The sequence below is a fragment of the Sorex araneus genome, chromosome 1 (assembly GCF_027595985.1).
Source record: "Sorex araneus isolate mSorAra2 chromosome 1, mSorAra2.pri, whole genome shotgun sequence".
Classification (NCBI taxonomy): Eukaryota; Metazoa; Chordata; class Mammalia; order Eulipotyphla; family Soricidae; genus Sorex; species Sorex araneus.
Window position 1 is genome coordinate 441,050,018 of NC_073302.1, and position 68,808 is coordinate 441,118,825.

Consider the following 68,808-nt stretch of genomic DNA (forward strand, 5'->3'; position numbering starts at 1 on the left):
AAACGGACTTCATCAACCCCAGCGGGCCGAGCCGAGGGGAACTTGTGAAAGTCAAGTGAATGCTCCGAACCAAGAAGCCCCAAGCACCGACAGGGAAAGGCTGCTTGCTGGGCAACCCAGGTGGGCCCAATTCAGCCTCAGTGACCCTCCCTGCCCGTATTATCCGCCTCCCTCTGGGCCACATGGACTCGGAAGGCTGGGCCTGAGCGTCGCAGACAGGGCCCTGGATGGCTTGGCCAAGTATCCCACATGAAGATGCGTCTCTGTGGTCTCTGCAGTCCCCTTCCCTCCCCGGGGGGGGGGGCTTAGATCCCATCATTATATCCTATCCCCCACCCCCACCCCTGGTCCTGGTCCTTAGGCACATCTGCTGGGGGATCCATCATAACCCCCCACTAGGCATCTCTGTCTCTGGGTGACAGCTGGCAGTCCACCTCGGGATTCCTAAACATCCCCCCCTCCCCCCTCCCTCCCTCATTCTGAGCTCCCCAACCCTAGGCCTTCCTTATCTTGCAAATGCTTTTATAAGGAGGATCTGGTTGGGTTGTAAAATCTAACTGCCTAGAACCTTTGACCCTTCCCTACACCAGGTCTTGATCTTAACTGGTTTTATGCATCGTGGGGAGGGGCAGGTCTGAGCTCTCCCCGGAGAGGCCAGCCCCCGGGCATTCTCCCGACAGGGACCAGCTCTGGGTACCCGGGGCATTGAGTACAGACTGTTAGAACCAGATGCATCTCAGAAATCTTGTGTGTATGTTCAGACACAAGAAAATACGGATCTCAGTTTTTGTTTTGTTTTTTGTTCTGTTTGATTAGGGGCCCCACTCAATGGTGTTCAGGCTTATTCCTGGCTCTCGGCTCCAGGATCACTCCTGGCAGTGCTCAGAGGCTCATAGGCAGCGCTGGGAACTGAATCTGGGGCAGTCACATTGTGCAAAACAAGCGCCTTAACTCCTGTACTATCTCGCCAGCTCTTTGGTCTTTCTTTTCTTTTAAACAAATAACTCATACATCTCTTTTTTTTTCTTTATTTATTTTTAATTAGTGAATCACCATGAGGGTACAGTTACAGATTTACTCATCTTTGTGCTCTTGTTTCCCTCATACAAAGTTCGAGAACCCATCCCTTCACCAGTGCCCATTCTCCACCACCAGTAAACCCAGCATCCCTCCCACCCTCCCCAATCCCATTTCCCCCCACCCCACCCCACCACTGTGGCAGGGTATTCCCTTTTGTTCTCTCTCTCTGATTAGGTATTGTGGTTCACAATAAAGGTGTTGAGTGGCCACTGTGTTCAGTCTCTAGTCTACATTCAGCCAGCATCACCCTTCCCCCGCATCATACTTGGTGATCCCTTCTCTGAGTTGCCCTTTCCCCAGAATGTGAGGCCAGCCTCCAAAGCCATGGAGTCAGCCTCCTGGTACTTATTTCTACTAGTCTTAGGTGTTAGTCTCCTACTCTGTTATTCTATATTCCATAGATGAGTGCAATCTTTCTATGTCTGTCTCTCTCTTTCAGGCTCATTTCACTTAGCATGATACTTTCCATGCCGATCCACTTATATGCAAAATTCATGACCTCCTTTTTTCTAACAGCTGCATAGTATTCCATTGTATAGATGTACCAAAGTTTCTTCAACCAGTCATCTGTTCTACTCATACATCTCTTAACTGAGACCAAAATCCAGGTTGTCTATTGGCCATTGGCACTCTTTTCCTTCTCTTAGGATGTTTCCACCAAATCTATGTCAAGTTAGACTCATGCAGGGCTGGAGCTATAGCACAGCGGGTAGGGCGTTTGCCTTGCATTCGGCCAACCGGGGTTCGGTTCCCAGCATCCCATATGGTCCCCTGAGCACCGCCAGGAGTAATTCCTGAGTGCAGAGCCAGGAATAACCCCTGTGCATCGCCAGGTGTGACCCAAAAGGCAAAAAAAAATTTAAAAAGACACATGCAGATTCACTCCTTTTACATAAAATAAAATGAGGGTAAGAGGGTAGATTTCATGTTAAGTGGTCTTACAACAAGATACGTTTTCTTTCTTTTTGAAAAACCAATGAAGATTAGTTTATTTGGCAGCTCTCCCAGGTAACATTTTTTTTAATGTTAATTGTTGGGTATTGCTGTATTTTCTTTTCTATTTTTTTTTTACATTTTTTATGAAGGCACTGTGATTTACGAAATTATTCAGAGTTGAGTTTCAGGCATACAGTGTTCTAGCACTAATCCCACCAGCAGTGTCCCCAAGTTCCCCCCTACTCCACTTTTTAAGTAACAGAACCGGATTCTTTCTAATTTGGGCCTTCCAGAGCTAAATATTCTTTTTCCTTTGTGTTTAAGATGGGTGTGTGGTCTTGTGTGTATGCTCAGGTTATTGTTCAGTTCAAGGTTTTCCTCATGCTGATCCGGCGAGCCAGCTGTGCTCTCCTGGGTGGGATGAGGGTGGTACCTCTCGAGGCTGTTTGTCACTGACTCCATCATCATCAGCCTCAGCCTCAGCATCATGGTCCTGCTGGGCAGTGGACCCACCCAGATGGGAAATGCCGATGGCGACTTTGACCTCTGCAGGTATTTCTTACAAATCAGATATAATGGCTTTGGGGGGGGGATTAAATACAGACAAGGAAAAAGAGGAAAATCAAAATGAACACCCTATGTCTGACCCTATTAGGTCTTAGGATACATTCCTTTAGTCTTCCTGAAGACCCGTTTACAGCATTTGACGGCAGTCGTGAGGGGCGGGTGCTCATTATTCCTGTCCAGGAAGGGAAGGAGAGCAATCTCTGCGTTCCCTGCGTCCAAAAGGTGGGAGCTGGAATGTGCCCTTAGAGGCTTCCCTGTATTGTTCAACGTTTCCTTAGCCACCAGAGTTCTAGAAAGAGTTGCCAACATTCATCTCCATGCCCCACCTCCCCTGAGTCCTCATCCTGCTCCCACCGGGCCTCTTTTCTGGAAGAGCGCCCCAAGACGGTTCCCAGCGCCTTGATGTCAGCGCGTTTTGATCTACTCATACCTGACATTCCAGGAGCATTCCACACGGTTCACGGGTTCCTTGTGCCCAAACTTCCTTCCCTTCATGATTTTCCTCCTGCTCTTCTAAATGTCCCTTCCCTGCCTACTTTGTGAGTCGATCCCATCCCATCATTCATTCATCTATTCATTCATTCATTCTGGGTATGGGGTTCCTGCACAGTCTGAATTTTATTCTAGTTTTTCTCCTGCTCTCCTAACTGTCTCTTCCCTGCCTACTTTGTGAGTCGATCCCATCCCATCATTCATTCATCTATTCATTCATTCATTCATTCTGGGTATGGGGCTCCCGCACAGGCTGAATTTTATTCTAGTTTTTATTCTAGTTGCTAGGGGCCAAAATGAATGCATGACAGGGCTTACCATCTGGGGAGAAGTGGAGAGCAGAGAGGAGACAGTTATGAACAAAGACATTCAGTAAGTCACAGGAGTATTTCTCAATACTAACTTTTTATTTTATTGAATCGCTGTGAAATAGAGCATTACGAAGCTGTTCATGATTGGGTTTCAGTCATACAATGTTCTAACATCCATCCCTCCACCAGTATAATTTCCCCTCCCACCGGTTTCCCTCCCTCCCCCCCAAAACACCACCCCCACCCCAGCCTGCCTCTATGACAGGCACCTCTCCTGTGTGTGTGTGTGTGTGTGTGTGTGTGTGTGTGTACGTGTCTCTTTCTCTATCATTTTAGGCATTATGGTTTGCAATAGAGGTGCTAAAAGCTTATCCCATAATCCCTTTACCTACTTTCAACACTCAGTTCTTGTCCAGAGTGATCATTTCCAACTAATGTGTCATAACGGACCCTCCTCTATCTTAACTACCCTCCACTCCCCACACCTTTGTGGTAATTACAGAAATTATTTTGGCTCTGAAACTAAGATTTTAAAATGATAGAGTTAGGGTGGCAAATGTTATGAAGAAATATGAAGGGAGGATCATAAAATGAGTTAATTTATATGATTTTATTACTTGGGTTTTATTTATTTGTTTACTGGTTTGGGTTTTTTGGACCACACTCAACAGTTCTCAGGGCTTCTCTTGACTCTGTGTTCAGGGATCCCTCCTGGAGGGGCTAAGGGGACCATAAGTAGTGCCGTGGACCAATCTGGCTGGCCGCATGCAAGGCCAGTGCCCTACCTGCGGTCCTGTCTCTAAACCTATTTCTCAATGGATTTTTATTTCTATTTATTTATTGGTTTGGGGGCCACACCTTTCACTAGTCAGGAGTAACTTCTAGCTCTGCACTCAGGAATTACTCCTGGTAGTGCTAGGGATCCAAATGGGATGCCGGGGATCAAACCTGACCACATGCCAGGCCAGCACCCTACACGTTATGCTATTGCTCCAGCCTGGTTTATGTATTTTTATGCATTTTTCAAGGGACAGTCATTAGGGGTGGCTTCACTGAGAGGGTGGCCTGAGTGTAGGGATGCAAAGTAGATTTGCGGCTGTCTGGGAAGAGCCTTCCGAAAAGAAGAGGTAGCAAGTGCCAGGGTCTAAGATGGGAAGGGCCCGGTCTTGGGAATGATAGCCAGGAGACCAGAGTGGCTGTGTCATGGCTAGATGGCATTTATTGCTCTCCGCATAGAAAGTCGCACACTCAAAGAGGAACTTTTCACCAAGGATGACTGTATTTCAAGGAGCACCAATCTTGGAGAACATCAGAGCCTCTAGCTAAAATACAAAAACAAAAATCCCTGAACAGACAAAACACATCTCCTTAAGTGTGAAATCCGAGGTCCTTTGATGGGACAAGGACACTGAGTAAGAGCTCAGGTGTTTGTCTTCAACCTTTTATCACATCTGTTTAATTGATAAATTCCTTCCTTTATCCTTTTTTGGGGGTAGGGGGGAGTGAGGGACGCACAACCAGCTCTGCTCAGGGATCACTCCCAGAGAGGCTTCAAGGATCAGATATGGTGCTGGGGACTGAAGCCAGGTCGCTTGCAAGCCAGACAAGCGCCTTACCATTGGACCATCTCTCCGGCCCCTGGTTTATTTGATGTTTAGTAATCTCAGATCCCTAAAGTTACCAGCTTGGTGGTGGGGTGGGGGGGCTTGCAACAGAATCTTGAAAGAAGATCATGTGTCAGGCCATCTGACACCAGTAAACTGACAAAACTAAAGGGTTGTGCCCCGCTTAGGCATTGGTGGGGCCAGGGAGATGGCTGTAAGGGCTGGAGCACATGCTTGCATGCTAAAGCCTGGGTTTGGGCCCCTGGTACAACACTGCTGGCAGTGACCTCGGGGCACTGAGCTGTGAGTATCCTCTGAGGTCTCTAGCGTATGGCTTCAAAACAAAACCAAAGAGCAAAGTGACATTGGTAATACCAAGCCCTATGGGCCAGATCTTCACGTTTTCCTTAAAGTTCGAGCAGAATTAGTCCTAGGAGATGAGCACAAGAGAGGATTTGGATGGAATCCAAACTCTGCTTGAAAAACTTCTTTGGCTTTCATGGGCTTGGAGCCAGCAGGGTATTTGCGTTGCATGTGGCCAACTCAGGTTCAATTCCCGGCATCCCATATGGTCCCTCGAGCACTGCCAGGCATGGTTGTTGAGTGGTTCTAGGAGTAAGCCCTGAGCATCACCAGATGTGGCCCCAAAATAAAACAAACTAAAAAGAACTTTGGCTTTCATTCAGAGTGAAATGAGGGAGGAGGGTTTTGATCAAGGAAGAGATACAATCTGAAATGAGATTAAAAGACACAAGGGCCAGGAAGATTGCTCCATAGCTTGAAGCCTGCCTTGGGAGCGGGGGGGGGGGGGGGGGAAAGGCAGCTAGAATAGAGAAGGGATCACTAAGAAAATGATGGCCGGATCGGTTGGGATGGGAGATGTGTGCTGAAAGTAGATAAAAGACCAAAAGTGATGGCCTCTCGGTATCTGTGTTGCAAACCATAATGCCCCAAAATAGAGAGAGTATGTGAGAAATTGTCTGCCAGGGAGGCAGGGGTGGGGTGGGGTGGGAAAGGGGGAGATATACTGGGGAGATTGGTGGTGGAGAATGTGCACTGGTGGAGGGATGGGTGTTTGAACATTGTATGATTATAACTCAAACATGAAAGCCTGTAACTGTATCTCCTGGTGATTTAATCACTGTCACTGTATCACTGTCATCCCGTTGCTCATTGATTTGCTCAACTGGGCATCAGTCACATCTTCATTCTGAGACTTGTTACTGTTTTTGGCATATCAACTACACCATGGGTAACTTTCCAGGCTCTGCCGTGCAGGCGAGATACTCACGGTAGCTTGCAGGGCTCTCTGAGAGGGGCGAAGGAATCAAACCCGGGTCGGCCACATGCAAGGCAAATGCCCTACCTGCTTCGCTGTTGCCCCAGCTCACGGTGATTCAATAAAATGAAATTTTTAAAAAAGATTAATCAGCTGCTATAGTAAAGATAAATTGTAGGTAGGCAAGATATTGCAGTAAATCAGCAGAGATGATAGAGGCTTATTGGGAAGGCAGTGGTTGAGAGTGAAAAGTGGTCAGATTCTGGAAATGTTTTGATGAGAAATCCAGCGAGACTCAATAGCTTTGGATTGCCAAAGAGATACCAAAGTGTTTAGACTGAGGTGAAGAATGGAGTTTCTTTGAGTTTAAACAAAGATTATGGCTAGAACAAGTTTTGGGATCAAGGACTAAGAACTAAGCTTTGAGCATGTTTACTTTGCTTACATAGACATGAAATGTCTATGAGATAACATGAGGTTTATGAGATAATTAAGAGTTTGGATATAAATGTTCGATAACATGAATGGTCTAGTATAGCAATATAAATTTGGGGGTCCCTGGCATAAAATGGTATTTAAAGCCTTGGAACAATTAAATCGATAATAAAATATAGAGAAGGGGCCAGAGCAATAGTACAGCAGGTAGAGCATTTATTTGCCTTGCATGTGGTCAACCTGGGTTCGATCCCCAGCATCCCATATGGTGCCCAGAGCACACCGCCAGGAGTAATTCCTGAGTGCAGAGCCGAGTATCCCTTGAGCATCATTGTGTGGCACTGAAAAAAAAAACTATAGAGAAGACCTACAAGAGCTCAGTCCTGGGGCACCTCAACATTGAGAAGGTGAACAGACAATCTCAAGTCTAACAAGGAGACTGGAGTCTGGATCCTCGATACCGGAAGGAGAATAGGAAACTATGGCGTGCTGACAGAGAAGCAACAAGTATGTCCCAAAGCAGAGTCAATGCCCAAAGCCAATGTTGCTGATATGACGAGAAAAGCGGGAACTGAGAGTCATCCAGACTTTCGCAAGATGAAGGTCACTGTTGGTGAAGTGGTGGGGACAAGAGATGGCTGGAGCAAATCGAGGGCAAGTAAGCAATGACACACTAAAGACAGCAAAAAAAGCAGGAAAATGGAGGAAAATGGAAAGGTAGCTGGCAGGGAGAAATGAGAAATGGGTTTTTTTTTCCAAGTTGGGACAAAACATAGCACTATTTGATCACTCAGAGTCTAAACCAGAGAGCGAACCGACTGGAGAGAATACATGACTTGCATTAATTGCTGGTGTAACATCCTGGCCTGGGGGTGTGGGAACTGAATCTGATGCAAGGGTGGAGAGGGTAGCTTGGAATAAGATATTGCACGACAGTGAGTGGGGGAAGGCAGAGAGCAGGAATGCAGGCTTACGTGGGAGGGTGGACGTGGGGGACATCTGGGCAGGGTCTTTTCAGTATTCCCAGTTTTCTCCATGCGGCTGGAAGCAAGGTCATCAGCTACAGGTGGGTGGGGGCAAGGAGGGGGATATTAAAGGGAGAAAAGGCCTGGGTGTCTTGCAGAAAAATGGGAGAATGAGTAAGCAAAAGGGATAAAGGAGGTGCTACTTTACCAGGAAGTAGCACCTGGAGCACGTGATCACCAGTTGTTTTTTTTTAAATTTTTTATTAGTGAATCACCGTGAGGTACAGTTACAGACTTACAAACTTTCATGCTTGTGTTTCAGTCATACAATGATTGAGTGCCCATCATCCCTCCATCAGTGCCCATTTTCCACCACGAATGGCCCCAGCATCCCTCCCACCACCCCCACCCTGTCCTCCCCCCACCCCACCCCACCTCCGTGTGTTGTGGTTTGCAGTAGAGGTATTAAGTGGCCATCATGTCTATAGTCTACTTTCAGCTCACATCTCCCATCCCGACTGGACCCTCCTAGCACCCTTTACCTGGGATCACCAAGTTTTAAATGGGTCAGAAGGGGTTTAAAAAAGTTTCTTCAGGGGCTGGAGAGATAGCACAGCGGGTAGGGTGTTTGCCTTGCACGCGGCCGACCCGGGTTCAAATCCCAGCATCCCATATGGTCCCCTGAGCATGGCCAGGGGTAATTCCTGAGTGCAGAGCCAGGAGTAACCCCTGTGCATCGCCAGGTGCGACCCAAAAAGCAAAATAAATAAATAAATAAATACATACATACATAAAAAAGTTTCTTCAACCTCCCCTGGGCTTCTTCAATGCATGTAGCTGTGGAGTGGGTTAAGCTGGGCTGAACCCAGATTTTCACTTTGCCCAGTGAATATCAGAATGAGAGAGAAGCACAGGGAAATGGAGGTGAACAGCAAAATGTGACACTCAGCATTGCCCACAGACTTTATTCTATTTATCTATTTTCAGCTTTTTTGTATTTGAGTCACCATGAATGACAAAATTACAAATATATTTATGATTAAGTTTCAGGTATATATTGTTCCAATACCAGCCCTTTCACCAGTACTCACTACCCCCTACCAATGTCCCTCCCTGGGACTATATCCCCAGAGCCCCAAAGCAGAAAGCAGAAGAGACATCTGCATCCCTACATTCATTACAGCACTACGTACAATAGCCCAAATATGGGAACAACCCATATGCCTATGAACAGATGACTGGCTAAAGAAACTATGGTACATGTACACAATGGAATACTATGCAGTCTTAAAAAAAGATAAAGTCATGCAATTTGCTGCAATTTGGATAGATCTGGAGAGTATCATGTTGAGCGAAATAAGTCAGAGGGAGAGTAACAGACTCAGAAAGGCCAACGGCTTTAAATGGGTTAAGGAGGGCATGACAGGGGAGCTAGAGAGGAAGTTGACATATGCATCCCAGATGGAAGGAAGGATGAATCAAAGGTGAGAATTAAAGCAAAAGGAGTAGGTGAGCTGGAAAGAAAAGGAGCTGACAGGACAGAAGGTCGCTTAAAACAGATTGTGAAGTGGTGGTACAAAATCTATCCAGGGTCAGGTTGCCCAATGCCCCTAGTGATGTGTGACGCTGAGCACCTGAAATGGAACTCATCCCAACCGAGATGCAGACACACCCCCAAATCCTCCAGCCCTAGTGCAAGCAAAAGAGAGTAAAAAATTTTTTTAATTAATAGTTGAAAATATCGATTACCTGTTGCAACAACAATGTTTTAGCTATATTGGCTAGAAGTATATTATTAACATGATTGTCATCTGTTTCTCTTTTAGTTTTTAAAAATTTCATCGCATTACGATAAGTCACTAATGGTTTAGGATGATTGCCAGGGAGTATAGTGGATGAGGGAGACCAGAGTCAGGGGAGGAGAGACGTTCTGGGGAAGGAAATGATTGCCATGGTACCGAAATCGCAAAAGATTAACAGCAAGTCATTGGGGGGAGGTGCCCTCGAGCTAGGAGGTAACAGGAAATGAGACTCAAAGCCCTGTCCAGATGACTGTCTGCGGGTCAGTGTTTTATTTTGGTGACTGCTACCCAAAGTTGGGGTGCTTTAGAAAGGACAGAGGGGGAACTCTTGGAAGCAACAACCAGCAGTAGACGGGAGGGAGGCCTGGTCCGCATCCAGGGCTAGTGTGAAGCGGCTGTAGGGGGACACTAAGTGCCCACCTCGAGGGTCACAGTGCCGGTGTGTCCTCAGAGGGATCCAGGCTAGAGCAAGCAGAGGGGCGGACGTGGGAAGAAGGATGCCCGGGCTGTGGGCCGTGAGCTCCGGAGGGCACCCTGCACGGCCCCCGGGGAGTAAGACAGAGGGGGAGCTGGAAATACAAACCTTCCTGAGACAGAGCGGGGCGAGGCGGCTTAATGCAACCAACTCTGGTGGGCTCGAGGAAGGCCAAGCGGAAGCCCAGTGGTGAGTGCAGGAAGATGAGGAGGAGCGATCCCATCCTTTCTTCTTTCTGCAGGAGGGGCTGTGGGGGCCTGGAGGGAGGAAGGGCTCCCGGACAGAGTTCTGCCTCCTTCCACCTGTCCCCCGAACCCTGTAATCCATCACAGTTCATCCTGGGGCCTCTCAACTTCCCACGCAAATACTCCGATTTTTCCAGCCAATAACAGCTGCAAATTACTACTTGGAGGTAGATGATTCATGATTGTGGCTCTCCAGCCCGGTTCTCTCCTGCCTGGCCCCGCAGATCCCACCACCAGGCAGAGGGAAACACAAGATCGCACCCAGGACCAGCCCCTTAGCATCCCTCTGGGAAATGACATCTCCAGGCAGATGTCAGCCGCTGGGTGGGCTCCCCTGCACCTCCCTCTCTGCCCGCCCACACCCCAAGTACAACCCATTGCTAGGATCTGCCGCTGGTTTCCTGTTCCAAGAAGCCCTGTACCCTGTAATCTCTCTGCTACTTCCTTCTCCATAGCCCTCCCCCAGGGGACCAGAGCATCATCATCTCCTCCTCGCCCTCCTCCTCATCCTCCTTGTCCTCCTCCTCGTCCTCCTTCTCCTTCTCCTCCTCTTCTTCCTCTTGCTGCTTCTCCTTCTCCACCCCTTCTTTCTCTTCTTCTGCCTCCCCTTCTCCTCTTCTTCCTCCTCTTCCCCTCCTCTGCCTCTTCTCTTCCTCCTCCTTCTCCTCCTCCCCTCCCCTTCTGCTTCTCCTCCTCTTTTTTTCTCCTCCTCCTTCTTTTCCTCCTCTTCCTCTTCCTCCTCCTCCTCCATTTCCTCTTTCTCCTCCTTCTCCTTTTCTTTCTCATCTTCCTCCTCCTCTCACTTCCCCTTCTTCTCCTCCTTCTCCCTCTTCTCCTCCTTCTCTTCTTCTTTCTCCTCCTCCTCCTCCTCCTCCTCCTCCTCCTCCTCCTCCTCCTCCTCCTCCTCCTCCTCCTCCTCCTCCTCCTCCCCCTTCTCCTCCTCCTCTTTTTCCTCCTCTCTCCCACCTTCTCTCTCCTGGTCCTCCTTCTATTTTGGGCCACACCCTCTGGCACTCAGGGCTTACTCCTGGCTCTGCACTCAGAGATCATCCTAGTGGTGCTTGTAGGGACCTTATGCAACCCTCAGGATTGCATGGGCCTGGTGGCTTGCCCAGCCAGCACCTGGCCTGCTGCACTAGCTTCTTAAGGTTTTCATCCGCCTCTGTTGGACCCATGGGCTAGCATCTGCATGGCCCTGTGCTGGCACTTTCAAAATCCCTACATCTTTTCAACCTCAGACTCCATGGCAGTGCCCTATGGCACGCCAAAGTTCTCTCTCACACGGGCTACATCTTTGCTCTGGAGAGGCTCCTGCGGACCACCTGTGCTAATGTGTGTCTCCCCTCAGACACCGGCAGGCCCATCCCCCTCCATGCTTACCTGTGTGGACTCCGGTGCTCTCAGCCACTGCTCCATGCAGGGGAAGGTTTCTCCTCCCACTTTGCCTCGTTAACCCCTCGGACCTTCCTTCTTGACGCTCCTCGCCTTGGCCTCACTCCTGAGTTACTGGCTCCATCACCTGTCATTCTCTTGAGGACCTCCCACGGCAGGTCCCATTTGCTTGTGACTTGGTTTCTCCTTCCAGGTGGACTCTGCATGAGGTCTTGGAATCATGTGCGGTTTTGCTCCCCACTCTACAGACTCCCGGGGGCTTCTCACCCAGTGTCCTGCACATAGTAGCAGCTCAATAAACATCTGTGAAATAAAACACTGAATGGCTCCAGATGTCAGAGAGTCCCCGGGCATCCCCAGCCGCAGACTTTGATTGCACAGACATCCCCTCAGCAGATGCAGCTGGGGTCCCCGCCTTGGTGGCCAGCCCTGTCCGAGGCCTTCCATGCTAGGCCACTGAGCAGACCATCGCGACTTGGAGGGAACCGGCTAGGTGGCTCTGTGGCATAAACGCCCTCCGACCAGTCGCCCCCTCGTACCACCAAAGTGTCTCCCAGGGTCTCAAACTTGCGAAGAAATGAAAGTAGAGGCCCTGGGCTCTTGTGGGTGAGCGCTCTGGTGTCCGTTCGCCACATTGGTTGTGTCTCTGGGCAACAGCCGAGTAAACAGTGACAAACACAGGGCCGGAAGGGCAGCCCCAGGAAGCTTAAGCAAGCGTGGAGGGGTTGCTCCGGGCACCCGCTTCCTGTGCCAGCTGTGCCCAGAGGTTTCTTCACATCGGGGCCCATCTCATTACCACGGGTAGAGGCGGCGGGCGGGACCGGTACCAACGTGTGTCAGGGCCGAGCTGGGGATGTGCGTCGTCCCCACGGCGACTCTGCCGGCTGTTTTCACAGACGGAGGCACCGTCTCTTGGCCAGGCCTGCCTCCATGTGGGCCTCTCCGGGCCCAGGGAGAAAAGGAGGCAGCAGATGCCCGTTCTGCCTGCCCCGTGCCAGGACCCTGTGTGCGCTGTGATTGGGTATCCCGGGTCTCCTTCCTGCCCGCCCTCCCCGGCCCCCTCCCTCTGCTGCTGAGTCTCCACCATCTGACCATCTGCCTCGCTCTGACCCCCCACATTTCTGCCCGGCTGAGGCCTGCGGAGCGCCCGGGTGTCCATCTGGCTCTGACCTTGGCCAGCACGGACCCCACCGCCTCTGCTCCCCAGGTCCCGCAACCCGCCCTGCTGCTTTCGCCCGCCCGAGTGGGATATTAAAAATGAAATTTTCAGTTCCCAACGCCCATGATCCCGGGGGGGGGGGCCACTGACTACTTTTGGCACCCCGCGGCTTCCTGCAGAAATGCCTCTAGACTGTGAACTAAGCCACAGCCCCATGCCAACCCCAGGAGGGGAAGGTTTTGCTCTCTCTCAGCCTTCCCTTTCCCCGGTGGCGGTGTGGCAATCGTCATCTTATAAGGCCCACTAAAGAGAGGTACGAGCTTGCAATGATGCGATTTCTGGCAGAAACTTCTCTGGACTTCATTACTAAAATACCAGAAATCCAAAACCGTGAGGCCGTGACATGCTCTTCATTCTCAGCAATGGAAAACAAATGATCAAATGATGCCTTTTCGGCAGGTCTGATTGTTTGGGGGAAAATTCCAAATAATACTAGTGAGTTCTCTGGTGAAATATTGAATGTAATCAAAGTAAAGAGAAAGTAGAGTGAAAATCATCAGCCACACAGGCGGGGGTGGGGGGGTGGGATGGGAGGTATACTGGGGTTCTTGGTGGTGGAACATGTGCACTGGTGAAGGGACGGGTGTCTAATCAGTGTATGGCTGAGGCTTAAGCCTGAAAGCTTTGTAACTTTTCACACGGTGATTCAATAAAAAATTAAAAAGTAAATAAATAAACAAAGTTAAAAAAATTAAAATGAGATTTTCAGTGGCCCCGAGGCGACCTATTCACAATGATTAGTGGGGCTACCTTTGGGTGGGTAAAAGTGTGTCTTGTAACGTTACCACTTGGTGTGTTGTACTAAAAAGATCTACTTACTCGGTCGTTTCTCTCAATGGAGGCTTCCCCGAGGGTGAGAACTGAGTTGGTGGATCTTTCCAGAAGATGCATCGAAGCTAGTTAGCTGGAGCTGGGGGCTGGTGAAGAGCACGGAGGCCCAGAGGACGGTGTTTGGATATCAGCCAGCCTCGCTGCTCCTGGAGGGGGGGAGGGGGGCATCTCTGCTTGTCGCTTCCCTCCTGATCCTTGAGCACCCCTTGGTTTGGTCCCCATGGGGGGAGCAGCAGAGAGGCCTGGGAGGGGGGTCCTGGGCAGACCAGGAAGCTGCTCTTCCTCACTTGGACACAGAGATCCCCTGGGTCTTCTGGATGTTTCTTCCCATCCTCCGTCCCTTGCCCCTCCAAGGTATCTGCCGCCCCATCCCTGAGAATCTTTCCTACCCACAGGTGAACTGCGGCTCTAGGGGAGGTGCAGATTTGGGAGGAAGTGGAAAAGCTGTAAGGAGCCAGAAAATCCCCCTGGGTGAGCAGAGAGAGCCGGCCGGCAGAGACACGACTCCCTTCTCCGTTTCCTTTCACAAAATTGCTTAAAACGGAAAACTAGCCGCAAGGGTCAGGGAGAGAGCTCAGGGGGCTGGAGAACAGGCTTTACGTGCAAAGGGTCTGGGTTTGAGCCCAGACAGTCCCTCCGAATTCACAAGCGAGAACCCCAAGCACAGAACTGGCCATAGACCCCCCCACCCCCACCCCGCACTGCTGGGCGTGGTCCCAGTCCAAAAGAAATGAATGAATAAGCAAAAAAGGAATAACTAAATAAAACAAAGGATCAAGTGTTCATGGAGAAATGAGACCAAAATAGCGTGAAAGTCCTTTTGCCTCTTCTCGGGTCTATAACCTCACACCCATAAAAATCAAACAATTCTGGGAGACACCTTCTGAAAATGTCCTAGTACATGAAAGTACATAAATGTGTATGTGTGGGGTTGGAGAGATAGCACAGCGGGTGGGCGTTTGCCTTGCACGCGGCCGACCCGGGTTCAAATCCCAGCATCCCATATGGTCCCCTGAGCACAGCCAGGGGTAATTCCTGAGTGCAGAGCCAGGAGTAACCCCTGTGTGTTGCCAGGTGTGACCCAAAAAGCAAAAAAAAAAATGTGTATGTGTACTACCAGTTCTACACATATCGCTGCTTCACGTGTCTAGGTGTTTTTGTGTACAACCTGCATATAATGTGTGGCATAGACACATGCAGATGGAAAGACAGAATTTGATGGTCTGATGAGATAAGGAAGGTGGTTGTCTACCACCACAAAACATCCCCATCGAAGCAAAACAGAAAGTGGGCAGATGGTCTGAATGAACACTTCTCCAAGGAGGACCTACAGATGGCCAACAGGCATAAGGAAAGATGCTCACGGTCACTGGTTATCAGGGAAATGCAAATTCAAACTACAGTGAGACACTGGAAATCTGCAGGATGGCTTCCATCAAACGAAACATAGCCACTCCCTCCCCCACTGGGTGGAGGGACAGAAACTCAGGGCCTCAACTTGAAACCTGGTGGTGCTTCCTCAAGAAGCTAAAACAAGCCACTGTATGATGCCACAGTTCCACTCCTGGGATGATCTGAAAATATGAACATGAAAACTCACTTACACCCTGGTGTTTATTGCAACATCATTTACAATAGCTAAAAAGGGGAAACGACTCAAGGGCTAGATGACAGGTGAATGGATCAAGAGTATGTGGTCCATTGATATCATGGAATACTATTTATACCACAGAATACTATTTTGCTGCAAAAAAGGATGAAATTTTGCTATTAGTAGCCAAATGAAATGAGCACCAAGGAATAGTATGAAGTGAAAGAAGTTAGAAAAAAAGAAAGTCAGAAGGGAGAAAAGTATTGGATGATTTTACTCATATATGGAATCTACATATTACTGTATAGCTGTATCACTGTCATCCTGTTGTAAATTGATTTGCTCAGGCGGGTGCCAGTAACATCTCCATTCATCCCTGTTGTGTGCTAGTGTAGCTTGATGGCGTCTTGGGGGCTCTTTCAGGGTCAGGAAAATGAGGATTGTCGTTGTTACTGTTTTTGGCATATCGAGTATGCCACAGGTAGTTTGCCAGGCTCTGCCATGCAGGTGGGATACTCTTGGTAGCTTGCTGGGCTCTCCAAGAGGAATGGGGGCTTTTGGGGAGGCCTCTGATCGCTTTTACAGATGTTACCAGTCAGGCATATATATATATATACATGCATATATATATTTATATATATATATTTTTTTGCTTTTTGGGTCACACCTGGTGATGCACAGGGGTTACTCCTGGCTCTGCACTCAGGAATTACTCCTGGCGGTGCTCAGGGGACCATATGGGATGCTGGGAATTGAACCTGGGTCAGCCTGGGTCGGCCGAGTGCAAGGCAAGTGCCCTACCCACTGTGCTATTGCTCCAGCCCTATATATATATATATATATAATATATATATATATATTTTAATTGAGGAACAGGGTCCAGGGATAGACCACTTGTCTGCACCTAGACACATACAGAAGATATGTGTAGAATTGGCAGCATACATACACACTTATGTACTTTCATGTGATAGAACATTTTCAGAAAATGTCTCCCAGAATTGTTCAATCTTATGGGTATGAGGCTATAGAATTGAGAACTTCCCTCCCTGAAGCCTGTGTGAGGCTCTGGAATTGCTGCCTGGCTCTGCAAAGATTAAATGGATGCTGGGCAGGGAGATGGTGCTGGAGGGAGGGCGCTTGTCTTGCTTCCTGCCAACTCTGGTCCAAGTCTCAGGTACCACGTATGGTCCCTGAGCACCACCAGAAGTCAACACCAAGAACAGAGCCACAAGCAGCCCTTGAACACCACTAGATGTGGCCCCAAACCAATACATAAATAAGTACATTTTAAAAAAATGAAACTGATCAGCAGACAAATAAATAAACCAGAGGGCACTGACCACAGAACTTAGATATTTTTAGCGGGAAAGAAGGATGGGAGGGAGACAAGATGGGATGGGGGTGTGAGGAAAGGGGGAGGGAATTTTATTTGCCAAAATCAAGAGGCCAGAGTGATTGTCCAGTGGGTGGGGCACTTGCCTTGCACGTGGCTGACCTGGGTTCAAACCCCCATTTGGCCAGGAGTGACCCCTGAGCACAGAGCCAGCAGTAAGCCCTGAACAGTGCCTGGTGCGGCCTCTAAATCAAGATAAATAAATGAACAAACGCAATAAAAACGAGAAGGCCTGAGGGCTCAGAGCTGGGGCCATGATACACAGGCTCAGCCTCCTGCCAGGGCTGACGGACTCCGGGAATGAAAATGGGTTCAGAGGCATCTTTCAGTATTTGCGGTGCAAAAAGGTATGTTTTCAGCCGGACAAGCAATCCAACATCTAGTTGGCCTTGGTTTTCTTTACCAAAAATATGGGAGAACGGGGCTGGAGTGATAGCACAGCGGGTAGCGTGTTTGCCTTGCATGCGGCCAACCCGGGTTCGATTCCCAGCATCCCATATGGTCCCCTGAGCACCGCCAGGGGTGATTTCTGAGTGCAGAGCCAGGAGTAACCCCTGTGCATCACCGGGTGTGACCCAAAAAAAGTAAAACATATATATATATATATACATATATATATATGGGAGATTTGGGGTTGGAGAGACAGTAGAGAGGATTAGGCACTTGCCTTGCCTTGCACGGGTGCCTTAAGCCCGGCAGGCATTATCCCAGAGCGTAACTAAGTGTGCCCCCCCCCCCAAAGCAAAATAAAAATATGGGAGATGAATGTCCATTTTTAACAGGTGGTTGATTTTTTTTCCCCAGGGGGGCGGTTACACCTGGCAGTCTCAGAGGTTACACCTGGGCCATGCTTGGGAGACCCTGTGTGGTGTCCAGGCGGAAGCCAGCTCTCCTGCTTGTAAAACAGGCCTCTGGACCGTGACAGCTAGCACTCAGACCCACAGCTGACCGTGCAGCTAACCTGGTGGCCGGATGTGTAAAGTGCCCTGTTGGGCCCTGTGCTCATCTGTCCCCTTGCCTGCCGTCACTGTCCTTGCTGGCTGGTCCCTGCTACTAGGGCTCAGCGACGCATCACAGATAATTGGCCCTCTGTCCATCTGCAGTCTGCCTCCAGGAGGCATCTCAGGACACCGGCCCTCTTTCGGGCTCGCTCGGAAGTCCCTTCCGGCCTCCTTCACGTCTTTTCTCCCGTGTTCAGCCTTTTGGTTGGGACACACCCTCTCGTTATCTGGCAGAGATAAAGCAAGTCCTTGGTCTTGCCTAGAGACTTTCATTTTTAAGGAGCAAAGCTTCCTGCCCATTTTCTTCCTTCTCTCTTCCCTTTCCCTCTCGCCTGCCTGGCTCCGGGCTGTTGGAAAGGATTAGGGGAGATTGTCTGGGTACTTGCTCCACGCTCGCACGTGATAACCTGCAGAGGTGGAGGACTGAGATCGCTTCCCTAACCCCCCCGCTTCCAAACACCAAAAACAAAACCAACCCACGAAACAGTAAGAATCTCCAGCACTGCTGCTGTTCCTTGTCTGCATTTTCGTCCCGTGGCAGCTGCAGGTCCACCTGAGACCTCCTGACCCGGTGATCCCATCCTTCCTTCTGGCATACCCTACTTGGTTCAGCACGTCTGGCTCTAAACTCGCAGCTGTTAAGATTCCGCAGCCTGCGTGCTTAGCTGTCAGTAAGCCCCGCTGGCCCACGCACGCTTCTCTTCTGGATTTATAAATAGGTTCAGCTGCCGAACAATTAAACATACTATATTTTGCACATGTACATGCCTGAGGGAGACCTTTGGAGGCCTGGTCGCCGTTCCTCTTGTGACTCTGAGAAACGGTTCCCTCCCAAGACTTATCAGTCCCTGGGAGGCAAAGGAGGTCTCTTCTGAAGAAGTGGCAACGAGCCTGTTGTTCCTATAAAGCCCAAGATACAACTTCAACACGCACAGGAAATCTGGTATCATATTTCCAGCAACTCCTCATGGGGACAGGCCCGGGACCAGCTCGTGCGTGTCAGAGAAGTTCTGTGTAGCATGTTTTCCATCCTATGTAGCCATAGAGGCTGAGGGAAAACCCATGACAAAGATAAGCAGAGTGGATTCTGTGGAGAGAGGGGGTAGTTTTAGCTTTAAACGATGGGGTAAGGTGGAAGGGGGCCTGGAAGACCTGCCTGAGCAGCGGGGGGGGTGGGGAGCCTAACGGGGAGGGGGGGCTGAGGCTAATGCATTGATATCCCCAATATGGGTGAAGATGGCACATTCAGATGAGATTTTATTTTTCTGTAGGGGGTACATCTAGCCATGCTCAGGGCTTACTCCTGGCTCTGCACTCACTCCTGGCCAGCTCGGGGGGGGGGGGGGGGGCGGTCATAGGGGAAGCTGGGGATTTTGGGAAGCTGAGCATTGAACCCTGGTTGGCTGCATGCAGGACAAATGCCCCTCCCACTGTGTTATGGCTCCAGCCCTGGGATAATTTTTCCCTTCTCCTTGGAATGCACTAAGGTACGCTAATGAAACTCATTTCTCTCTCTCTCTGTCTCTCTCTGTCTCTGTCTCGCTCTGTCTGTCTCTCTATCTCTGTCTCTCTCTGTCTGTCTCTCTGTGTGTGTCTCTGTCTCTATCTCTGTCTGTCTGTCTGTCTGTCTCTCTCTCTCTCTCTCTCTCACACACACACACACACACACACACACACACACACACACACACACACACAAAGGGGTCAAGGAGGGGAGAGAAGAGGTGGGGCCAGTCCCTTGGGGACTCAGGGGGTGTCCAGGCTCCTTCCCTTCTCTCTGCTCTCCTGTGTCCACCTCCTCCATGAGGCTATCAGGGACCGGGCAGTGACATTCCAGTCGTCCCAGAACCACTCAGGTCACCTGGCTCTGCCCACCTGAAATCAAACTTCTGGCTGATTTTCTCACGTGGAGGTATAGGGGTAAAAAGGAGGGGCGGGGGGGGGGCGCGCATAGCGGATTTGGGAGGGGCTGGAAACGCGCCATCAGGGGGCCAGTCGGGACTGGCAGGTACCGTGGCCTGTAGGCCACAGGGCTCCAGAGTTTGTAGGAAGTCGGTGTGGAAAAATTCAGGCGGCAATGTGGCAAGTTTCCAGCTTCAATCAAAAACAAAAACAAAACCGCCCGCCGATCCCATCGCCAAGCCCGGGGGACACGGCGGGGGAGGGGGTGCCTCCCCAGGGGTCCGAGGCCCAGGAATGCGATGCCACCAGCGGGGGGCTCCACCGAGCGTGGCCTGGCAGCGCCCCAGGGCCCCAGCCTGCCCGCAGGCTCCCGGCGCGGCGGATCCCCCCGGGGCGGGGGGAACGGTGGCCAGCGCCCCGGCTGCCGACCCCGACGCCCCGACTTCCCGGTGCGTCACGCCAGTTCCTCGAAACCTCCGGGGCCGGGCCGCCCGGGGGCTTGGAGCCGGGGTCTCGCGGGCCCCCCGCCTCCCGCCCAGGCTCGTGCTCACGGCGCACCCCCCCTCCGCCGCGCGTCCCGGGAGAGCGACGGCCCCTGCGGGCCCCCGCGGGGGGCGCGGCGGCCGGGGGCGGGGGGCGCCGGGTCCCGAGTGGGCCCGGTGAGTCAGGCGCGGGTGGGGGCTCAGGAAATGACATCAGACGCCCGTGCGGGCGGCGGGGTGGTCGGGGCGGGGGGACGGCGGCGCAGCCCCGGGCCCCGGCCCGCGCGGGGGCCCCTTCCTGGGGGCGTTGCCCGTGGCCGCCCGCCCCTCGCGGGGCCGCTCCTTGTATGGTCCGGCCGCGCTCTCCCCGCCCCGCCCCGCCCGGCTGCAGGCGGCGGCTCCGGCCCGGGCCGCGCAGTCCGAGCCCCGCGCCCCGCGCCCCGGCACGCCGCGGTGAGGCTGGGCGCATCGGGAGGCCGCGGGGCCGGGGGGCGCGGGGGGGCCGGGGCGCGGGCCGGGGGCGCCCGCCGTGAGGCTGAGCGCGGGCCGGGCGGGCCCCCGGGAGGGCGCGGGCCGGGAGGCGCGCGGGGTGCTGGGGGTCGCGCGGGGGACCGGGGGTGTGCGGGGTGCTGGGGAGTGCGCGGGGGTTGGGGACGCGCGAGGTGTTGGGGGTCGCGCGGGGGGCCCGGGGTGTGCGGGGTGCTGCGGAGTGCGCGGGGGATCGGGGGGCGCGCGAGGTGTTGGGGGCGCGCGGGGGGTTGGGGGACGCGCGAGGGGCTGTGGGGGACGCAGGGGGCCTGGGGGACCCACGGGAGGCCGGGGTCGCGCGAGGTATTGGGGGGCGCAGGGTGCTGGGGGGCGCGCGGGGCGCTGCGGGCCGGGCCGGGCGGGGGCGCGGGGTGTTGGGGGGCCGGGAGCGCGCGGGGTGCTGGGGGGCGGCCGCCTGACCTCCCCACCCACCGCCCCGCAGCTGCCCGGCCATGGCGGCCCCCCGCCCGCCCCCCGCCATCTCCGTGTCGGTCTCGGCGCCGGCCTTCTACGCCCCGCAGAAGAAGTTCGGCCCGGTGGTGGCCCCCAAGCCCAAAGTGAACCCGTTCCGGCCCGGGGACGGCGACGCGTCGGGGGCCGGGGCCCAGCGCGCACAGCTGGGCCGGGTGGGCGACATCCCCCCGCCGCCCCCCGAAGGTGAGGAGGCGGCCGCGCGCGGGCAGGGGCGCGGGGGGCTGGGCGCCGCCGCCCCGTCCCGAGCAGATGTTCTTACCTCATCGCGGGGCTCCTGGGCCGGGTCCAAGCGCGCCGCCGCGGGCGGGGGGTGGGGGGAGGCGGGAATGTGGGCCACCGACCTGCCCGTGCGGGCTCCGTTTTCCCCGGGGTAACGGGAGCCGGAGCCGCGGCGGCGTTCTCGGCCCAACCCGGCCTCGCCTGATCCCCCGGGCCCCCTGCCCGACTCTGGGACCCTCCCCTCTCGCCCAGAGCTGTTGGGTTCGGGGTACGAGAGTAGTAGCGACTTGGAGAGGGGTGGGGGTTGTGGAAAGAGGCCGTCCTCTGAGCGTCCCCTTCCATCCACCCACCCTAGATTTCCCCTTGCCACCCCCACCGGTTGTGGGGGACGGTGGGGACTACTCGGAGGGCGCCCTGGGAGGGGCCTTCCCGCCGCCCCCGCCCCCCATCGAGGAGCCGTTCCCCCCTGCGCCGCCGGATGAGGACATAGAGGACACCTTCCCCTCCCCGCCGCCGCCCCCGCCCGAAGAAGAGGCTGGGCCCGAGGCCCCTCTGCCGCCCCCACCTCAGGTAAGGGGACCCAGGAGGGCCAGGCCAGCTGGACACCCCCCCAGCCCCCTAGGAGAGAGGAGGGTCCCCGTCCCCTCCGCTTCCGCCCCGCACCTGGCCGTGACTCCTGACCCTCTAGCCCAGGGAGAAGGTGAGCAGTATTGATTTGGAGATCGACTCCCTGTCCTCGCTCTTGGATGATATGACCAGGAATGACCCCTTCAAGGCCCGGGTAAGGGACAGGGGGACGAGACAGGAGCGTAGGACATGCAAGGCCTGATGGTGCTCCGGAGCACTTCCGCCGGTCTGACCCTCCGCTGCTTCTCTCTGCTCCCCGCCCCGTGGCCTTTTGCAGGTGTCATCGGGATACGTTCCCCCACCCGTGGCCACGCCGTTTGTTTCCAAGCCCAAGCCCTCCACTGGGGCGGCAGCCCCCCTGCCTCCTTGGAAGACCCCTCCCAGCTCCCAGCCTCCGCCTCCGAGCCCGCCTCAGTTTCCCGGGCAGCCCCCGGCCCAGCCCCAGGCCAAGCCCCAGGCCAAGCCTCCTGTCCAGCACCATGTCCAGCCCCCGCCTCCGGCCCAGCCGCAGCCCCCGCCCATGGCTAACACCCCGCCCCGGGCGCCCCCCGGCCCTGGCCCTTCTCCAGCCCCTAAGTTCTCCCCAGTGACTCCCAAGTTCACTCCGGTGGCCTCCAAGTTCAGCCCTGGAGCCCCAGGCGGACCCGGGGCCCAGCCCAGCCCGAAGCTAGGGTCTCCTGAAGCCCCCGCCCCCGCGGGCACCGGCTCCCCGCAGCCCCCCAGCTTCATGTACGCGCAGCAGCGGGAGAAGCCCCGCGTGCAGGAGAAGCAGCAGCCCGCGCCCTCCGCGCCAGCGCCGGCTCCCGCCCAGAACGCCAGCCAGGTGAGGGCAGGAGGGCGGGTCCCGGGGTGGCGGGAGCACTTCCGGGTGTGGCTTGGGAACCAGTGACATAACGGTAAGAAAAGGGCTCTCCCTCCAGCCCCAAGGCTCAGGCTAGGAATGAGGAGCCGCGCTGAGGGACCTTCCCCTTTCTTCCTGCTCCAGAAAAAAGGAGGGATGAGGTCATCTCTCAGTCCTCCTGGCTGGCTACCTACCCGCTTCCCGGATTCTTGAGTTAATCTTTCCCTCCCACCCACTGGAGGGCCCAGCTGCAGATAAGCGTCTGGGCCCTGGAGCGAGCCCAGCGTTTGGAATGCCAGCCCAGGAGCTAGACTTTCTGGGGAGGGAGCTGGGAACCCCCGGAGCCAGCTGGACCCCGGATGGAATTGCGCATGGTGCCTGAACGTGGTACCTCAAGGTTTCCCCCTTCCCCAAGGAATGGCCCTCCCCCCCTCTAGACAAAAGCTGTAGGCTGAAGTCAGCTCTGGGCCGGAGAGTGCTGGGCTCTGCCTCTGGGCCCGGGACTGCGTGACGAAGCTCGCTCCCCCCCCCCCCACCCCGTGGGGAGGCATGTCAGGGACCCCTGAGTTCCCTTTGCCGTTGGGGCAGGCTAAAGGTTAAGTGTCGTGTTGCAGAGACAGACACTGGCGTCTGTGTGTTTTGGTGAATTATGTGTCACAGAAACTCAGACGGGGTCCACAAGGGGGTTTTCTCCAGTACGCCCTGAAGGCCGGGGTGAGGCTGTGAGGGAGTTAGCTCAGTGGTCAGAACCTGGCACTGCGGGGCTGGAGTCTGAGTGCCACGGGCGGGGTGCTTACTTTGCATGTGGCTGACCCGAGCTCCGTCCCCAGCATTGCTTTGCATGCAGCTGACCCGGGTTCGAGCTTCGTCATCTCGTTCCCTGTGCCTGGCCAGGAGTGATCTCTGAGCACTGCCAGATGTGCCCCCCCCCCCCTTGAAACCAAAGACCAAACAATCAGTCCCTGGAACTGCTAACTCCCTCCCAGCAGTACCGGGTGTGTCCCTGGGGGGGCGCTGGTGGTCCCTGGCGGCACCGGGACCACCGAGAATGCGCTGTTGCTTCAGTCCTAGCATCGAACAGACCCCCGTTGGCTGAGCACCATTTGGGAGCGGCCCGCAGTCCCCGCCCCCCCAAAGAGAACAGAAGATGCTGACCAAGCAGGGAAGGCCAAGGGGGTGGGAGAACTATTGTGGGGATTTTTTGGTTGTGGTTGTTCTTTGTGTTTGTTTTGTGATTTTTTTGGGCCACACCCGGCGGTTCTCAGGGCTGACTCCTGGCTCTGCGCTCGCTCGGGGGACCCCGTGGGGTGCTGGGGATTGACGCGGGGCCTGCCGGGTGCAAGGCCAGCACCTTCCCCACCGGGCCATCTCTCCAGCCCGGAGCCACTCAAACTGAAGGCGCCTGAGGGGTTGGAGATGGGGACTTTGTGGGCAAGAGAGCACTGTGGCGAGGGCAGCAGGGGCCCAGGAGAGAGCGGAGGGCCTGCCAGGGCGCCAGTGACGATGTGCTCTGGAGAGAGTTTTCCCAGCCGCGGTGTGGAGAGAGGGCAGTGAAGCGTGTGGGATGGCTCCTCAGCGCCGGGGTGGGGGGCTGGCCGGGGAAGCATCCGCAGCCCCCCAGGCTCCAAGGGGCCAGGAGGAGGGGGAGGCCAGTGTGGAGACCAAATGGAGAAGTCCAGAAGGGGAAATGGCCAGGACGGGGAGAGGGTTCAGCGCCTTGAGCTGCGGCTCCAGGAGGACTGGCCCGAGCCAGATGGACGCGGAGCCGCTGTCCTGAGGTGTGGCCACGCGGGGCAGGGCAGGGGCACGCAGAAGGAGCAGGTAGATGGGGACACAGAGGCAGCACCCATGAAAGTGGGAAAATAGGGGCGCGGGAGGAGGAGAGGGGGCCGTGGTGGTCCCAGGGCAGTTGGAGAGTGCAGACTGAGGCCAGGCCAGACTTGCCCTGGTCAAGTGATGGGTGGTCTGGGTGGTCTGGGGGCGGCAGCAGGCAGAGGCGGTGGGAAGTGAGGGTGGGGTTGCCGCTTCTGGAGGGTTGGCAGAGGCAGGCTGGGGGGGTGTGGCTGTAGGAGGGTATAGAGTGGGCGTGTACGGTTGGTGGGCAAGGCTGTGGCTTGCTGAGGTGTACAGTGGGGTGTGCCTGCGTGAGGGGTCTGGTGGGGGGTGTGGCTATGGCTGTGGTAGGGTGTGTAGTTGGGGGTGTGTCTGAAGGGTCTGGTTGGTGTGTGTGGCTGTGGTGAGGTGTATAGTGGGTGTGTATGTGAGGGATCTATGGGGTGTGTGTGTGTGTGGCTGTGTAAGTGAGGGTGTATAGTGGGGGGTGTCTGTAAGGGGTCTGGTGGGTATGTGTGGCTGTGGCTGTGGTGACGGTGTATAGCGGGTGTGTGTGAGCTTCTGTGGTGGGTGTGGCTGTGAGGGTGTACAGTGGGGTGTGTGTCTGAGGGTCTGTGATGGGTACGTATGTCTGAAGCTATGGTGAAGGTTTACAAAGGTTTACAGTGGGGTATGTGTCTGAGGGTCTTCGGTGGGTGTGTATGGCTATGGCTGTGCTGAGGGTGTACAGTGGGGTGTGTCTGTGAAGGCTCTGGTGGGGGTGTATGGCTATGGCTGTGGTAGGGTGTATAGCTAGGGGTGTGTCTGTGAGGGGTCTGGTTGGTGTGCATGGCTGTGGTGAGGGTGTATAGTGGGGTGTATGAGGGGTCTGTGGTGGGTGTGTGTGTCTGTGTATGTGAGAGTGTACAGTGGAGTGTGTGGGAGGGGTCTGAGATGGGTGTGCAGGGCTGTGCCGAGGGCGTACAGTGGGGTGTGTGGCTGTGTATGTGAGCGTGTGCAGTGGGGTATGTGGCTGTGTATGTGAGGGTGTGCAGTGGGGTGTGTGGGAGGGGTCTGAGGTGGGTGTGCAGGGCTGTGCCAAGGGTGTACAGTGGGGTGTGTGGCTGTGTATGTGAGGGTGTACAGTGGGGTGTGTGGCTGTGTATGTGAGGGTGTACAGCGGGGTGTGTGGCTGTGTATGTGAGGGTGTACAGTGGGGTGTGTGGCTGTGTATGTGAGGGTGTACAGTGGGGTGTGTGGGAGGGGTCTGAGATGGGTGTGCAGGGCTGTGCCAAGGGTGTACAGTGGGGTGTGTGGCTGTGTATGTGAGGGTGTACAGTGGGGTGTGTGGGAGGAGTCTGAGATGGGTGTGCAGGGCTGTGCCAAGGGTATACAGTGGGGTGTGTGGCTGTGTATGTGAGGGTGTGCAGTGGGGTGTGTGGCCGTGTGTGTCAGGGTGTACAGTGGGGTGTGTGGCTGTGTATGTGAGGGTGTACAATGGGGTGTGTGGCTGTGTATGTGAGGGTGTACAGTGGGGTGTGTGGCTGTGTATGTGAGGGTGTGCAGTGGGGTGTGTGGCTGTGTGTGTCAGGGTGTACAGTGGGGTGTGTGGCTGTGTATGTGAGGGTGTACAGTGGGGTGTGTGGGAGGGTCTGTGGCGGGTGTGCAGGGCTGTGCTGAGGGTGTACGTGGTGTGTGTGAGGGAATGGGGGTATTTTCAGTCAGGAGACAGCAGCGCAGGAGTCTGCAGTGGAGGTTGAGGGTGTCTGAGAGGCAGTGAACGAGGTGACAGCCCTCCCCACGCCCGGGAGCTTCCCGGAGAGATCAGTGCGGCCAGAGTTGTCTGGGAGAGGAGCAGCGAGAAGCCCTGGCACGGGCCGGCTGCCGTCTCCTCGCGCACGAGGGGGTGAGGCACTTGGGGGTCTTGGGTGCGGGGCAGGTTTGGGACAGCCGCTGGCAGGGCTGAGTGGCAGGGCTCGGGGCAGGGCAGGGCAGTGGTCTGCTCGGAGGCAGGAACAGGAAGCGGGTGGTGGCGCGGCCCGGGGCCGTGATGGGGCCAGATAAGGCCCGTGGTGGAGAGCAGTGAGAGGCTGGCAGGAGTTGGGGGGCTGGGCCCCCGGAGGGAGGCGGGCAGGAAGCCCGGGTCTGGGTGGGAGGGGGCGCTGGAGGCTGCCGGCCACGGGCGGGGAGGGAGGGCAGGCGGGGACCCGAGCGGGCACTGGCCCCGGAAGCCCCGTCTGTGGGCAGAGGATGAGCAGGAGCAGCGCGGCCCCGTCGGGGTGGGCTCCCGGGGGACGCCGGGCAGAGGCCGGAGGGGACGCTGAAGTCGTGCGGGACCTTGTAGGCCACCCGGCCTGTGCAGGGTGGCAGAGTCTGTGGGGGTCCGGGCAGCCCAGTGTCCTGGGTGAACCGACCCGGGGACAGAGACCAACCCAGTGTCCCTTCTGGCAGCCCTGGTCTTGGTCAAGCATCCCGGCTGGCCCTCACCCCAGGGCCCCTTCTAGGATGGGGGTGGGCAGCCCCGAGGGGCCGGGGGCCGTTAACGTGATTCCGCCTGTGTTATATCCTCATGCTCGCAGGGTCCCTCAGCGGCAGGTGGGCCAGGGTAGGTGCGTGGGGGAGGCGGGGGGGGGGGTGTCCGTCACGGGGGGCCGTGTCCCGAGCATGCTCTGTGGACTTGGTGCTTCCGTGACCCAAGCTGCCCTGTGCGTGGCCTCTGTCCGCTCCCCCGTGCTGGCCTGTCTGTGACCGGGACTTGTGGGGGGGCCACTGGGGAAGGGCACCCCCTGCCCTGTGTTTATGTGGTGTGTGGGGCCCGGTGTCGGGGGGGGGGGGCGGGCAGAGCCATCGGTAAGTGGGGCTGGGGGTGAGTCGCTCCTTCATAGGAGGCGAGTTCGGGAAAGGGGGTGATGTCCCCGTGCCGGGAGAGTGACCGGGCACGGGGGGTTGCAGGCGCGCTCCCCCGGGGCCCCGGGCCCCCTGACGCTGAAGGAGGTGGAGGAGCTGGAGCAGCTGACGCAGCAGCTGATGCAGGATATGGAGCAGCCGCAGAGGCCCAGCGTGGCCGCCCACGGTGAGCTGACGACCCCCCCCTCTTTTTCCGGGAGCCCCCAAGCCCCCTGCCTCCCCCCTGCTGATTGCCGTCCCTGTGCGCTCCCAGAGCTCTGCGGCCGCTGCCAGCAGCCCCTGGCCCGCGCCCAGCCGGCCGTGCGCGCGCTGGGGCAGCTGTTCCACATCGCCTGCTTCACCTGCCACCAGTGCGCGCTGCAGCTGCAGGGACAGCAGTTCTACAGCCTGGAGGGGGCGCCCTACTGCGAGAGCTGCTACACCGTGAGTCCCGGCAGCAGGGGCGGGGGGATGGGGGGTGGTGGCGGCGGCCCCCCCGCCAACCTGCCCGGCCCACGTCCTCAGGACACCCTGGAGAAGTGCAACACGTGCGGGCAGCCCATCACGGAGCGCATGCTGCGGGCCACGGGCAAGGCGTACCACCCGCACTGCTTCACCTGCGTGGTCTGTGCGTGCCCGCTGGAGGGCACCTCCTTCATCGTGGACCAGGCCAATCGGCCGCACTGCGTCCCTGACTACCACAAGTGAGGACCCCCACCCCCCCCAAAACCAAACCCCGGCGCATGCGCGCTCCTGGACTGTCCCCCCCCCAGCCCAGCCCCCTCACGCCGGGCTCCGTGTGGGCGGGGCCCGTGCCCAGGGCCGTGTGCGGGGACATCCCGGGCCGGCACCGGTTTCCCAGCCACGCGCCCTCGTCCTCTCGCCCAAGCCCACGAGCCGTGGCAGGGGGTGAGGTGAGGTGGGGGCTGGGGTGCAGGTTCGGGATAGGAGGAGTCCAGTTTGGGGGGCGTCTGCGGGCAGGGACAGAGCCCGCTGGCAGAGGTCCCTGTGTGGGCAGTGGGGGTTGACATTCCCCGTGGATCGGGCCCTCTTGGGGCCACCTTCCATCTGCCGCTCTCTCGGGCGTGCTCACCCGCAGCTGAGTGCCTCGACCTCCCCTCCCGCCCCGCAGGCAGTACGCGCCCCGGTGCTCCGTCTGCGGGGAGCCCATCATGCCCGAGCCCGGCCGCGAGGAGACGGTGCGCGTGGTGGCACTGGACAAGAACTTCCACATGAAATGCTACAAGTGTGAGGTGGGCGCCCCACGCACGCCCCTGGGCCGGGGGGGTGGGCGCCCTGGGGAGACCCGCATCTCCCATTGGGGGTACGTGTAGGGCATGCAGGGCGCATCTGCCCTCCTGGTGCAGGGGACAGGCGTGGGGAGTGGTTGTGGACACCTCGGCAGAGCCCCGCGGTTATTTGTGGGGGAGGGGATTGTGGGGTACCCTGGCCTTCCTGCCGGCACTGAAACCCCCCCTCCCTGGGTTCCTCCAGGACTGTGCGAAGCCGCTGTCCATCGAGGCCGACGACAACGGCTGCTTTCCCCTGGACGGCCACGTGCTGTGCCGCAAGTGCCACGGCGTTCGCGCCTCGCAGGGCTGAGTGGGGACTGGCCGCCCCCCGCCCCACCCCCACCAGTCGCCCCTCTTGTGGGTGGGGGGGCTGCTGCTTCCACTGCTGAGCTTGCAGGGGGCCCGGGAGAGCCCCGCGCCGCGCAGGGCTCTGGGGACGGGCCGGTCCCGGACACAACAGCCTCACCTCCCGCCCACTGCCGCCAGGTGTGGCTGGAGCTGCAAATAAAAACAACTTGTTTTCCAGAATTCTTCACAGCCGAGTCTTTGTTCAAAGTGCCACCCCCGTTCCTGTGCTAGGGGGAATGGCGGGGCTGGGGGGGGGGCTTTTAAAACACGGGGAACGATGAAAACTAAGTTCCCATTTATTTACAAAAATATATATATATAAGTGTGTGTGTGCATCTATGTCTGTATATATTAAACCCGCGCCCGCCCCCTGCCCGCGCCCCCCGCCCTTTGTAAAGCCCAGGCTCCCGGACCCCAGAGGCCAAGGGGCGCGGGAGCAGCACCAAGTGTCGCCGCGGGCAGGGGCCGCAGCCCCTCCGAGCTCCCTGAGAGAGGGGGGAGAGGGCAGGGCTCAGTCCTTGAAGCCCTGGATACTGCACAGGATGCGCTTCTGGTGGCCGGGCATGGTGATCCCCATCTGGACCAGGTCCCTGCAGGGAGAGAGAGAGAGGGGGGGGGGCCCGGCTGTGAGTCTGGGGGCTGCGAGGCTGGGCGACCCCTCCCCCGCGTCCCCGGGGCCCGTCCTCACTCGGCCGTCAGCTCCAGCACACACTCCATGGTGTCCAGCCCGGCCGAGCGGAAGTGCAGGATGTAACGCTTCATGCGAATCGACTCCAGCCACTCGGGGACGCTCCGGTAGGGGATGCCGTCAGAGCCGCTCAGGCTGGGCAGGCGCAGCGTCACCCTGCAGGGACACGGGCTCCCTCAGTCCTACGGACCCTGGAGGGGGGGGCGGGGAGGACCTGGGGCGCAGCCTGGGACCCTCCGTGATAGCGTTCAGGCGGGGTGTCTGAGCGGAGAAATGGTCTCAAGTTAGGGCTTAGCCGGGCCACTGTGGGGGAACTCATTTCCCGGCGGGCTTCCTGGGCTGGTGCTGGGGGGCGTGGCGGCCCTGGGGATCCCCCACAGAAATGGTCCACCTTAGAATGGGCTCTGGTGGAGGGGTGGGTACTCGATCATTGTATGACTGAAACATAATCACGAAAGCTTCTAAGTCTGTATCTCATGGCGAGTCATTAAAATATAGCACTGTCGTCCTGTCCACGGATTTGCTCAAGCGGGAACGAGTAACGTCTCCATTGTGAGACTTGCTGTTACTGATTTTGGCATATTGCATACACCACGGGTAGTTTGCCAGGCTCTGCCGTGCAGGCAGGATACTCGGTAGCTTGTCGGACTCTCCCGAGAGGGATGGAGGAATTGAACCTGGGTCGGCTGCGTGCAAGGCAACTGCCCTACCCATTTATATGTATATATGTATATATATATATATATATATATATGTATATGTATATATATATAACAGGGGCCAAAGTGATAGCACAGCAGGTAAGGTGGTTGCCTTGCACGCGGCTGACCTGGGTTCGATCCCCAGCATCCCATGTGGTCCTCCAAGCACCGCCAGGAGTAATTCCTGAGTGCAGAGCCAGGAGATACCCTTGAGCATCTCAGGGTTGACCCAAAAAGCAAACTAATAATAATAAAAAGAAAAAAGAAGTTCCACCAGTTCTAGTTCTCTTGCCATGGACAGGCCAGCGTGGGCAACTGATTCAGGGTGTAAAAGGCCCCACTGTCCCCGTGGAGAGAAGCAGGAGTGAAGCAGAGACCCACCCAGGAAACAGGGCACCCCGTCCCCTGTTCCCCTCCCCCAGCCCCAGCTGAATTCTGGGAGCAGCTCTTGCCGTATCCAAGCCCGGTGGTCATGACTTGCACCCTGACCCCCACAATACAATGAGTGTCCCTGAACGCGGGCCAGCCCGAGGCAGAAACCATTCGAGTCCCATTGGGGGGGGAGAAACAGCCAACATTCCTGACGGCTTAGCACAGCCGTCTCCGGCGTAGAGAGGAACTGTGTGCCCAGAGATAGTTCCCAAAGCCCAAGCGAGGCTGGCGGCAGCTGGGCACAGAGGCAGCGCCGGCGTTTCCTGATAAAGGGCGGCCCTGCCCCGCGCCCCCGCTCCTGCCCTCTGCCAGGCCACTCTGCCCTCTGCCCAGGGCTGGGGGGAAATGCAATTCTGTTTCCCTTCACCGGCACTTTTTTTTTTTTAAATCGGTCGATAGCCCTGTGTGCGCAGGATAAAGTCCAAACTGCTCGGTGGAGCTGCTTCCCCTGGCACTGACCCGGCTGCCTCCCGGCCTCGGCTCCGGCCACTGCATCGGGCTCCCCGGCTCACGCAGACCGGTGACCAGGAGACATCCCCTGACGCGCGTCTGCTCGTTTCTGGACTTCCCAATTCCCAAGAGACCAAAGTGCCTCTAGCAAGGCCACACGCACCACTGTGCCACCAGGGCACGGCAAGTGCCCCCAAGCGTGGTGAGCGAGTGTGCCACCACTGTGCCCTTGGCACGGCAAGTGCCCCCAAGCGTGGCGACCAAGGGACCTTTCCTCGGGGGCTTCTGGTGGGACTGATGCGTGCGCTGGGACCCGCAGGGGGACCGGCAGGGATGACGGGGGAGAGGGCACCAGGTCAGGCAGCCTGGAAGGAGGAGGGTGGGGAGCACAGCCTGCAGGAAGCTAAGTGAACGCTACTGGGGCCTAGATGCGGCTGCTTTGCTGCACCTGGGGGTCACCCGGATCATACCCAGGGGGCTACTCCTGGCACAGTCCCTGGACTCGCTCCGGGGACCACGCAGTGCCAGAGACAGAATCCAGGGCTCCTGCGGCAGCACACGCGCTCAGCCCTCCAAGCCATCTCCCAACTCCGTGACGGCCTTTTATCCGTTCTTGTTTTTGCGCCACACCCAGCTGTGCTCAGGCCTTACACACCTGGCCATGCTCACGGGGGCCAAACTGGGACCAGCCACCTGCTAGGCCAGCACCTTGACCCCTGCATTATTTCTCTGCCCGCACCCCTCTCCCAATTTTGCTTTATTTGGGGGGGCTGCCCCCAGGCGTGCTCAGAGCTTTGGGGACCATAAGCAGGGTTGGAAACCATCGGGGCCAGCTGCACGCAAGGCAAGTCTTCCCAGTGGCACTGGCTCTCTGGAACCCTGACCTCTGGGTACCGAGGCCTTTCAGGATGCTTCAAGAGCTGTTTCCGTGTTCGTTTCCTTCCGTCTGTCAAACTAGAGTTACGGAGACCAGGACACGCCTCCTCCACCAGGGCAGATGCTTCCTGGCCCCAGCCAGGGAGCCGGCCGCTCACTGCCACGCTCCCGGACTGTCCTCGGGACCCTCTGAGTGCTCCCCCCCCGCAACACGGCTACCTGGGATCAAAGTTGGCGATGGTCCGCAGCGGGTGGGGGTTGGCCAGCAACTGCTCCAGTTGCGCCTGCAGCTGGTGGAAGGGCGGCCGGCGGGCCCGGTCGTAGGCCCAGCAGTTCTTCATGAGTTCATAGAGGAGGGCAGGGCAGTCCATCGGCGGGGGCAGCCGGTAGCCGTCCTCGATGCTCTTCATGACCTGCAGCGGGGAGAGAGCCCAGGAGGCCCGAGGACGTCAGAAGTAGAGGCTGGCGCTGACCTCTGCACACCCACATGGCAGAGGGGCGTGGAGGGGGGCAATCAAAATCCAGCTGTGTGCAGCAGGGCGCCCAGGCGGGCTTGGGGCAGGTGCGCTGGGATTTCGCGGGGAGCAGCGGCAGCCTCACCTCCTGATTGCTCATCTCTCCATAGGGCTTGTCCCCAAAGCTCAGCACCTCCCACATCACGATCCCGAAGCTCCACACGTCACTGGCCGTGGTGAAGACCCGATGCGCAATGGCTTCCGGGGCCGTCCACCGAATGGGGATCTTGCCCCCCTGATGGGCCGGGTGGGGCGGAAAGGGGGGCGTCTCAGGGCCTGGCGGGTGAGGAATGCCCGGGGAGGGGAGGGGAGGGTGGTGTGGGGTCCCATGGGGGCGTGAGCGTGGGGGAGGGGCGAGGCGAGGGGGTGGGGCGCTGACCTGCGTCTCATAGGTGCCGTCGAAGTTGTCCAGGAGGCGGGTGAGGCCGAAGTCCGACACTTTGCAGCACAGGTTCTGGCCCACCAGGATGTTCCTGGCCGCCAGGTCCCGGTGCACGTAGTTGTGCTCGCTGAGGTAGTTCATGCCAGACGCGATGCCCTGCAGCATGGCCACCAGCTGCGCCGGGACCAGCTGCTCCTCGCGCTCCTGCAGGGTCAGGGGCGCGAGGGTGAGGGGCGGGCCTCCTCCCGGACCCGGGGCCCACCCACCCCCACCCACTCCCCGCTGCTCCTCCACCCGCTCACCCGCAGGAAGCCGTCCAGGGCTCCGTTCTCCATGAACTCCGTGATGATCATGATGGGCTTCCCTGCAACCAACGGGGCAGGGTCAGCGCATCCGCGCCCGGGGTCAGCACCTCTGCCCTCCCGCCCGCCCGCGCTTCCCTCGCCCCGCCTACTCTTGGTGACCACGCCCTCCAGGTGCAGGATGTGCGGGTGGCTGAACTGGCCCATGATGGTGGCTTCCCGGAGGAAGTTCCACCAGTGGCCGTCGGGGGACGTGTCCTTCAAGGTCTTGATGGCCACCGTCTTGCAGTCCTGGCTGGATGTTCTCAGGGTCCCTCGGTAGACCTCGCCGAACTCTCCTGGGTGGAAAGACAGCGTCAGGGGGCCCAGTGGCCACACCCGGGAGTGCCCCAGGTCCAGAAATCGTCCTCCTAAGGATGGGAGGAGCTCAGGCTGTGCTTCTGAGAGTGAGGGGATGGGGGACACAGGGGGCAGCTCTGCCCAGGTCAGCAGCCTGCCAGGACCATGCTGTTGTAGACCACAGGAGCGTCTGGCAGATGCCAGGGGCCTGTGCCCCACAGAGCGCGTGTCCGCCCAGGCTCCAGCCGCTGCTCTCCGTGAGCTGCCCTGGTCCCAGCTCGGCCACGTGGCCAGCGAGAACACTGCCCGGCTTTGTTCTCGGCCCAGATCTGTTTCCTCTGGTGACCCCAGGGGTCAGGTCAGCTCCAGGACAGCGGGCACCAGCTGCGGGGATGCGGGGCCAGGGACGCAGTGACCTCCGCACGCTGGGGAGCCCAGGGCTGAGGCCCGACCCGACTATGGACAAGGATGCGTTTATCTGCTCGTGACTGGAAATGAGGAGAACCCAAGTGGAGGGGGATGGCTGGGGCGGGGGGGGGGGGGGGTGCGGTGCACCTTCCCCGATGACGGTGTCCACGATCAGGCAGCCGGGGTCGAGCTCCTGGGTGAAGTCCAGGGCTCCCTGGGCGGGGTCCTCGTAAGCCTGCAGGTCCACGTAAGGCTTCAGCCAGAGCTTGTCCTCTGCGGGCGGAAGAGGGCGGCTGGACACCAGAGCTCCCGCCGCGGGGTGCTCGGACTGGGCTGAGGGGAGGGACCCCGGGCAGAGGGACCTCCACGGGGCCCTGCAGGGAGCCTGCGCCCAGGCCTGAAAGCCAGTCTCCAGCTGCCCAAACTCGGGAGGCCGCTGGCCCCCGCTTCACATTCCTGACCTCCCCTCCTCCCCACCCCTGGTTCACTCGCGCCTCATTCCCCGACCCCCCTCACCCCCGCTTCCATGGGCCAGCCAGGCCCCTCAGTGATGAGGTGACGGCAGGAAGTCGCCTGCTGCTGTGCACTGGACCAGCCCCCGGGGCCGTCCCCTCCCACCCTGCCTCAGTCTGCCGACTCCGCCAGCCAGCAGGGCAGGGCAGCCCAGTGCGGGTGGGGGGCCGTCAACTAGGCAAGACACAAGAGCCCCAACAAGAAGAGAGCTGGTGCCCCCCTAAAACTGTCCCTGCAAAAGGGGGTCCCTTTGTTCCGTCTCAAGGGCAGGACCCCGCGCAGATGTGCACGCCCATGGGCAAGCACTCGCGCGCATGCGCAAAACGCTTGGCCGTACCTGGGTCCGCGTCAGTGATGCGTTCCCGCTGCCGGGGCTGCCGCTGGTGCTGCGCTTTCCTGGGGGGGAGGGCGGAGGGGGCAGAGGGGTGCGGGAAGGCTTTATAGGGTTCCACATCACCTCAGTGGCCCTGCGGCCTCTGGCAGGGCTTTCCCCCAAACAACAGGTTGGGGGGCGCCCGGTGGGTGAGGCAGCCCCACCGGAGCTTTAGTTTGGCCGGACCGGAGGGTCCTTGGGCTACACTCCCCCACTCCCCACCCCCCCCGGGGGGCTTCCCACTAAGCAAAGGGGCGCGGCAAGGGGGCAGGAGCCGCACCTGGAACGGAAGACGAGGATCCCGAGGAGCAGCGCCACGCCCAGCAGCACCCCGAAGATAATGGCCACGACCTCGCCTCCAGTCAGGCCCCTGGGAACTGACGCACACGGGGTGAGCAAGGCTGGGCCCCGAGTCCACAGGGGGGAAAGCCCGGGTCGCACCCTCCAGGGGGCCAAGCGGGTGCCCAACTCGGGGTGGGCGTGGCCAGTTGGGTTCCGCCCCTTGGTGGGAGAGGGGTGGGGGAACCAGACCGAACTTCTCGGCAGGCAGGCTCAGGCTCGGGGTTCGGAAGGTGGGTGAGCGCCTGGGAGCAGGCGGCGTCTGCAGGCGTGAGCCCAGGAACACCTTTCCCCGTGCACTCACACCTGTGTCTGCTATGCAGCTGTCCCTTGCACGCACCGAGTCGGTGCATCACGCAGAGAGTGTGCCTGTGTGCCCTGGAGGGCGCGCATGCGTCTGAGTGTGCCTGCGTCCCCACACCTGTGCAGGCATAAGTACGTTTGTCCCGCTGCATGCATGCACGTGTGTCTGCTGGTGCTAGGGCGGGTGTGCAAGTACGCATGTGGAGAGGAAGGCCGGCTCAGCTCGGGGAAGACTCGGAGGGCCCCGGGGTCAGAGCCCACCCACCTGGCGGGCTGGTGCGAAACTCGTGGTCCGGAGAGAAAGGGCCCGGGCCCAGCGGGGTGAGCATCCGCACTCGGACGATGTACACCGTGTCGGGCTGCAGCTCCGTGAGCAGGACTCTGGGCTCCAGGACCATCTGGTGCCGCTCTTCATCCTGGGGTGGGGGGCCCTTGGGTTTTAAGCCAGACACGCGCTGGCCCCTGCGCCGCCAGCGTCTCCCGGGCGGCCCCCGGCAGCCTCACCTGGTTCAGCACGTGCAGCTCATAGCTCAGGTTGCCCCCCGGGCTGCGGGGCCGCGACCCCGCCCAGGTCAGCTCCAGCTGCCGCGGCTCCTTCTTCACCAGCCGCAGGGACAGGCCAGACAGCGGCTCTGCGGGGCCCAGGGGGAACGAGAGTGTTGGGGAGGAAAGGACAGGAAAGGACCCGGGCGGCTGTGGAATCGCGGGGGTGGGGGGAGGGGCGAAGCCATCTGGGTTCTTCCCTGCCCGGCCCGAGTCCCCCACCCCGGGCCCCTCACCGGCGTGCCCCATGCTGATGCTGAGCGAGGCGCTGGCGCGCTGGGCCGGCCCCAGCTCGGACACCCCGTTGCGGGCCTCGACGGTGAAGGTGTAGTTGGCGTAGGGCTCGAGGCCGTCCACGCGCACGGCGGGCGTGCTGAGCCCCGCGGCGCCGGGGGAGAAGTGCACGGTGCCCCCGCAGGGCTGGCAGGGGGCCCCGTCCTGCACGGCGCCCCGGCACTGTGCGCACGCCACGCGGTACTGGACATCCTGGCGCCCCCCTGGGTCCGCGGGTGGCTCCCAGCGCAGGGAGAGCTGAGTCCCGGAAACAGAGAAACTCAGGTTCTGGGGCGCTGAGGGAGGGCCTGAGGGAGAAGGGGGGGCGGAGATTAGCCGTGCCCGCCCTGCAGCCGCCCACCCGCCCGCAGCGCCCACCTCCTGCCACCCCAGGCCTCGGGGTCGCCAGAGGCCACGCTGCGGGAATGTTGAGTCCTCCGGGGGAGAAAGGATGCTTCACACCTATCTCGGGGGTCTGGAGACATGGTATAGCCACTGGGGAGCCCCCTTCGTACGTGGCTGACCGAGGTTCGATCCCCAGCACCCCATATGGTCCCCTGAGCACCACCAGGAATGATCCCTGAGAGCAGGAGCACTCTAAGCATCACCAGGTGGAGTCCCCCCGCAACCCCCCCCATAAAAACTATCTCGGTATTGTCCCGGGGAACCTGGGCTGGGGCCGCTGACCGGCCAGCACCCCGGGACGGCCCCACCTCTGCTCGGCACTGGGAAATCCCGACCCGAACGGGCCAGTACTTCTTGGGTGAGACGCTACAGTGCTCTGCTTCGGGGAGGCGCAGGGACTCACGTGAGCAGGCGGCCTGGGGGCCCTCCCCAGGCGCACGGTAGTGGCCACTCTCGCAGAGACAGACGGTGGCCCCCTCGGCCTCGGCCACGCTGTGCTGGGGACACTCGAGGCAATGGGACGCGTCCGTGTCAGCCCGGTAGGAGCCACTGGGACAGGCTGGAGAGAGGGGGCGAGAAGCACCGAGAGTCACGGCTGCCCCATCCCGGGGACCCGGCGCCCTGCTCAGGTGGGTCAAGCACGAAGCCCCGCCCCCCGCAGGGTGTGGCCTCCCTGAGCCCCGCCCCCGGGCGCCCCCCAACTCTCCTTACCACGGCAGCCCTCGCCCTCGCCTTCGCCCTCGCCGTCGTCCTCGGCGCCTTCCTCGAAGCCTGGCTCGCAGTGGCAGCGGCCCACGGGCACCAGCCACTCGCCGTCGGGGCTGCAGTGCATGCGGGGGGCCGCGGGGCCCGGCCCGGGCCGCGCGCGGGGCACGCAGGTCCCGGCCACCTCCACCAGCCCGCCGGGGCCCGGGAGCGTGTCTGGGAAGCGGGCCAGGCCGTGCACGGTCTCCGGGCAGCGCTGGTAGAAGACGCGCACGGACACCAGCGCCACGCAGGCGCCCGGGTTGTGGAAGGCCAGGTAGAGGCCGCGGCGCGTCAGGCGGCCCAGGGAGCAGCGCTCCACGTTGAGCTTCACGGCGCCCGACGCCAGGTCCCGGGTGGTGAAGCTCTGGTCTGCAGCCACCGTGGTGACCTGCGTGCACGGGCGGGGGGACGAGGTCAGGCTTGGCCGTCACGCACCGACCAGCAAAGGCTGTTTGCGGGGCGCTTGGCACGTCACACAGAAGTAACCCGGGAGTTATTTGGTGTGAACTGCGGGGCTGGGCCTGCTTCTGTGCGTTTTGCTGTGGAGTCTGAGCAGTGACGATCCCACGCGGGAAGACGGATAAACATCCCTAGTGAGGGGGCTGGAGCCACAGTACAGCGGGGAGGACGTTTGCCTAACACGCCACAGACCCGGGTTCAATCCCTGGCATCCCAGAGGGTCGCCCCAGCACTGCCAGGAGTGATTCCTGAGTGCAGAGCCAGGAGTAACCCCTGTGCATCCCCCGGTGTGACCCAAAAAGAAAAAAAAAATCCCTATTGAGGACAGGAGGAGGGGCGGGGCGGGGGAGGGGTTAGCAAGTAAGAGAGTGCATGAGCGCACACTGGGCCAAAATGCAGGCTTTGCCTGTGCAGGGGGGAGGCCTGGGTTTAATCCTGGTACTGCATAGCCCTCCCCGCCCCCTGTGTCCCTCCCCCAGCTCTGCTGGGAGTACGCCTGAGCACTGAGTGACGAGTGGCCCCTAAGCACTGCGGGTGGGGGTGGGGGGAGTCCAAAACAAAAACAACAATGTTAGAGATGGGAAAACTGGGTCTCAGAGTGGTCGGGACCAGGTGCCAGGGCACACAGCTGCCACCAGCAGGCAGCGGGGCCAAGCGCCCATGGAAGTAAGTGTCCACTACCCGCACCCCACCCCCCCAGCCCCAGCCTCTCTGTGAGGCGAGGGGTCAGACTGTGTCAGGGGCGCACTACCAAGAACGGGTTTCACAGCGCGGCCTCTGACATAGCCTGGTCGGCCCTGCAGAGAACCCCAGGGCGCAGCTACCCTCACGGGCATACGGCACCGTCTCCCCTGCCTCCCTGCCCCCTGCGGGTACGCAGTCGTCCCTTGGGTGCTGGCGGCAGCCTCTGGGAGAGCCTCACACTGTCCCCGCTATTCTAGGACAGGGAACCAAGGCTGGGTGGGGATCATGCCTCTGATGTGGGCGGGGGCCGCAGTGCAGCAAGTGACGCACTGGCCCTGCGTGCGGGTGGCCCAGGTTGATCCTCCGCAGCCCTCACAGCCCCCCCCAACCCCGGCCCTCCAGGAGTGATGGCTGAGTACAGAGCTTACAGGAGTCAGCCCTGAGCACTGCTGGGTGTAATTCACACCTCCTCCCCACCCCCCAAAAGTTGGGAGGAGGGGCTGGAGCGATAGCACAGCGGGTAGGGCATTTGCCTGGCACGTGGCTGACCGGGGTTCGATTCCCAGCATCCCATATGGTCCCCTGAGCACCGCCAGGAGTAATTCCTGAGTGCAGAGCCAGGAGTAACCCCTGAGCATCGCTGGGTGTGACCCTCCCAAAAATAAAAGAAAAAAATAAAAAAGAAGTTGGGAGGAATGTGGGCTACAGAAGAAAGTGGGCTCAGATGCAGCTGTTCTAGGGCCCCATCATTCCTCTGTATCCTGGCCCCCACCCCAACACACACACACACACACACACACACACACACACACACACACACAGAGCCCTGAGGGATCTAGGGCGGGGCCAGCAGCACCTTCTGGAAGAGGGGCCGCCGGAGCTGAATGCCCACATCCTGGTCGCTCTCCATGAAGAGCAGGTTGAAGGTCTCCTTGCAGCCCAGCGGCCCTGCGCCCCCGGGGAAGCTCTTGCAGTCCCGCACGGTGAACTGCAGCTCCACATGCACGCGCGACGCCTCCTCCCCGCGGTAGATCCAGTTGGAGCGCAGCCAGTGGTCGGTGTCGCCCCCCTCCTGGACGGGGCAGTCCTGGTACATGTACAGGGGCGTCCCGTTCAGGATCTGCTGCCCCTCACTCCACTGCCAGAGGAAATCAGAGTCACCACCGCGTCGTCAGCGGCTGCCCCCAGTGGGTGTCACCACTGGAGCGTCAGCTGCTGTCCCCAGTGGGGTGTCACCACCGGAGTGTCAGCTGCTGTCCCCAGTGGGGTATCACCACTTGGAGAGTCACCTGCGGGGTGTCACCACTGGAGAGTCACCTGCTGCCCCCAGTGGGGTGTCACCACTGGAGTGTCACTCTGTCCTCAGTGGGCTATTCCAGGGTTGATGGATGGAGAGAGGGTCCCCCCCCCCACCCTGGTTCCAGCTACTGGTTCTGGCTACTTGTCCGACCGGAGGGTTAAAGAAAGGCCGCAGGTTTATTGGGTACAGAAGGAGCAAGGTGACACCTCCTTGCCACCTCCTGCGCTTCACCTAGCCCAGCCCGGTGGTGGCGAAACCACTGTCCCTTCCCCCGCACTGCCACTCCAAGGCAGACCTCTGCAGCAAAGGCTCATTCGCAAAACCTTCCTCCCTTCCTTCCTGAGGGAGGAGGACATGAAGGCCGTCGAGCTCGGGAGGCCGAGGGCGAGCCAGACTCATCTCTCTGGTTACGGCCACTTTCAGATTCGACCGCGGCCAGCGTGTGCCCCTAGACACCATCTCCCTGGCCTCCCTGCCCCCATTCTCTCTCTTTTTATTCTTTACTAGAGGATCGTGATTTACCAAGTTACTGGACCAAGTGTGAGGCACGCAATATTTCAACACCGACCTCACCACCAGTGTCCCCATAGTCCGTCCCTGTCCCTTATCCCCAACCCCTGTCCCACCTCCCACCTGTCACCTTGACAGGCATGTGACAAACAAAAAGGACGTTTACACTTGCTGAACAGGAGCTGGCGTGATAGTACAACGGGGAGGGCATTTGCCTTGCATGCGGCTGACCCGGGTTCAATCCCCGGCATCCCATCTAGTCCCCGGAGCTGCACCAGGAGTAACTCCTGAGTGCAGAGAAAGGAGGAACCCCTGAGCACCGCTGGGGGTGACCCAAATAAGCGAACAAATAAAATGAAGAAATAAACTCACTCCTCAGTGGAGCTCCGGCACCGTGCCTGCCACAGCTCTGTGGCCGTGGTGCACGGCTGAGAGGAGACGGCGTCACAGCCGGCTAGCTGACCGGCCCTATGCGTCCTGCACTCAGGCAGAGCTGGGCTGCCCCCGGGGGCACCCCAGGCTCCAGCATGCACACCCTCAAATAACACACCCTCCTGCACTATCACCAAAAGAATAACAGCCCCCACGGGACAGCGAAAACAGGGCTGAGGCGGGTGGGGGAGGGGTGCATGAGCTTTGGATGTGTGGGACCCTGGTTGAATTCCTGGCACCATGTGGCACCCGGGCACGGCTGGCTGCAACCCTGGGGCTCTCCGGCACCATAGTGCAAAAGCAGCGCCATCTCCTTGGACCCTTGCACTGAGCCACGTGGCCCACATGGCAAAGGATCACTGGGAGCTGCCCCCGGATGCGGCCGAGAAACTCTCCCCACCAAAAGTCGAAGCAAGCCACCGAGTGTGAAGCCCCTCTCCACGCGCCCACCACTCGCCAGAGGGAATCGCTTACACCATGTGAAAGGAGAACCTCCTAAACCCAAGGCCTCGGACACAGCACAGCGGGGAGGGCGCCTACTGCGGGCAGCCCACCCGGGTTGGATCCCAGAGATTCCCTAGGATCCCCCGCCGCGCCCCTGATGAGCCGCCAGGAGTAACCCCCAAGCATGCTGAGTGTGACCCCAAAGGAAAATAAAGAACCAAACAAGTGAACTCCTTAAACCATTTTCTGGGCACCTCTAGAAACGCCTGCATGCTTCCCCAAGGCCTTCGTTTCTAAACATAGGAACTGTCGTATGTAAACTTAAACGTCAACTTTTTTACTCTTAATTAAAATGAAAAACAAGGGGCTGGAGCAATAGCACAGCGGGTAGGGCGTTTGCCTTGCACGTGGCCGACCCGGGTTCGATTCCCAGCATCCCATATGGTCCCTTGAGCACCGCCAGGAGTAATTCCTGAGTGCAGAGCCAGGAGTAACCCCTGTGCATTGCCGGGTGTGACCCAAAAACCAAAAATAAAAAAAATAAAAAAAAATAAAACGAAAAACAAAACCCGTCCAAAGGCTGCCGCACGAGCAGACGCCAACCAAACAGTGACCCACACTGCAGGGTCCCCCGAGCCACGACTCACGGATGCACTCACCGACCACTGGGCATCCAGGGAGCCTTCAGCCTTTTCCCAACCGTCCAGATTCTGACAAGGAAACACCCCAGGACATTAGCAGGGCCCAGAGGGGCAGTGCAGGACCTTGCAAGCAACACGGCCACAGGTTCCCCTCCTCGGCGTCCCTCGGGCCACCCGTTGCCAGCCCCAGCGCCGCGGGGATTTCCAGCTGCGCCAAAGGCGGCTGTGTGGTTACCACATGAAGGGGGTGCAACCCCCGGTGAGCACCACAACAGACACCGGAGTCCTCCCGCTCAGGGTGCCGGCCCAGGCACACACTCACGGAGGCACTCGGCCGCACAGGAGGGCGAAGCTCTGTGGAGGTGACCACCAGAGCTGGGACTGCGTAAGAGCCCCCAAGAAGGGAACAAAAAGGACGTCCAAGGGTCCTTGACTCCCCCCCACTCTGTCAATTTACACTCCGGCTACAGTGCACAGAAGGCCTTCTTTGTGGGGGTCAGAAAGGAAGCATGGCACTTCCAAGGCTTAAGTCCCCCGAGCACTGAGCTAGGAGTAACTCCTGAGCACTGTAAGGAGTGGCCCAACTCCCACTCCTTCCTCACACCCACCACTCCTAAACCAAAATCTCATCAAAATCAGGTTGGTTTTCTTTCTTTCTTTTTTTTTTTTTGCTTTTTGGGTCACACCCAGCGATGCTCAGGGGTTACTCCTGGCTCTGCACTCAGGAATTACTCCTGGCGGTGCTTGGGGGACCATATGGGATGCCGGGGATCGAACCTGAGTCGGCCGTGTGCAAGGCAAACGCCCTACCCGCTGTGCTATCGCTCCGGCCCCAAAATCAGGCTGGTTTTCTCTCTCTCTCTCTCTTTTTAAAAATGAGCAGAACATACACAAATGCATAAACAAGGCCAAAAATCCATTTGAACTAATGGTGCTTTTATTTTATCAAGTTTTAATTTATGAGTTTTTCTTACATTCCAATTTCTTTTCCACTTCCTGGGGTTATTTTTAACACTGGGTATTAACAATCTCTTCACTCTGAGTCCATCCTATGGACAAAACACCATCTCTGGCCATTTACACTTTTCTTAAGGGGCAGCTATTTTTTCCTCCCACTCACTGCCTATTTTTATCTGTTCAGACATTTTTTGTTTGTTTGGGGGGCCACACCCAGCAGTGCTCAGAGCCCCGATGCTGTCCCCAAGGTGGAAACGCAAGGGGAGCAGCACCCACCTGGCCCTTGGCACCCATGCTTTGCCTGAGAGTCTATTGTTATATTCGACTGTTCATTTGAATGACTTTTTGTTTTTAAAACAGTATAGAGATTAATCACTTGCTCGACAGATGACTCAAATATTTTCTCCCTGTCTGTCATGTCATGTCACTCTGCTAATGACTTTACATAATAACATCTATCATCTCTCCCTTTGTAATTTTTTTTTGGGTTGTTTTTCTGGGGTACACCTGGTGGTGCTTAGGGCTTACTCCCGGCTCTGTGCTCACAGATCACTCCTCCAGGGCTTGGGGAACCATCTGAGGAACTGGGGGTCAAACCCAGGTTGGCTGTGTGCAAGGCACGTACCCTGCCTCTCTGTCATCCCTCCAGCTCTCCCTTTATGGTCTTTTTGAGCTACGCACTTTGCTTGGGAAGCTCTCCCAAGCCTAACTCCTAAAGACCTTCTATATTTTCTCCTGCATATATATGTCTATGTTATATATGTCGTTTCTTTGTTTTGGGGTCATACCCAGCAGTGCTCAGGAATCAGTCCTGGCTGGGCTTGGGGGACCATCTATGGTGCCGGGGATTGACCCCGGGCTGGCTGCATGCAAGGCAGGTACCCTACCCGCTATCCTATTGCTCTGGCCCTACACTTTCTCATAAAATTTTTATGCAATAGATGCTTAGGCTGAGGTTTTTGCCTCTCCAGAATGACTATTTCTCTGTGTGCAGCACGAAGGCGTGACAGACCCTTACCTGCTTTTTTAAGATCATGGACAAGGATCAAGTTGAATCCGTACTCCCCACGTGGACTCACAATTCCAAGGTCATCACATGCCAAAGTCTCACATGTGTGCGCTTGTGCCTGAGCTTTCTGTTCTGCTCCACTGACCTGATATTCTTGTGCAACTGCACATCTTAATTACAGTTGAGGCACCGTATGTTCTGATATCCGGCAGGATGAGCCTCCCATTTTAATATTCCTTAAGGAGAAATTCTCAGTCATTGGACCAGAGCACTCCGAGGACTAGCGTGCAAGCCGTGAATATGGGACCCCAGTATCTAATCCCCAGTACCTCACCGTCCCCCCAAGTACCACTGGAAGCAACTCCATGCACCATCAGGTACGCCCCCCCCACCCCACAACAGACAAGCAATTTTCCTTAGTCATTTTTTTTTCTTTTTGCTTTTTGGGTCACACCTGGCAATGCACAGGGGTCACTCCTGGCTCTGCACTCAGAAATTACTCCTGGCAGTGCTCAGGGGACCATATGGGATGCTGGGAATCGAACCCGGGTCGGCTGCGTGCAAGGCAAACGCCCTACCCGCTGTGCTATTGCTCCAGCCCCCTTAGTCATTTCTTTTTCTGGCTTTTTTGGGTCACACTCAGCAGTGCTCAGGGGGTTACTCCTGGCTCTGCACTCAGGAATTCCTCCTGGCAGTTCCCGGGGGATCAGATGGAATGCCAGGACTAGAACTCGGGACAGCCACTTGCAAGGCAAATGCCTTCCCCACTGTTACTATTGCTCTAGCTCCTCCTTAGTCATTTCTGCCAGACGAACTGAGGAAAGACGCTCTGGAGTCCTACCCGCCAGCCCACTGACATTCTGGGTGCGACCCTCCGGGCTTACAGGGGAGAGGGCGAGAAGGTGCCCTCAGAAAGTGCTTCCTCGGCTCTGCTCTAGGCAAAAGGCCAGACACGCACCCCACTAAGAACCAGGGCCGGGCAGGCCAGCGGGAGATCTGTACGCTGCCAGGGGGACCCCCTTTTCTTCTCTTTCCTGCCAGCCTCAGGGGTGCCGAGGCAATGGGACTGGAACGACAGGAGGAAGCAAGAGCCCTTGGGCAGAGGAAGCCGCAGTGGGAGGGCTGGTGTGGAGAGCAGGTGGCAGGGATTCGCTCCAGCCCCGCAGCTGGTGGCAGGAGAAACAGATGTTGCCAGCTGTTCCTCCTGGGTCCCAGCTCCCGTGGTGCCAGATGGGAGAGCACCAGCCGCCAAGGAGCCACAAGGATCCTTTCACCGACGGCCGGGCCACAGCTGGCCGCTCCACTGCACATTCTGGACAGCGGAGCCTGAACGGGGTGTCTGTGTGTCTGGGAAAGATGGGGTGGGGAGAGGGCAGCCCCCCCACTCCCGCTGCCGCCGCCGACGACGCTGTGATCACAAGAGACAGCGGGCGAGGGCAAGGCTGCGCCTCCAGCTTCCAGCCGGGCAGGCAGGGCGCTTCCTTATTTGGGTGGGGGCGGCCAGGGCAAGAGGGCGGCCCGGCCCGGCCCGTGGGAGCCGGCCAGCCAGCAGATGAACCTGCAGCCCGATTAGCTGGTTTATGGGCCGAGGCGCCTATTAGGGCTGGCCGGGATTCTCCGAGCCGAGCCTCCTGCTCGGCTAATTACAGACCACTCCAGGAGCGGGGCGAGCAACAAGCAACCCCGAGCCCCCCCTCCGGAGGAAAGGGACAGGGGGCAACCCCAGCGAACGCACGCATGGGTCCAGGACTGGAGGGAAAGAAAGGCCCAAGGCTGAAGCCCTGGGGCGGGTGCCCGGGGCTCTGGTGCTCCGTCCGCTCCCCGGAGCTCAGGAACACCCCAAGGAGGCTGGAGCATCAGCCCGCAGGGCACGGGTGCCGGGTGGGAAGGATGCAGAAGGGCCGAGTCCTTACACGGTCTCCTCTCCCCAGAGACACGGACCCCCACCCCCAGTTCAGACTGACCCCCCAGAAACTGGTGGGTATCTGAGCCGTCCGGGCGAAGAGCTCACCCCTGCTTAGGTCTCAATCCTCACCCACCCCCAGGAAGGTCCCTCCTCTCCCGGGGGGCGTCCCTCCGAGGGGCAGAGAGCCCGATTTAGAAGTGGTCCCCAAGGGGTGAAGGCTAACCCCCTGCACCCCCCAGTCTCATTCGGGAGCTTCTGACTCACCTCCCCTCCCCCTGGAGGAGACACGTCCAGTTTTTCCTGCTCTTTTCTCCCTTTCCCCACCCTCCTCTCCACTCCGGTTCCCCATGGCCTTGGCCTTGAACCTTGGGGTGGAGGAGTGCCCCCTCCCGCCCCCACCCCTCCGCACTTACCCCATCCTCCGGGGGGTCCAGCAGCCAACCCAGCTCTCCCTGTGCCGTGCTGGTGTCCATGAGAGTGACTGAGGGTGGGGAGAGAAGGACGCTGGGTACCTCTGGGGACGCCCCCACAAACACCCCAGAGTTCATTCAAGCTCCTGCCCGCACCCCCAGACTCAGCACCCCCCACTTCCCGGGCTTCGGTGGAGGAAAGCGGCCAATGCAACGGAAGGAGTTGGAGGGAGAACCCTGGGATGGCGATGGGGGGTCGCTGTGACACTGACCCAGGTCAGCCCCGGGGGGCGCCTGGGGTGGCAGGGCACGTGGGGGCCTCCCACTCCAGGGGAGACGGGGGTGCTCGGCCCCGGCGCTCATGAATGGGAAGGGAGTGAACAGGGGGCCCTGGAAAGGGGGTGCGGAAACAGGCCCCGGAGTTCACTGGCCCTTGGGGGGTGTGGAACGGGGAGACAAGACACAGCTCCAGGCCTGGGAAGTGGCGGCTGGGGGTGGGGGGGGCAGCGAGGGGCGCCTCCCGCAGTGCTCACAGGAGGGCCTGAATCCCACCCCGCGGGGAGCCCCGCACCCCGAGTTCCTAACTCCCCCCGGGCCGGTGGATGTTCCTGAGCCCCCTTCCCACCCCGACTCGGCGGAGCCGGCGGCGCTGGCCCGGGGCCCCCGAGACGGGGCGGGCGGGGGCCGAGTCGGGGGTCGGCCGGGGGGCCGTGGTGGGGCGGGGCGGGGAGGGGGTCGGTACCTTCCGTGGCGCGGAGCCCCGGGGGCGGCGCGCACAGCAGCAGCAGCAGCCCGAGCCCCAGGGCCCAGCGCCGCTCCATGGCGCCCGGCCGGGACCTGGCACCGCGGCCCGCACGGCTGGGCAGGTCGCGCCGACGGGGCGGGCCCGGCGCGGCGGGCGGGGCGGGGGCGGGGCCGGCGCGGGGGCGGGGCCCGGCCTCACCTGGCTCACCTTCTTAAAGGGGCAGCGCGGCCACGTCCCCCCCCCCCACCCCCGACCTGGGGCGTCGGGCGCCGCCTGTGGGTGCGACTCGGAATGGGCCCACCTGGTCCCAAGGAATCCGAACCCCCTCCTGGACGCCGTCTGAGGCCGGGTTCTGCAAGTGACCTTGAAATGTCCCCCAGACCCTCCGCCCTCGCTCTTTCTTTAGGGCCTTGTAAGGGAGGAAGGAGTTTTTACTCTTGTAAGAGGAGTTTTATTATGTATATGTATGTAATTGTATTACATATATAATTTTATTACATATATATGTATATGTGTATATGTGCACATGCACATTTATGTATATGTACACATGCATTTATATATGTATGTATGTGTGTATATATTATACGTGCATATATGTATATAATGGGCTGGAGCAATAGCACAGTGGTAGGGCGTACGCCTTTCATGCGGCCGACCCGTGTTCGATTCCTCTGTCCCTTTCGGAGAACCCGGCAAGCTACCGAGAGTATCGCGCCCGCAGGGCAGAGCCTGGCAAGCTACCCGTGCGTATTGGATATGCCAAAAACAGTAACAATAGTCTTACCATGAGACGTTATTGGTGCCTGCTCGAACTAATCGATGAGCAACAGGATGACAGTGACAGTGACAGTGATATGTATATAATATATGCATATATTATATGTGTATATAATATATACTCACATGCATACTAATAAATGCACATAGATAAATATAAATAAATACACACACATATACATACACACATCTGCCTTGGGGCTTTGGGGCTCCATCCAGCTGTGCTCAGTGCTTACTCTGATTTTGTGCTCAGGGATCAACCCTGGAGGGCTTGGGAGACCATCTGGGGTGCCCAGAGTTGGAGCCCAGGTCAAGTGCATGCAGAGGAAGCGCGCTACACGCGGTGCCCGCTCTCCAGCCCAGAGAGGGGTAAGAACCTGAGAGGAGCAGCTGGGAAACGGATGGCAGCCCCCCTGGCATGTCTGCAGGGAGGGGGCAGAGGGGGGCTGGGTTTACGCCGGCAGAGGGTGGGGATGGGCGCCAGGGGCCGGGAGCCTCCAGGTGCCCGGGGAGTGGCGACGGAACCAGTCGGACTGCCGGGGCCGGGAGCTGTGGGCCCGAGCCCAGAGTCTTGTAAACACCTCGGCAAGTCTGGATCTCACGGGGGCACTTCCTCCAGCAGCGGGAGGAGCCAGGGGCGCTTCCGAAGCAGGGGGACCAGAAGGGTGGGGGGGTCCAGCCTGCTTCCTTCAGGTCCTGCCTGGAGGTGTCCGGGCCCCTCCCCCACACCCCCCCCCCCCCCCCGTTGGAATAAGGCAACGAGGCCTGACATCAGACACAAGAGGTGTTTCTTCAGTTCCACCTTCTCGGCGGCATCAAAGGCGGAGACCCCCTCCTCCAGGGAGCGTGCCCAGGGCACGGGCAGAAGCGCGCAGCGGCGGGGGTGGAGCCCCGCGGAGGTGTGAATTGGGGGCTCGGGAACGTCGGGCTGACACCCGGGAGGAGGACCCGGCTGGCGCCAGACCCGGGGCTCCTCCTCCCCGCGCCCCTCCCCGGCCTCGGCTCACTGAGGTGAATCACTCCGAGTATTTCTATCGTTTAAATTGTTCTCTGTTACAGTCACGGTGCAGGAAGGAAGGCAGGACATTATAGGTGCTTATTTGATTAAAGAAGAAAATAAAAACCAACAAAACCTTGCAGGCACTTTTTTTTTTTTACCCCAAAGAGGGAGACGAGTTGAAGAAAGTAAGTTTCTTGCTTCCTGGGCTCATTGATAGAAATATAGCCTGTGCACGTCGGTTGGAAGATTCACACTGAGCCGAGGAGGGAAAGATGCAGAACAGGGGAAGTCCGCCTCACCCCTGCATGCGCCCACCGGCTTCATTGCCGCTTAGAAGCCCCCCCCCCGCCCCGCCCTCCACAGCCCTCCCTGTTAGCGCTTCCCCTGCTCTCACTGCGCGAAGCGCCCACCCAAAGGCAGGGAGAGGGGCACGGAGCCTCTTTCTAACGTGAAAGACTTTGGGAAGGAGGAAGAGAGTCCCGCAGGCGCGTGGGGGTGGGAGTGGAGGGGTTCGGCATTGTGATTTCACCCCGGGAGGTGGTGCAAGGGTGTCGGGGAGGGAGAGAAGGTTGGGGGCTACGGCTGCGGGGGGCAGGGGCGGGGGGGGGGGAACCTAGCGCGGTCTGGCAGATTTGGGAAGCGCCCCCCCCCCCCCACCACCGGCTCCTGTCCTTTGAGTCCATTAGCAATTCTGGACTGTGCTGGGCGGGCAGAGGGGCCAGAGAGGCGCAGAAGGTCACGGTCCCCACTTCCTTCCTCTCTGCACCCCAAAGGCTCCAGGGGGTCCTCACTGTGGGAGTCCCGGGCGCGCTCCCCGCCCCCAGCGCGCTCTGTGGCTTTAAAGGGGAGCGATCACGGTGCTCTCTGGGCCTAGTTTCCTTAACCCTGGGAGAGGTCTGAGGCCGGCGCTTTGGGTCTCTCTGGGCCTCAGTTTTCTTGGCTATAAAATGGGATTCCTCACGCCCACCTCTGGGAGAGGGCCCGCGATCAAAGGAGGAGCAAGCCGCGCTAACTGCAGCCCTGTGCCAGGGTTCCCAGGGGGGAGGGGCCGAGTCTCCTGGGGGCCTCGGGATGCTCCCAAGCACAGCAGCCTCATGACTAAGACATTAAACTGTTGTTTCTTTTTTTTTTTTAAAGCGACTTTATAGTGGGACAATTTGCATAAAGTCAATTGCAGCCCTTCTGAGGGTACAGCGCGCTGGGTTCTGGCAAAAGCATCAAGTGCGGGGCGGGGGTCTGCCAACTCCCAAGACACTGCCTGCATCATCGGGTGCCCCCTTGTGCCCTTTCTCAGTGGGCCCCACTCTCCCTGCACCCCCCTCCCCTGCAAGATTTCATGGACTGGCATGAGGTCACCTCCAAGGACCAACCCGGTCCAGCACAGACCAGCAGCCCACACTCACCGATCAACCCCTCATCAAAGTCTCTCCCTAGGGGGTCCTGGTTTTCTCTCCTCTCCTAGAGGAGGGAGCCCCGTTTCTCACCTGCACAGAGGAAAGCGTGAAAGTCCCGCACTTCCTGGCTTTCTGGCCCCCTGGGTTGGAGCCCCAGCTGCTGTAGGCAGGGCTCGCTCTGGACTTTGCCCGGGATCCCTCCAGGCAGGGCTGAGATCAAACTCAGGCCAGGGCACGACCCCCTTGTACTGTTTCTCCATCCCCAACACCGCGCTTCTTTATGCTGCCCAGTGTGTGGGGCGCGGGGGGCGGGTAGAGGGGCAGTTCTGCTCAGTCTGGATCAGGGGGCCTTGCGTGACCACAGACTCTGCTTGGAGTCGGTGGGCCCCCGCGGGTGGCTGACGTGAGGTGGAGAGGAGAAGAGACGGTCACTTCTCTGGATCCACCTCCGCCACGCCAGGACCGTCTGGGACGGGGCTAGGACTGAGAAAGTCCATGGATAAGCCCCTGGGGGGCACTGGCCAGCGCCCCGCCAGCTCCACCAGGTGGCCATCAAGCCACACCTGATGCCCGAGGGGTCTCCTGGGCACGGGAAGTTGGTCCCTGTCAAGCGATGTCTTGGGGAGCCACGGAATCAGGCTGGAGCGAGGAATCGCTCTTTGCACTAAAGAAAGTCAGCCCTGGGCCTGCCCCAGGATTCCTGAGTCCTGGTCTTTTCACACAGAAAGGAATTTCAGGAGGAGACGAGCAGTGAAGTAACAGCAGATTTTATTCGAAGGTTTTTAGTGAGAAGGAGGGAGAGCCGCGAAGAGAGAGTAACGCACTCAAGAGCACACGGGCTTCTCCAGAGATGGAAGGAGGGGAGATGCTCCGACATATGTGCTCGGCCAGGTGGGCACAAGCAGCCCATGGGCTCAGACAGCAGATGCGCGCCCTGGCTCTGTTCAAGGCAGCTTTTATAGGGTTTCTCCAACCCGCCCCGTGTGGGGCTTCTATCTCGGTGAGGGCGGTTGTCAAAGGGGAAGAGTTGGGAGTGGTTTTCTTTGACAACGCCTTTCCTTGACCTTTGTTCCTGCTGGCGCTTCTCTCGAGGGTGGGTCCAGCCTTCCCGGGCCTGAGCTAGCTCCAGGTAAAGGTCTTATCAGGTCTTGGTAGCTGTAGTCACGGGTGGGTCCTGCCAGCCTTCGAGCTAAGTCCTTTGATGAGTCCCCAGGAATCCCATGGCTGCAGTGGGGCTAGGGGCTGCCCTGCTCTACCTGCCTCCGTCATGCTCACCAGGAGGGCAACCCAAGACGCTGGCAGCAGCTCTCTGAGCACTGCGAGGAGGGATCAAGCCAGTTTCGTCGGGGCTGCCACAGGACGGCGGGAAGGGCCTCGGGAGGGAAACACCGTGGCAAATCTTTGATGGCCAGGCAAGTCGGGGCCTTCTCCTCCTGTCCTGTGATGCTGACTCCCCACCTGGCTGCAGGGGCGGAGATAATCACAGCTGAGCTTTATTACAGCACCTACGCAGGTTCTGGGCTCTTCACACGCACCGGAGCACTCGCGTCTCACACCGGCCCTGAGCAGAAGGTATCATTAGGCCCATTTTATGGATGGAAAAACCTGAGGCACAGGCATTTCAGTTACTTGCTCTAAGTCCCTCGGTAGGTAGCTGAACGTGGACTTGAACTCAGTGCTGATGACTTCGGGGCCTGAGGCCCCTTCTAAAAGCAAGAAAGGAAGGACACACCTAACTTTTATTTCCCTACCTCTCCCTGCCCCTGCCCCACCCTCGGGTAATCAGGATCCGGTCTTAAAAAACCCAGGGATTAGATTTGCCTGTTTGGGGACTTTACAAAGAGTGCTCCTCCTTCCTGCGCTGTTTTCTTGGTGTCTGAGCTCTGCTCTCTTTGCTGAGGTTGATTCACCGGCTGGCTGCCGGGTGGGATTTCTCAGCATAAAGGACACATTGTCTTTCAAGTCCTTTTGGTAAAACTTTCTTCTTCCCTTGACTTGCTACACTGGGGTGATTGCTTGATTGCTGCTACTTATCCTGCTTGTCTAGCTGTCTGGGGCGGCTCTGAAAGAAACTTAATCCTGGTTTGATTCCCAGAACCAGAAACACACACACACACACACACACACACACCCCCCTGAAAGGGAAACAACCTTAACTTCCCCCAAAGTTCTAAGCATTTTAATGTATTTTTATTTCTTTAGGACTCTGGGGGTCTCGCTCTGCTGGAGAAGCTCAGAGTTTCAGGGGCCACCCTGGGGAGCCTCGGATTACTGTGTGCTTTAGGGACCAAACTGGGCTTGACTGCCAGGCAGGCACTTGAACCTTGCACACTCTCTCTGACCCCTTTCCATTTTCTTGGTGGTGGTGGTGGGGGGGGGTCATACCCGGCCATGCTCTGGGGTGGGGGACACACGTGGCAGTGCTTAGGGGACTGTATGAGGGATGGGAACCACGGTCTTGGGTGCGGCCACGTGCTAAGCAAGTCCTTAAGCTCTGTGAGTTAAAGGAACCCAGTCAGTTCCTTTTGTTTGTTTTGGGGGCACACCAGGCCGTGCTTAGTGCTTATTTCTGATTCTATTCTCAGGGGTTACTTCCCGGAGGCTCAGGGGACCATCTGGGGTGCTGGGGATCCAACCCAGATCAGAGGATACAAGGCCAGCCTCCTATTGCGCCGCCCCTTTCATTTTCACTTTTTTTTTTTTTTGCTTTTTGGGTCACACCTGGCGATGCACAGGGGTTACTCCTGGCTCTGCACTCAGGAATTACCCCTGGCCGTGCTCAGGGGACCATATGGGATGCTGGGATTTGAACCCGGGTCGGCCGCGTGCAAGGCAAACGCCCTACCCGCTGTGCTATCTCTCCAGCCCCTTTCACATATTTTTAATTGTATTTATTTGCTTCTTTGTTTTGTTTTGTTGGAGGGCCACATCTGGTGATGCGCAGGGGTTACTCCTGGCTCTGTACTCAGGAATGACTCCTGGCGGTGCTCGAGGGACCAGATGGGATGCTGGGCATTGGACCCCGGTCCGTCAGCAGTGTGTAAGGCAAGTACTGTGCTATACTTTAGCTCCCTTCCTTTTTTTTAAAAAAAAATTATTTATTTTTAATTAGTGAACCACTGTGAGGGTACAGTTACAGATTTATACACTTTTGTGCTTATGCTTCCCTCATACAAAGTTCGGGAACCCATCCCTTCACCAGTGCCCATTCTCCACCACCAGTAAACCCAGCATCCCTCCCACCCTCCCCAATCCCATCTCCCCCTACCCTTTTTTTCTCTTTTTGGGTCACACCCAGCGATGCTCAGGGGTTACTCCTGGCTTTTTTTTTTTTTTTAAATTATTTATTTTTAATTAGAGAATCACCGTGAGGGTACAGTTACAGATTTATACACTTTTGTGCTTATACTTCCCTCATACAAAGTTTGGGAACCCATCCCTTCACCAGTGCCCATTCTCCACCACCCGTAAACCCAGTGTCCCTCCCACCCTCCCCAATCCCATCTCCCCCCCACCCCACCCTGCCACTGTGGCAAGGCATTCCCTTCTGTTTTCTCTCTCTAATTAGCTGTTGTGGTTTGCAATAAAGGTGTTGAGTGGCCGCTGTGCTCAGTCTCTAGCCCTCATTCAGCCCGCAACTCCCTTCCCCCACATGGCCTTCGACTACAATGTAGTTGGTGATCGCTTCTCTGAGTTGACCTTTCCCCGGAACGTGAGGCCAGCCTCGAAGCCATGGAGTCAACCTCCTGGTACTTATTTCTACAGTTCTTGGGTGTTAGTCTCCCACTCTGTTATTCTATATACCATAGATGAGTGCAATCTTTCTATGTCTGTCTCTCTCTTTCTGACTCATTTCACTCAGCATGAAACTTTTCATGCCCATCCACTTGACTACAAAATTCTTGACCTCCTTTTTTCTAACAGCTGCATAGTATTCCATTGTATAGATGTACCAAAGTTTCCTCAACCAGTCATCCGTTCTGGGGCATTCGGGTTTTTTCCAGATTCTGGCTATTGTAAACAGTGCTGCGATGAACATACATGTGCAGATGTTGTTTCGATTGTACTTTTTTGCCTCTCTGGGATATATTCCCAGTAGTGGTATTGCTGGGTCAAATGGGAATTCAATATCTAATTTTTTGAGAGTCGTCCAAATTGTTTTCCAGAAGGGCTGAACCAGTCGGCATTCCCACCAGCAGTGAAGAAGGGTCCCTTTCTCCCCACATCCTCTCCAACAGCGGTTGCTTTTGTTCTTTTGGATGTGTGCTAGTCTCTGTGGTGTGAGGTGGTATCTCAAAGTTGTTTTGATCTGCATCTCTCTGATGATTAGTGATGCAGAGCACTTTTTCATGTGCCTTTTGGCCATTCGTATTTCTTCCTTGGTAAAGTTTCTGTTCATTTCTTCGCCCCATTTTTTGATGGGGTTGGATGTTTTCTTCTTGTAGAGTTCAACCAGTGCTTTATATACCATTGATATCAACCCCTTATCTGATGGGTATTGTGTAAATATCCTTTCCCATTCTGTGGATAGTCTTTGTATTCTGGTCACTGTATCTCTTGCGGTGCAGAAGCTTTTTAGTTTAATGTAGTCCCATTTGTTGATCTCTGTTTTTACTAGATTGCTTAGTTCCGTGTCACCTTTGAAGATACCTTTATCTTCAATATCGTGGAGGGTTTCGCCGACCTTGTCTTCAATGTACCTTATGGTTTGTGGTCTAATGTTGAGGTCTTTAATCCATTTTGATCTGACTTTTGTGCATGGTGTCAGGTCAAGGTCTAAACCCATTTTTTTGCATGTGGTTGTCCAGTTGTGCCAGCACCATTTGTTAAAGAGGCTTTCCTTGCTCCACTTCACATCTCTTGCTCCCTTATCAAAGATTAGATGGTCATACATTTGGGGTTGTGTGTAGGGATATTCCACCCTGTTCCATTGGTCTACGGCTCTGCCTTTGTTCCAGTACCATGCTGTTTTAATTGTTACTGCTTTGTAATAAAGTTTGAGGTTGGGGATGGTGATGCCTCCCATCATCTTTTTCCCAAGAATTGTTTTAGCTATCCTTGGACGTTTGTTATTCCATATGAATTTTAGGATTGCTTGATCCATTTCTTTGAAGAATGTCATGGGTATACTTATAGGGATCGCATTGAATCTGTATAATGCTTTAGGGAGTATTGCCATTTTGACAACATTGATTCTCCCTATCCACGAGCAGGGTATATGTTTCCATTTCCTCATGTCCTCTTTGATTTCATACTCCTGGCTTTTGCACTCAGAAAATTACTCCTGGCGGTGCTCGGTGGACCCTATGGGATGCTGGGAATCGAACCCGGGTTGGCCACATGCAAGGCAAATACCCTATCCGCTGTGCTATCACTTCAGCCCCTCCCTTCCATTTTTAAAGGGGACATTTTGCTAGCCCCAAGACTGGGTCCTTCTTAAAGAAAGGCTTGCTGAGGGGAGCTGTGAACAGTTCAGCCCTCTGTCTGTCTTACCCGGCCAAGAGGAAAATGCCTGATGTGTTCGATTGCTCCAACCCTTGGTTCCAGAAAGAGGACCATCTCTAGGGTGTTTTGAAGATTTCTCTGAGACACTGGAAGCAGTGGATTCCACCAGAGTTTTCTCCTTTGCTCAGTTAACTGCCCCATGATCTTGGGCAACTCCTTTCCCTGTTATTTGAGCCTCAATTTCTTTATCTACATCGGGGTGAAGTGTTGAGAATGCTGTTGACCCCCAAGGGGAGGTGAGTATAATTCAAGGAGCAGTTCCAGTGTCAAGTTAGCCCTTTCATTTTCGGGGTTCTTCTCGTTCAAGTGATTTACAGGATAGATTTACAAGAACCCCAGGAGAATCAACTGAAGGAAGGAAGGCGCTGAGTAACATCAGCTTCTGATTGAGAAGCGGTGTCTAGCTGACACTCAGATCTCCAGAAGAAGCCAAGAAGAATATAGAAAGGGCTCAGAGAATTCTCTCAGTCCGCTGAGTATGAGGTAATCCGGGAATAAATGCTTTCAGCAAATGCTTCTGTCTGTTTTGTAAATCCTATCTTTATCTTTGCAACATAAAAAATCCTCCAAAACAATGTTGGTCCTGTTTGTTGTAGGGTTAAGGAGGAAGATAGGTGCTCTAGGTGGACTCTACGTTTGTAGCAGGGGCCTGGAAAAGCTGGTGATGGGGGGGATCTAGTGGAAGAATGGACAGTAGTGGCCACTTAGAAGGAACAGGGTTATTTCTGCTGCTGCTGTTGGGGAGGTAAATGGAGAGAAATGGGAATTTGCTGGGTGTGTGCGTTACCTCCGCGGGTGCATGGAAGTAGAGCCATTCCTCTGTACCTTCCTCCCCTCCCTTCTGATTGCCTCTAAGGTAAAAATAGAAGCGACTCACCATCATCCTATTATTCTATTATTTCTGCAGCATTGATGTGGAAGTGTGTGTGTGGGGGGTCTCTCTCACGAAAAGGCAAGGACTCAGCATTCTTTATATTGATATTTGTGTGTGTCTCATGAGAAATTGGTGTTTCTCCCTTAACTTGTTGACTTGATGACCTGAGAACTAGTGTTGCTAGCCTGAGACATTAATCCTGGCTGCATTGATGCTGGGGTAGGTAGAAAGAGAGACAGAAGGGAAGAGAATAGAGTCTTAGTGAAATGGGGGCATGTCAGAAATTTAATAAGACTGAATGGAGGCAGGTATTAAATGCCAGAATCCCCAGGGACAAGAGGGTGAGCTTGGTCCTTGTCAAATACTTTCTGGTTGGTCTACAGGAGGAAATGAGAAAGTGGTAGATGATCGGCCACATGATAGGGTGGATGGTCTTATAATTTTAGATTATGAGGAAGGAGAGGGCTAATGCCATCAGCTCTGCTTCCCAGATCTATTGTCACAGTTTATTTGAAAAATGTACAATTTTATGTTTGATCGAGGCTGGGAATTCTGGAACATGCCCTCCTAGAGTGCCTAGAGTGCTAGGGTGTAGATTCCCATAACCTATGCCTCTGATGTTTTTTTTTTTGGGGGGTGTCACACCTGGGGGTACTCAGGGCTTACTCCTGGCTCTGTGTTCACATCACTCCTGGTGGGTTCGAGGGACCATATGGGATGCCGGAGGTCTAACTCAGGTTAGCGGCGTGTAAGACAAACACCCTCCTGCTGTCCCATCTCTCTGAGCCCATCAATGTATCTTTGTGGGATTTTTTGTTTTTGTTTTTGTTTTGTCTTTCCTGGTGCCCCCCGGAGAGGGTGGGCTCCAGTTTCCCTCCCCGCCCCGAGCAGAGCTCCCGTGACCGAAGACCTCAGGAGCCTAGCCACAGCCATGCTCAATGAGGCCCTCTCCACGCATTCGGATAAGCCTCACGCATGAAGGTACTGGCAGAGGAACCCAGGTGTGTGGGACCCGGGGCTGAGACCTCCAAGCCTGCTCGGATTGGGTTCAATCCCTGGCACCCCAGATGGGATTCTTCTCTTTTTGGTGTTGTTATTTTTGTTTTGGGTGCTGGGGATTGAACTCAGAGCCTCACACGTGCAAGACAAGGGCTCTACTGCCTAGCTACATCCCTGGCTCTTGGCACCACCCAGGGTCCCCCCGAAACCCCGTCAGAGGTGATTCCTGAGTACAGAGCCAGGAGTAACCCATCAGCACTGCCAGGTGTGGCCCCCAAACCGAAACAGAAGCAGTCCTCCCTAAAGCATAGCATGAACTCCAGCTTATGTCTCTGCGTCTCCACCCTCCACCTTTATACACTTAGAATTTTAAGTTATTGGTTCTACGGGCCAGGAGCATTATTCTGTTGTCTTCTTTTTTTTTAATTTTTGGGTCACACCCAGCGATGCACAGTGGTTACTCCTGGCTCTTCACTCAGGAATTGCTACTGGCGGTGCTCAGGGGACCATAAGGGATGCTGGGATTCGAATCCTGGTTGGCCGCGTGCAAGGCAAATGCCCTACCCGCTGTGCTATCGCTCTAGCCCCTATTCTGTTGTTTTATCCAAGAAGTATTGTATACATATGGGTCCTATGAGTGGGCATAAATTAGATTCCTTTAAAGTTTTGCTTTGAAGTTATTTGTAACGGGATTTTAAGAGGGACATCTATGATGCATACTACCACGTTCCTGTTAGAAAGTTACTGTCATCAATGTACATACCCAGAAACATGCTAATTTAAACCCTTAGATACCAACTATCTCTGCTAAGTTAATGCACAGTTCTCCAAACCTAACCCTGAATTTGAACGGGACCCTGGTGATGAGTCATACCATGTGAGCGCCCCCTGGCGAAGAAAGGAATAACTGTACCCGTATCCACCATCCCGGGGGCTTTCGCGGTTTAAACGTGGCAGCAACTTTCATCTATGCGCTCAAGATTGCAAACCGAGGCAGGCCTTAGGCTAGAGCCTCGACTTCTAGCTGCCTTTGAGATGAGGAAACCTCCGTTCCAGGTGTAAAGGGAGAGAGGAGATGACCCTTCTGACTTGCTTTCCTGGAGTCATGGTCAGTGTGCAGAGAATGATGGCAGGAGAGACAAGGGCAGAAGCTGGGCTGAGTCAGGACTCTCCGCCTTAGTTCTGGGAGTGCTGCAGAGCTGGCAGTCAATGCTGGCGGGCGGTGCAGGGCTGGTGACAGCCAGTTGTGCAGGAGGGGATGCTCAGGATGTTCCATTTCCCAGTCAGACAGCGGGGTCACGACATCTCTGGGGAAAATGGACTAAGGAGGGAGAGATGGAAAGTCAGCAGAGAAAAGTAGGTGTTTTTTCTTTTTCTTTCCTTTTTTTTCTTTTGGGGAGGAGGGTCACACCCAGAGATGCTCAGGGGTTACTCCTGGCCCTGCACTCAGGAATTACTCCTGGCGGTGCTCGGGGACCATATGGGATGCTGGGAATCGAACCCGGGTCAGCCGCGGTTGCAAGGCAAACACCCTACCTGCTGTGCTATCGCTTTAGCCCAAGAAAAGTAGGTTTGTGGTGACCTTTGCTCCTGGTTTACAGAGTTTGTGCTCTCTCCATGTCACTGGGAGGTGGGTGAAGGCCAGAAGGCAGGCGGACCCCTCCAGAGCAGAGGGTTGGAGCTCTGGGAGACAGGCATGCCCAACCCAACTTTCAAAGGCTCAGGTTGTTTTTTTCCTTAGACCTTAGATTTTTTTAAATTGAATCACTGTGTGACAGACCCTTGCAAGGCTGTTGATGATTTGATTCCAGTCATACAGTGTTCCAACACCCATCCTCCACCAGGGACCATTTCCCAGCACCAGTGTCCCCAGTTTCCCTCCCAGCACCCGCTCCCCATCAGCTTTGGGCCGTGAGTGGTGAGAAGCCAACTGGCCTATGACTAACTCACCCCAAGGCACATGAGGAGCGTAGAATCTTATTGTTATATTTACGTTGCTATTTGCTATTAGGTCACACCTTATGGTGTCAGGAGCTACTCCAGGCTGTGTCCAGGGGGTTGATTGTCATGGGGCACAGGGGTCCTTGACTTGCCAGGGATTGAATCACTGCACCCCAGCCCCTGCTTGCAAAGCATGAATTCAGCCCATTGAGCTATCCCTCGGGCCCACATTCTTAAAAAGCCCATAGCTGAATGTGAACAGGAACAAACTTCTATGCCCTAGAAAATGCTCTGCAGATAATAATGATGACTCAGGATCTTGTTTGAGCGTACTGGGTGGAAGGACCAGGAAAGCCCTGGAGTGGGGGGGAGGGAAGGAGGGAGGGAGAGAGAGAGAGAGAGACAGAGAGAGAGAGAGAGAGAGAGACAGAGAGAGAGAGACAGAGACAGAGACAGAGAGACAGAGAGAGAGACAGAGAGACATAGATACAGAGAGAGTGAGAGAGCATAGAGAGGGAGAGAGAGTGAGAGAGTGAGAGACAGAGAGACAGAGACAGAGAGACAGAGAAAGACAGACAGAGAGACATAGAGAGTCAGAGAGAGAGACTGAGAGAGAGGAGAGAGGAGAGAGAGAAAGACAGACAGAGACAAGGAGACATAGATACAGAGAGAGAGACTGAGAGAGAGACTGAGAGAGAGGGAGAGAGAGAGAGAGAGGGAGAGAGAGAGGAGAGAGAGAGAGGGAGAGAGAGAGAGGAGAGAGAGAGAGAGAGAGAGAGAGAGAGAGAGAGAGAGAGAGAGAGAGTGATGGCGCACAGAACATGGGTTAAAACTGAGCTCCTTCAAGGCTGCGGAGCCGACACTCCCCTGTCTTTGCAGTGTCTCGGCTCCTGCGTTGCTTGTGGACTCAGGTGGTTGCTTTCGTGGAAGGCATGTGCCAAGCCATCCGCCACGGCCCTGTGGCCTCTCAGCTTGCTGCGTTCACTGCCTGGCAGAGGGGCAGAGTCTGGAGCGGGGTGAAGGGAGAGAAAGCGTCAGTTCCATGCTGCTCCTTCCGGGAGTTTTCTCTCTGTTTGCTGTGTTCTATTCCTGCTGCCGGCCCGCTGATCCCCCAGTGGCCGAGTGACGCGGGCTTGGCTTTGTATCTCCCCCCAGGCTGGCAGGATGGGAAAGAAAGGTCACTGGCAGATGCTGTTTGCCCTGCAACCCTCACCGCGGGTGGCCAGTCTCCCTGCGGGTCTGGCCTTCTGCTTGAGGGTGGTGTTTGTTCGGAAGAGGCGTGGAAATGAATTCAGCACCTCTCTGCTCTTGCATTTCCCGCTGGGGATGAGCTCTTGCTCCGCGCTTCCTGCTGGAAAGACATCCCTTGTGATCGTTTTTTTCAATTCTCAGAATGAAATTTTTAAAAATCCTGCAGGCGAGGGCTAGAGCGATAGAACAATGGGTAGAACACTTGTCTTGCACAGGGCTGACCAGGGTTAGATCCTGACATTCCATCCCTCAAGCCTGCCAGGGTGATCCCTGAGTGCAGAGCCAGGAGTAAGCTCTGAGCATCACCTGGAGTGCTTCCCTATTGCCCACCCCCCCATCCCCACAACCCATAGAGTAGCATCAAGATGGTCTTGTGCTTGTTGTATCCTACGTATCATTCCCTATGTCACAAAGTCTCGAGGAAGCGTCTAGGGGTAACAGGCTCGTGGGAACCCGGATAAGCATGGTTATTGTGTGGAATCCCTTGGAATCCTGAGGGAGTGGAGGGTTTGCTCTAAAGGACCAGGGGCACTCCCAATGGGGTGCCTGGGTCCCATTTTTAGGGACCCAGTCTTGCCTGCCTTTGCCTTTGATCTCCCACCCCCTGCTAGCTATGAGCCCTTCGGGCTCTCTTGGCCTTGAGTAAAGGTGCTGGGATTTTGCCCAGTTCAGAGCAGGATACCTCCATCTCCTAACGGCCCTTCTGAAAACAAGAGCTTCAGTTCCCTGAGTGTCACATCACAGAGGTCCTCAGAAACAAGCCACAGCATTCCGCAAATGTTCCCCCTCTGCAGTGGACGTGGGGGAGCAGGAAGGGATGGCTGTGCTCTCTAGCCCATTTGTGGCTTGAACGTGACCTCATTCTCCTCCTAACACTGCTAGTGTCCACCCCCTGCTCAGCTGCCTCCCCAGGAGGCCTGGGATAGGATGTAGTGGCTCTTCGGAGGTCTTCTATGAGCCCGGTGTGTAGGGCACTTCCTGCACATTCGGTCTAAGAACTGTGTGGCATCCTCACTGTACAGACAAGGAAGCTGAAATCCAGACGCTAGGGAACTAGCTCAGGGTTGGACCTCTGAGAAGGGTAAAGCTGACCTTTCAACTTTGAAGGTGACCTTTACACCTTAATCCCAGATAGTCTGGATCCAGAAGTTCCACCTTGACCACGGTTCATCTCTGCAAACCTTGGGGACAATAGGAACTAGAGGTAGGTGAGGAGTTTGGTTGGGATGGCGAGGTTCTGGGGACTCGAGGGTCTACATTGTGGGGCCCAATAAAGGGGCAGTAAGGACTGTGTCTCGACGGGACACCTGGAGTACGGGACACTCGCATCCAGGTCTGGAGACAGCAAAGGTGTATGAGTTACAGGGGGCACTGACCTTTCACCTGGAAGTTGTATATGGGGCCTGAGCCCCAAGTAGAATCTCTAGGATGGAGGCAGGGGACCGCGAGCATACACAGAGGCCTGGTGTTCTCACAGATAGGACCATCCCCCATATCTGGGAGCCGCAGGGCCAGGGTGGCGACTGGAGGGCGGGTCAGGATGGACAGCAGCAGCGGGGAGCCGGACAGCTGGGGAAGCAAGGCTCTGCGCAGCTGTGTGGGGGTGGGGAGGCCCAGGGGGCTCGGCCGGGTCTGGGATCCACAGCCCAGGCTGGCAGCCTCACCATCCTAATACCATTGGGGTGTGTCATTTGCTCCCAGGGCTGTTGGGACCTGGGAAAAGAGTGTCCACGGCAAAGAAATGGAACTTGCGGTTTGGACCATGTTCCTCCGAACTGGGTGCCCCGTGCGCAGGAGCGCCCAACCGAGCAGAGGTCACGGTAAGTTGATTTAATCGAGATCACTACAGAACTCGAGGGGTCATCGAGATCACTACAGAACTCGTGGGGTCGGGGGTGGCTTTAATTTAGTCCCGTGGTCTGTAAGCTGAAGTCCCCACACTTCCAAGGTGTATGAAGCGTGGACGCCACAGGGTGTCTAGATGCTCCCCCCCAACCCCACCCTCAGCCCCCACACGTGTCCCCTCCTGCTATATGTCTGGGCTCCTCTGGGCTTAGCTGAGCCCTCGGGAAGTGATGCTACCTGATGGTCATTGGAATTAGGAGGGAGGTGGGCGCCTCTAGAAGATCTGAACGGATACGGTCGAGCTCATCTGATTAGTTGCTGCAGAGCCAGTGGTCCTGATGCGAGCAATCCCATTGGTCATTTTGTAACCAATCAGTCAATAGGGGCGGGGCCAGTGGAGTAGATAAGCACGGGTCTTGGGCACAGGGCAACCGGTGTGCAAGAAGCAGCGGTGGGAAGTGGCTCGAAGAGCTGCTGCAGCTGCGTCCTGGGCACAGAGGTGCTGCTAAGCTCTTGTGCGCCGTAAATGAAGAGCTGTGACACTGCTGACGTACGGCGGGCCGTCAGAGCGCTGTTCTCACCCGCATTCCCTAAGATCCCAGAAGCTGGCACGTCAGCTCTTGGCACTCTCGCGCTTAGCCTCTGGGTTCTGTGGACGAAGGCATAGGGCCTCCTTTCCGGTTGATGCCATGCTCAGATGAGGCTGACCTTTGACTGCAACGCCCTCTCCCCGGGGTGCTAGACTCAGCAGGGGGTTCCCCGGACAGAGGCTGAGCCCTAAGTCCAGTGCTTTCTTTTTTTTTTTTTGGTTTTTGGGTCACACCCGGCGATGCACAGGGGTTACTCCTGGCTCTGCACTCAGGAATTACCCCTGGCGGTGCTCAGGGGACCATATGGGATGCTGGGAATCGAACCCGGGTCGGCCGCGTGCAAGGCAAACGCCCTACCCGCTGTGCTATCACTCCAGCCCCCAGTCCAGTGCTTTCTATCTCCCCGGGAAGTGTGTGTGTGTGTTGTGTGTGTGTGTTGTGTGTGTTGTGTTGTGTGTGTGTCTGTGTTTGCTAAAATCACGTGAGGTGCTACGTGTTTAAACAAACAACTGGGTAGTTGTTGGTTGAGGCCATCACTGGTAATGTCAAGGGGTGACTCCCAGTTCTGTGTTTAAAAGTTGCTCCCTGCACTGTTCAGGGGACCGTGTGGTGATGGGGAGGAACTTGGGGCTCCTGCATGCAAACCCTACCCTCAGCCTATCCACCCTTCTCCCCACCCCTAGCAATTTTAATTTCAGCCTGAATCCCTGCACACGTCCAGGCTTACAAATAAAGTGGAACTTCTGGGCTGGCGCCAGAGTACAGCAGGTAGGGCACTTTTCTTTGCTTGTAGCTGAGCCGGGTTCTATCTTCGGCACCCCATAAGGTCCTCTGAGCCCACTGTGAGTGACCCCTGAGCACAGAGCCAGGAGTAAGCCCTGAGCACCACTGGATGTAGCTCATAAACAAAGACAAGCAACAACAAAAAAGTGGAAATCCAGCTGTGCTGCCAAGTGAAGCCTTCTCTGCTGCTATCAGCTTAGTTTGCAAACTTTCCAGAGATGACATCCCCCACCCCGCCCTCTGCAAATCATTCTATCTAAGCGCGGGTCATCACACACAGTTGGGTTTGTGTGTATTTATTTTATACAGTGACTATCTGCACTGCACATTCCGTGCTGATTCCCCTGAAACTTTTCTTTTCCCCGTGACTCATCTCAGAGATATTTTTAATGCCATTTCATCCAGATTTTGCAGAGGATTGCATTGTATATTGTATCCTAATAATTAAAAGGACTATTTTACAGGCATGCCTCTTTTTTAATCAAAATATTGGGTGCTCTTCACCCCATTGTCCTGAATTAAAATTCATAAATAGTACCACTTAATATATGCTTAGAAGTCAATATAATGTCAGAATTTATGATAGGAAGAGAAAAAGTCATTTGTAATAAACTAATGTACATTTTGTTATATGAATGTCTGAGGCACATGGGCACGGATGACATAATTAAAAGACACATACTCAGGCTCTCCAGCCCCCGGTACAGACAGATTTAAATCATAGCTGATTGAGTTTCCCTGGATGCTGCTGCTTTGGAATGATGAATGACTGGTGGTAAGAGGTCAAACTAAACAACATTCTAATGCCTTTTCACTTCTTTGCTAGTTCTGGTGATGGTCCCTTAGGAAAACTCATATATTAAGATTGTGCATAATTTAGTTTCAGTAACTCCAAAGACAAGCACCACCAAAAAGACACTTATCAGTTTGCAATATATTTTTTAGGAAGATGGGGTTGCAAGAACTAAGGATTTAATAATGACACTCAAACATACTCTCTCTCTCTCTCTCTCTCTCTCTCTCTCTCTCTCTCTCTCTCTGCTGCTATAAACAAAACAGCAAGAAATACCCGTATTTGTATTTTTTTTTTTTTGCTTTTTGGGTCACACCCGGTGATGCACAGGGGTGACTCCTGGCTTTGCACTCAGGAATTACTCCTGGCGGTGCTCAGGGGACCATATGGGATGCTGGGAATCAAACCTGGATTGGCTGCGTGCAAGGCAAATGCCCTACACGCTGTGCTATTGCTCCAGCCCCCCGTATTTGTATTTTTGTGTGTGTGCATGATGGACCTTTCTTCAGGGAAAGATGGACTCTGGGACCTCCTGGCTAAGATGTAGTCATGGGTCGATGGGGCGGGAAGTGGAACTGGAGAAAGGTCCCCCTATCCCTTGGGAATGCAGTGTCCCCACTCCTCGAGGGGGGAAGGAGCAGGATTTCAAAGAACCCACCTGCTCTTGCCAGGAGGACTTCCTCAGCAATCCCAACTCACCAGCCATTTCTTCTCCCACAATTTCTATTCTGCGCTGTGCTCTCTGGTGGGGATGCGCCATTGGAGGAATGGAGTGGGGGAGGATGTCACCACCATCACTGCCATGGAGTCGGGGAACGTGTCACCATTCTCCCTCACCATCTGGCCAGGGGGCACATCAGAACCGGAGCCAGATCACCAGAAACTATTATTCTGACAACGGTTTTGTTTTCCCCCTTGTTTGGGGGCCACATCCAGGGATTGTTTAGGGGCTTCAGGTCATTCCTGGTGGTTCTCAGGGGGGCCATGCAATGCTGGGGATCGAACCCAGGCCTCCCGTATGCAGACATCTCTCAGTCCTTTGAGTCTTCTCTAGCGCTGAGTTTTTTTTTTTTTTTTGTCTTATTTTAATTGCTGAGGTCTCCTATTTGCACATATGGAGAATCACGAAGGCGTTTCCTGGAGAGGAGATGAAGCAAGAATTGCTCAGAGTGACCGGGGAGAAGGGAAGGGCAGGACATCTGCAATCCCAGGAGGCTTGGCTGTGAGAGCACAGGATGCTGGGGCAAGGCCTCGGACCCCCACCCTACCTTGGAAGCATCAGAGGCAGCAGGAGCTGCTGGACGTGCTCGGGGATAGAAGCCGAGCCCCAGACACCACAAAGAACCGCGCAAGACCGAGCTTTGTTTCTTAGAAACAGCGAAAGCACATTTGAATCTTGTTCAACGAGGAGAGCTTTTTGGAGCAGGAATGTTGTGGGAGAGAGTTTCCCTTCCGAGAAAGAAAACAACAGACAGATAGCAAGTTTGCCTTTTCTTTCTCCGCGGCATCTCCATTATCTTCTTGGGGCTGCGCCTATCTCTTCTGTGACCTAGAAGTGAGTGGAAGAGCCTTGGCCATGGACCTTGTCTAACTCTTACAGACGTGCTGAGTTTATTATCGTGACACGCATGGAGTGGAACAAAGTGGGGAATCTTAATCCCAGGGACATGTTTTGGAAATGACAGAAATAAGGCTCAAAGCTTATAGATTTTCCAAAGGGTTTTGAGAGCTGGAGAGATAAAACAGTGATTAACGCTCTTGGCTTGCATAAGGCTGACCTCAGTCCAGTCCTTGGCAACACATTTGGTTCCCTGAGCACCGCCAGGAGTCACCCTGAGCCTAGCCAAGAGTAGCCCCCGAGCTCTGTCAGATGTGACCCCCCCAAAAAAAAAACCACCCAAATTGTATATTTTTTTTAGCTGAGAGAGCCTGAGAGAGCTTAATTGCCTGGAGTTTGGGGGTTTGTGCCCCTCAACTTAAATGCCCATACTTGTTTGGGGGTGGCGCTTTGCATGCAGGGGTGCCAGGTTTAATTCCTAGAACTGCAAGTTCCCCTGAGCAGTACTGGATGTGACCCCCAAAGAAAATCAGACTACAAATTATTTTTTTCTAAGTTTTTTGAAGGGTCACACCTGGTGATGCTAAGGGAATACTTCTGGCTCTGCACTCAGGAATTACTCCTTGTAGTGCTTGGGGGACCATATGAGATGCTGGGGATTGAACTCAGGTCGGCTGCATGCAAGGCAAATGCCCTACCTCCTGTACTATCACTCCAGCCCCTCAAATTAATTTTTTTATTTGGCGTACCAGAATGTAACTGCTTATACATTTCAGGGCTCCAGTGCTCTACCCTGCCTGGTCATCACGGAAGTGTCAGTACACCTCTACCCACAGCATTGAGCTCTCTTCCCCTTCCGGTTCACTGCACCCTGTCTTGTTAACTCAGGGCTTGTTTTCCTTGGCAAGGGTCTCTTCCCTTGCTGTTTCCTGTGTCTCCACTCTGAGTGAGCTCCTCTGGCATGGCTCTGTCTCCTGCGGAGTTATTTCGCTGAGCACGACCCCCTTCAGTCCCTTACGTTGTCACAAAAGGCAGGATTTCATCCTTCCTTATCCTTGCATGTATTTTGGGCATATGAACACCGCCACCCCCATACCTGCCCATCTGTCGTGGGGCACTTGTCGAAATCCAGTGTCCAGGGTCTAAAGTAGGTGTCCTTCCAGGGGGTTTTGCCCTAGGGCTTGGAAGCCAGCCTTACATGCTGGAGGAAAAGGCAGCTCAGAGAAAGGAATACCAAGTAAAGGGTGCTGGGGGGACCCGATTGGGTTGGGAGCTGCCAAGAATAGACTATAGACCGAGCACAATGGCCACTCAATACCTCTACTGCAAACCATGATACTCAAAAGGAGAGAGAGAACAAAAGGGAATGCCCTACCACAGAGGCAGGGTGGGAAGGGGGAGTGGATGGGGGTGGGAGGAATACTGAGATCATTGGTGGTGGAGAATGGGCACTGGTGGAGGGATGAGTAACCGATCACTGTATGACTGAAATGCAAACACGAACGTTTGCAAGTATATAACAGTACCTCATGGTGATTCACTAATAAAAAAAAAAGAAGTAGCTGTCCTTTATAACAAACCAGCTTTAAGTTCATTTAATTGTGTGAATGGGATGAGGTGCATTTTATTTTTGAGCCTTTCTTTGGAACATCATGGTGGGGTTTTAAAAATTTTTTAATTAGAATCTCTAATATTCTAATAAATATTAGAATTTATTCATTATCACTCCAGTGGTAAGTAAGAAATATTGTGTGGGGGGAGGGGAAGTGGGAAGAGAGAAAACACTAATTGGTTCGTCCACACAGCAAAGAATGCCAGTGCTCAGTGATGACATCTTGAATTTTGGGGCCACGGTTAGTGGGTCCCTCCTGGCCCCACCAAGTAATGGCAAAGAGCCCGCAGCCTGGTGGCACCCTCTTGTGTCTTGAGGGCAGTGGCAGAGTTGCCACAGTCCCACTCTGTCTTCCTAAGAAAAAGAGGCACAGGCAGCATCTAATAATAAAGAGCAAAATCTGGAGCGCATATGGCATCCAGAAATAAGATTAAATGGGAAAATGATGTATGCAAACGTTCTTTGCATAATGTCAGGCCCCAATTAGATTTTCAATAAATGTTCATTTCAAGATTGCATGGGACTTCAGATTGTGCGATTGTGAAATCTATTTTCCTTCCCCTCCTTACACAACCCTGTGGTCTGCTGTGGAAAGGGACCTGGCCCCGGCCTTATCAGAAGGGCCCAGCACCCCCTTCTTTCCTGGTTCTGCTCCCCTACCCAGTCCTTATCCCCGTGGCCACTCTTCCTGGGGCTTATCCCTCTGGAAACAGCATCCCGGCCAGCTTCCCCGACCCTCTGTTTCCTGCTTTTCTGTACAGACAA

General features: G+C 56.4%; 2 protein-coding genes and 1 long non-coding RNA gene across 8 annotated transcripts; 1 reads left to right on the forward strand and 2 right to left on the reverse strand.

Moving 5' to 3' along the window:
• Positions 1–8,114: 8,114 nt before the first annotated feature.
• LOC129404313 (uncharacterized) lies at positions 8,115–21,572 on the reverse strand. 3 transcript variants are annotated; one of them, XR_008629830.1, is made up of 4 exons: positions 21,267–21,572; positions 13,622–13,779; positions 11,572–11,783; positions 8,115–10,203 (listed from the first exon to the last, which is right to left on the reverse strand). It is a non-coding gene; the product is annotated as an uncharacterized LOC129404313 (long non-coding RNA). The 3 variants fall into 3 exon arrangements; XR_008629829.1 differs by having other exon boundaries at positions 11,572–11,886; XR_008629828.1 differs by having other exon boundaries at positions 11,572–13,779.
• On the forward strand, positions 19,828–29,212 carry ZYX (zyxin). Of its 4 annotated transcripts, none has more exons than XM_055136563.1 (10): positions 19,828–19,972; positions 20,976–21,190; positions 21,582–21,796; positions 21,915–22,007; positions 22,131–22,676; positions 27,459–27,579; positions 27,667–27,836; positions 27,918–28,096; positions 28,525–28,645; positions 28,887–29,212. In XM_055136563.1, exons 2-10 carry the CDS (start codon positions 20,986–20,988, stop codon positions 28,992–28,994), a joined length of 1,758 nt encoding a protein of 585 aa, XP_054992538.1. In that variant the 5' UTR covers positions 19,828–19,972; positions 20,976–20,985; the 3' UTR covers positions 28,995–29,212. The 4 variants fall into 4 exon arrangements, with proteins under 4 accessions (XP_054992538.1, XP_054992546.1, XP_054992558.1 ...); XM_055136583.1 differs by lacking the exon at positions 19,828–19,972 and adding an exon at positions 20,061–20,182; XM_055136579.1 differs by lacking the exon at positions 19,828–19,972 and adding an exon at positions 20,226–20,458.
• Positions 29,213–29,348: 136 nt separating this feature from the next.
• Positions 29,349–47,196, reverse strand: EPHA1 (EPH receptor A1). Its single transcript, XM_055136556.1, has 18 exons — positions 47,116–47,196; positions 46,377–46,444; positions 39,621–39,902; positions 37,586–38,009; positions 37,278–37,433; positions 36,433–36,777; positions 36,158–36,285; positions 35,919–36,069; positions 35,292–35,388; positions 34,976–35,034; positions 34,273–34,398; positions 33,531–33,716; positions 33,379–33,440; positions 33,074–33,280; positions 32,780–32,929; positions 32,399–32,592; positions 29,721–29,876; positions 29,349–29,622 (listed from the first exon to the last, which is right to left on the reverse strand). The coding sequence occupies exons 1-18, from the start codon at positions 47,192–47,194 to the stop codon at positions 29,544–29,546; spliced, it is 2,949 nt and encodes a 982-aa protein (XP_054992531.1). The 5' UTR covers positions 47,195–47,196; the 3' UTR covers positions 29,349–29,543.
• Between the last annotated feature and the right edge of the window lie 21,612 nt (positions 47,197–68,808).

Coding starts and splice junctions, on each gene's coding strand:
- ZYX (XM_055136563.1), top strand. CDS start 20,986: ATGGCGGCCCCCCGCCCGCCCCCCGCCATCTCCGTGTCGGTCTCGGCG. Junction 21,797..21,914: donor CTCTGCCGCCCCCACCTCAG/GTAAGGGGACCC, acceptor CTGACCCTCTAG/CCCAGGGAGAAGGTGAGCAG. Junction 28,097..28,524: donor TGCGTCCCTGACTACCACAA/GTGAGGACCCCC, acceptor CCCGCCCCGCAG/GCAGTACGCGCCCCGGTGCT.
- EPHA1 (XM_055136556.1), bottom strand. CDS start 47,194: ATGGAGCGGCGCTGGGCCCTGGGGCTCGGGCTGCTGCTGCTGCTGTGC. Junction 36,286..36,432: donor CATCAGCATGGGGCACGCCG/GTGAGGGGCCCG, acceptor TGGGCCCCGCAG/AGCCGCTGTCTGGCCTGTCC. Junction 35,035..35,291: donor ATCCTCGTCTTCCGTTCCAG/GTGCGGCTCCTG, acceptor CCTCCCCCCCAG/GAAAGCGCAGCACCAGCGGC.